Raw genomic sequence first — 53,941 nt, forward strand, 5'->3', positions numbered from 1 at the left:
GAGGATGAAAAAAAGTGTGTGTTTGTGTATGCAGATGAGAAAGAGGAATCATTTTACAGAGAATGGAAATACCTACAAATAGCATTACTAAAAATTGGATCATACTTTTTTTTTTTTTTCCTAAACAAAAGCATAACATTTATCAAGAAGAAAAACTTTAGCCCTAACCAGTTTGGCTCAGTGGGTAGACGTCAGCCTGCAGACTTAAGAGTCCCAGGTTAGATTCTAGTCAAGGGCATGTACTGTGGTTTCGGGCACATACCCAATAGGGAGTGTGCAGGAGGCAGTTGATCGATGTTTCTAACCCTCTCCCTTGCTCCCTGTAAAAAAATCAATAAAATATATGTTTTTAAAAAAGAAAAACCTTAAGAACTTCTTGAATTTTGAAAGTATTTCTTGATGCCAAGAAATACATCTTCCAAAAATAGCCCTTTAGAACTAAGAAAAAGGATATTATTAAAAGATTTGAGTCATGTTCCAAAACAAAATGTTTTAACTTTATTTATTAATATATATTTTTATTTCAGAGAAAAAAAGAAAGGAGAGAGATAGGAACATCAGTGAATGAGAGAGAATTATTTTATTGATTGGCTGCCTCCTGCATGCCCCCTTGCTGGGGATGTGCCCTTGACCAGAATCAAACCCAGGACCCTTCAGTCTGCAGGCCAATGCTCTATCCACTGAGCCAAATCAGCTAGGGCTTGACACTGTCTATTAACTTCCAGCCAAGAAACATGAGGAAATTACATACATTTTCTTGAATTTCCTCTCCCCTTAGCTACCTGATGTAGCTCCATGGTTGATCATCAACCCATGAACCAAGGGGTCCCTGGTTGGATCCCTGCTCAGAGCACAAGCCCCTGGGGTGGGGTGGGGGGGGTGCAGGAGGCAGCTGATGGATGTTTCTATCTTATTTGTCTATCCCTCTCCCTTCTCTCTCTCTCTCTAAAAATTTAATGAAAACACATTAAAAAAATTCTTCTCCCCTTCCATCCTCCTTCTAATTTTGTTGGTTGTATTATTCTGACATAGGAAAGGTTAATAATATTTATATTTCATTATTTTACCACAACTTCCACAATTGTCTTGTTGTTTATTTTTTATTTTTTTTAATTATTTAAAAAATATATTTTATTGATTTTGTACAGAAAGGAAGGGAGAGAGACAGAGAGTTAGAAACATCGATAAGAGAGTCATTGATCAGCTGCCTCTTGCACACCCCCTACTGGGGATATGCCTGCAACCAAGGTACATGCCCTTGACCGGAATCGAACCCGGGACCCTTCAGTCCCCAAGCCGAGGCTCTATCCATTGAGCCAAACCGGTCTCAGCTTGTTGTTTATTTTTTAAATGGATCTGATATTTTTACCATGACCTCGTTCCTATTTTTTGAGCCATTCCTTTGCTGATGGAATGCTGTCATCAAGTAGTGTTTTGTGTTTTTTTAAAATCCTAACCCAATTATATGTCTATTGATTTGAGAGAAAGAGAGAGAGAGAGAGAGAGAAAGAGAGAGAGAGAGAGAGAGAGAGAGAGAGAGAGAGAGAGAGAGAGAAAAAGAGACATTGATGTGAAAGAGAGGGAGAGAAACCTGGACTGATTGCCTCCTTTACATATCCTGACTGAGGATCAAATCTGCAACCTGAATGTGTGCTCTGTCTGGGAAATCAAACTGGTAACTTTTTGATGCATGGGACAACACTCAGCCAACTGAGCCACACCATCCAGGGTTGTATCACACTTATTGATTTTTGGATATTTTATCAACCTTGCATCCCTGGGGGAAAATCCCATTTGATTAGCTTATGTAATAAAAGAGTAACATGCAAAATAACTGTCACTCCGCTACACTCACAAACCAATCAGGAGTAAATATGCAAATAAATTCAACCAAGATGGCTATGACCACAGAGAGCAGGAGGGAGGCTTGTGTTTCCCCAGCAATGGAGGAAGCCAATCTTTCCACCTGCCCTTGCTGGCCTAGGCCTCCACTCAAGGCTACAAAGTTTCAATTATAGAAGATAAATAAACTCCAGATACCAGGACCTCCACTTGGGTCACCAGGGGGCATGACCAGCCTGCAACCCACAACAGGCTTCTCACCCAGGCTGCCCCACGCCCCAAGGGAACCCCTACCTGATCCAAGACACCCTTCAGGACAAACCAGCTGGCCCCCACCTGTGCACCAGACCACTATCCTATCTAATAAAAGAGTAATATGCAGAATGACCATCACTCCAACACACAAGATGGCTGCCCCCATGTGGTCAAAGATCCTGCCCCCATATGGACACAAGATGCCACCACAAGATGGCCAGCAGGGGAGGGCAGTTGGGAGGGACCAGGCCTGCAGGGGAGGGCAGTTGGGAGGGACCCAGGCCTGTAGGGGAAGGCAGTTAGGGGCAAACAGGCTGGCAAGGGAGCAGTTAGGCATCAATCAGGCTGGAAGGGGAGTGGTTAGGGGTTGATTAGGCTGGCAGGCAGAAGCAGTTAGGGAAAATCAGGAAGGCAGGCAGGCAAGCAGTTGGGAGCCAGCAGTCCTGAATTGTGAGAGGGATGTCTGACTGCCTGATCCTACCTAGGCAGTCAGACATCCCTCGAGAGGCCCCAGATTGGAGAGGGTGCAGGCTGGGCTGAGGGACAGCCACCCCCAGCCCTGTGCATGAATTTCATGCACCAGGCCTCTAGTGGTGTATGATATTTTTTAAAATATTATATATGTAATATATATATATAAATATATATATTTCATTGTTGACAGTATTAAAGATGTCCCACAATTTTGCCCTCTTCTTCCTCCTCCCAGCCTGTGCCCCACTCCAGGCCTTCATCATACTGTTATCTCTGTTCATTGGCTATGCATACCTATACAAGAAAGGCTAATATACAAATTGTCTCCTCAACCAGGAGTTCAACCAGGGGGCAACTGCCCCTGGACACTCCCCCCAGTTGGTCCAACCTGATCAGCCCAATTGGGGTGGGCCAGCCAGATCTCACATGTGCACTGGGCCTCTAGTGTGTATATAAGTTCTTTGGCTAATCTCTTTCTGTCTCCCCATCCCCCTTAAAAATATATGTGTGTGTGTGTGGGTGTGTATATATATATTTTTTTTATTTTATTTTATTTTTTAGAAATTAACCCCTTACCAGATGTGTCATTGGCAAATATTCTCTCCCAAATAGTAAAAAATTTTCTGCTCAGCAAAAAAACACACAAAAAACACACCACCAAAATGAAAAAGGAACCCACTATTTGGAAAATATATGCCAGTGATACATCTGACAAAGTATATGACCTTTTTAATGTATTACTGTACCTGGTTTGTAATATTTTGTTGAGGATTTTAGCATCTATGTTCATCAGGAATATTGGCCTATAGTTTTCTTTCTTTGTAGTGTCTGTAATGCCTGGTTTTGGAATTAGGATAATGTTGACCTTGTAAAATGAGCTTGAAATTTTGGGAACAGTTTGAGGAGATGGGTGTTAGTTCTTCTTTGAATTTTTGGTCTAATTCAACTGTGAAGCCCTAGCCCCCATCATACACAGTGTCTGATGCTCTCAGGGTGTCTACTGACATTTTGAGTGATATCATCCTCCATTTTGCTAATTTAGTTGCCTCTTGCTACTCCATCCTCTTTCTTGTCTTCAAAAATTTTTTGAAATCTCTCATCGATGAATGTCTCCTGACTCTTGTGGGGGTTAATCCCTTTTATACCCCTTCTCTGTCGTTGCAGACGGGTTTGGAGGAGGAGAGACTGTAAATACCAGCTTGTTTAACAGAAAGTTTCACTAATTAGTTGTGTCTTCCTGAGCATTGCTCATCTTTGAAAGAGATGAGCTACTTATTAAAAATTAATTTAGTGCCGGGACTGGTTTGGCTCAATGGATAGAGCGTCGGCTTGGGGACTGAAGGGTCCCGGGTTCGATTCCGGTCAAGGGCATGTACCTTGGTTGCGAGCATATCCCCAGTAGGGGGTGTGCAAGAGGCAGCTGATCGATGACTCTCTCTCATGGATGTTTCTGACTCTCTATCTCTCTCCCTTTCTCTCTGTATAAAAATCAATAAAATATATTTAAAAAAAATTAATTTAGAGAAAGATGAGGAACTGATGAGAGCAGATTGTAGTTTTACATTGACTTTTTTCCTTCAAACACTCTCACCAAACCTATTTTCTTTTCTGGGGCCACATTCCTTCAGTTTTCCGGATATAGGAAGTCAGTGTGGCAGCACTCCCGAAGACAAGTTTTGTTTTAATCCGTTGGTCTGATATAAATAAATAAAATACTATACACTGTCTGGCTAAATCAACCCACAAGCATTTCTCACAGTTCCAGAGGATGAAAAGTCCAAGATCAAGGCTCCAGCACATTTGGTTTCTAGGGAGAGCCTGCTTCCTGGTTCATAAATGGCTGTTTTCTCACTATGTCCACTGGGGTCTCTTTTATGAGCACTAACCCCATTCGTGAGGGCTTCACCCTGTGACCTAATCACCTCTTCAAGGTCCCACCTCCAGCTATTATCACGTTGGGGATTAAGTTTCAACACCTGAATTTGGAGGGGAGTGGGGAGCGGGGAGCGGGGAGCGGGGGCACACGAACGTTCAGGTTGAGCAGACTTTCTGATAACTACTCTTCCCTCTTTTCCCTTCCCTCACCTCCCCTCACCTCCAGCGAGGAGGCCAAGACAGACAATTACTAGTAACGTGGTGTATTCATCACTTCCACCTCCCCACTCCCTACATTCACTGGGTGGAGCTACTTCTCTGGAGTTATTCCCAAACAATAGACCATTAACATGGGCCTTCCAGAACAGTGTTCTTACCTTCACTTGGCGATATACAGCTTTTTTTTTTTTTTTTTAATATATTTTATTGATTTTGTTCAGAGAGGAAGTGAGAGAGATAGAGAGTTAGAAACATCGATGAGAGAGAGTCATCGATCAGCTGCCTCTTGCACACCCCCTACTGGGGATATGCCCGCAACTAAGGTACATGCCCTTGACCAGAATCGAACCCGGGTCCCTTCAGTCCCCAAGCCGACGCTCTATCCATTGAGCCAAACCGGTCTCGGCTATACAGCTTTCTTGTGTCATTAAAGCTGGAGACAGGCACAGGAACGTCCAGGCCTGGCCGAGAGGCTCAGTTGGTTGGAGGGTCCTCCAGCACACCAAAAGGTTATAGGTTTGAGGGTGCATACAGGAGGAGCCAATGGATGATTCTCTCTCTCTCTCTCTCTCTCTCTCTCTCTCTCTCTCTCTCTCTCTCTCTCCTTCCCCCTTCCTCTGGCTCTAAAATAAATAAAAACATATCCTCAGGGCAGAATTAAAAAAAAAAAAGAATGTTTAGCCCAGTAAGAAAAAACTACCAAGTAGAAACATGCAAATGACCTCTACCAGAGGGATGGGTAAACACAGTGCCCCATAGTCATACAATGGAACACAGTTCAGCGATAAAAATGAGTGAGCTGGAGCTGCACGCATAGACTGGTCTTAAAAACATACAGTTGAATGGGGAAAGGGTACGTCACAGAAGAATTTGTGATTTCAATAAAATGCAAAAACTCCCCCAAATTAAAATACGTTGTATAAGGACATATACTCGAAGACTAAAAACTTAAAGGAAAAGAAGATAATGATTAGGCCAAAGTTCAGGATAGGAGTTACTGCCTGGAGGGAGAGAAAAGGGAGTGATGGGGAAATTTACACAGGACCCTCCACATCACTGGTCACATTAGATTTTTAAAAGCTGGTTAGGCCGAAACCGGTTTGGCTCAGTGGTAGAGAGTCGGTCTGCGGACTGAAAGGTCCCAGGTTCGATTCCGGTCAAGGGCATGTACCTTAGTTGCGGGCACATCCCCAGTGGGGGGTGTGCAAGAGGCAGCTGATCGATGATTCTCTCTCATCGATGTTTCTAACTCTCTATCCCTCTCTCTTCCTCTCTGTGAAAAATCAATAAAATATATTTTAAAAATAAAAAATAAAAAAATAAAAGCTGGTTAGTAGGTTCATGTTTCATTTTATTGTTGTTAGTCAAAATGTACATATATGTTAAATACATTCTTTGGTTAGCTTGATATTTCATAATAAAAAATGGAACACTAACTTTATTTTTTCTCACCTTTTATTATTATTGTTATTTAATCCTCATCTGAGGGTATGATTTATTGATTTTTAGAAAGAGAGGAAGATAGGGAAATATTGATTGGTTGCCTATTGTACACACCCCACCAGGAATGGAACCAGCATCCTTTTGGTGTGAGGGACAAGGCACCAAACAACAGAGGCACCCAGTCAGGGCTGTTTCTGGTCTTTTAAAAGATACAGTTATTGCTTTTATTTATTTATTTATTTATTTATTTATTTATTGCCATTTTCTTCCACTGTTTTATTATCATTTTATTAAATGTATTCTGGTGATATTTGTTAATAGAAAAGATGGGGTTTGGTTTTGTTTTCATTCTTTGGGGGTTTTTAAGAGTGGGGAGAGGAGTAAAAATGCCTCCCTCGCCCTCTTAGTCAATGACTCTCTCCCCAGGAACTTGAATACCTTGAATGCATAGCACGGAAGGCATGGAGCATTATGGGACATGGGTTTCTACATAATATTGAAGCGAGTCCACGGAAAACGGACAGCAAGAAGTTTTGTGACTTCCAAGACTGTTTATTTTTGAAATCCTTGTAAGGAACGTGGCTGTCGATCAGAAAATGGCTCATGCTCTTCTTCGGAGGGATGCACTGAGGGAGGGTTGATGGAGCAGTGACAGAGGAAGGAAGCTAAGGGACCGCACCGCCGCCTGGGCCTTGATGACTCCCAGAGGGAAAGAGAGAGAGAGTGAGTAGAATGGAAGCCTGGGAGAGAGGTGGCCTCGGCGAGCACCCAGGTGAGACCTGCTGGTTTGGGTGCCTAAGCCGACCCAAGCCATGCATGATGATACTGAGGGAAAGAGTACAGAAATAAAGTGGAGTCACTATGCCAAGCTGCTAAATTATTAAAGTCAAGTAGGCTGAGGCATGAGAAAATTATTCCTGTTTTAATTAATCCAGGAACTTAAACTCTTGGATTTTTCTCAGTTGTGCCTCAGTGCCCGGATGTACCTAAACTCCACAGATAAACGTCAGAAAAACTTAAGAAAAAATGTTCATGTGCTGCTGCTGTATCTCTCTTAGATTCCCACTTGACATGCATAAGAAAGAATGTTTCATGTTCCAGCATCTATCATGCAGACCACTGGACACCTGGGAGATTACCATCCTGAGCCAGTCTGCAGCTAAGAATGCAGAGCAGACTTCTCTCACGTGTGTGCTTTTTACTACAAAAACTCTCAGACTTTTCTTTCTTCTTGGAAACATTCTGAGTATTCCCCATGGTGTTTTTTGACTCGTAAAACTAAAACCCTTGAATAAATCTTTGTCATTTATTTCTAGCCAACGCCCCCTGTTTTGAACTCTTTTGGCAGTGTCTTTGCCCACTCACAAGCTCTGGATCTACTCATGCCAGAACAGGCATTGTGCTAAGTGCCCAGGGCCCTCAGCCATGACCTGGAGGAGCCTGCATGCCAGAGCGTGGTGCAGAGACCAGGGTGGGGTGCTGCAAATGCCAAGAGAAGCCAGCAGCATCTTGCAGTGCCTGGGAGGGAATCTGGACTTTATCCCCTGAGCAGTGAGTAGCTGTTCATGCCAGGAAGAGGTGGAATAAGATTTTATTGAGAAATACGTAATGAAATAATGTAAGACTTCATTAACTCATTGAAAGGATTCTAGACTGTATTAATTACATCCACATCTACATACGGTAGGTTATCAATGTCCATATCTGGGCGAAGTATGCTTTCAGTTTCTGGACCATAATTGGTGCACGTCAGGATTCAGAGACCCTTCACAAAACTTTGTGCCCACCCCCTGCATTCCTCTGGGGGCTCCGGACTCACAGATTAGGCATTGCGGGTCTAGTTAATGCTAAGGCTACAGCCCTAACCAGTGTGGCCTAGTGGATAGAGCATCAGCCAGTGGACTGAAAGGTCCCAGGTTCGATTCCGGTCAAGGGCATGTACCTTTGTTGCGGGCACATTCCCAGTGGGGGTGTGCAGGAGGCAGCTGATCTATGTTTCTCTCATCGATGTTTCTAACTCTCTATCCCTCTCCCTTCCTCTCTGTAAAAAAAAAAAAAAAAAAAAATCAATAAAATATATTTTAAAAAATATATTAAGGCTACATTGTTCTTCCTAATAGTAATTAGCAACAAGTTCAGCTGTTCAGCTTCTTTCCTTAGGTTGGGGAAACCATGTTTCCAACGTAAAGAGGAATACTTGTCGCCCACTTGCTATAAGGAACACAAAACTAAGTCACATGGTGCTGTTACTTTGAACCACTTAAATACAGCTGACCCTTGAACAATGTGGGGGCTAGAGGTACTGAACCCTCACACAGTTGAAAACCTGTGAATAATTTCTGATTCCCTCAAAACTTAACTACTAATAGCCTACTGTGGACCAGAAGCCTTACCGATAACATAACAGTTGATTAACATGATTAACACATATTTTGTATATTATACATATTCTATTCTGTATTCTTTTTAAAAAAATATATTTTATTGATTTTATACAGAGAGGAAGGGAGAGAGATAGAGAGTTAGAAACATCGATGAAAGAGTCATCGGTCAGCTGCCTCTTGCACACCCCCTACCGGGGATATGCCCGCAACCAAGGTACATGCCCTTGACCGGAATCGAACCCGGGGCCCTTCAGTCCCCAAGCCGACGCTCTATCCATTGAGCCAAACTGGTCCCGGCCATTCTGTATTCTTACAATAAAGTAAGCTCGAGGAAAGAAAATCATAAGGAATAGAAAGATACATTTATAGGACTGTACATATTTGTTGAAACACGTCTATGCATTAAATGGCCCCCTCAGTTCAAACCCTTGTTCAAAGGTCAATTGTATATGCAAACAATTAGGGAGGAATAATACCCAACACATATTTATACCAATTAGGACTGTTAGCAAAACTAACAAATATTATGAGGCCACCAGTTTTTAATTTGCCTGAGTTTTTAAAAATAGGTTTGCATTAATTTTAGAGAGAGAGGAAAGGAGAGGGATAGAGAGATAGAAACATTGATGAGAGAGAGAAACATCAATAGGTCGCCTCCTGGGAATCACCTCACAATGGAGATCAAGCCTGCAAACCGGGCTTGTGCTCTGACCTGGGACGTTAAATCAATGAGCCACGCTGGCCGGCTGATGACTGACTCAGTCCTCACAACATTTGCCGAGGAATTAACTACTTAATTATGTGATTTATTGTTTAGTCTTCATGTCTTGTGTTAAGTTCAATGAGAGCAAGGAACATGTCTTTCTTATTTCCCTGGTGTGTGGCATGTGGTAAACCTTCAATGCATTTGTCAGAATGAATTTTGAGTCCCCCCCTTTTTACAAATAAAGACACCAAGGTTTAGAGATGTTAAATAGCTTACGAACTATTAGGTCAGCAGCTAATCCAAACTCACAGCTCTTGGATTTCATCTTCTTACTGACTCCCAAAGAGCATAAGGTTTTATAAAGATCACATAGTTTGGTCCAGTTCCTAGCTATTAAATAGAAAGCTACTGAAAGATTAATTAACACCTTTTTAAAAATCTTAAGCATTTGGGGAACATAAAACAGAATTCAGAGGTGAGCAATAGTAAAATGGTTGTGTTTAAACTTGCCACATTTCATAGAGATATTATATTGGGAAATCCACACCTGGCATTTCAGAACAAAAGCTGGCATAGAACTTGAAGGAAGTATTGTTAGGAATTTACCCAACTAAATCTCTCTAAGCTTATCATCAATAAAGAGGGTGTTTTCATTAAAATAGAGATCACTTTGGTCTTAGGGTTCTTTTTCCTCAACTGCATTTTTTTTTTTTTAATCCAGGGAGGGCTCCAGTTTTCGAGGGCCACGTGGCATTCATCATTCTCACCTTACTCACTTGAAAACCCTTGGCCAAGGAAGGCTGCGACCTGATTCTGGTCTCTTCCCCTCACCCAGCCTTCCTAAATACCAAGCACCCCAGGGCCTCTGAAAGCAGCATAGAGAAGTAAGAATACCATTTCCCGAGGGAAGGATATTGAAGTAACTTGTGCAAGTTACCCATGGGGAGAGAGAGAACTTACCGTATTTTTCAGACCATAAGACGCTTCGGACCATAAGACGCACCAGTTTTTAGAGAAGGGAAATGAAGAAAAAAAGATTCTGAAACAAATAGTGTCCTAAAATATTTTATGTGCATTAAAAACCAACATCGCAGTCATAAACACATGTAATCAACCCTGTAAAGTAAACAGCAGCATTTAGAACCATTTTAGAGCCGGGCAAGCACACAGAGACCACACAGAGCTGGGCAAGTAAAAAAACTTATTTTTTAAAGTATATGTGTAGGCTATATTTGGACCATAAGACGCAGGGACTTTTCCCCCCACTTCTGGGGGGGGGGAAAGTGCGTCTTATGGTCCGAAAAATACCATTTCCCGAGGGAAGGATATTGAAGTAACTTGTGCAAGTTACCCATGGGGAGAGAGAGTAAGTCCTGGGAAGGCACCCTGGGGAGTAAGTACCAAGTCCTGAGCTATTCCCATTCTATCCCATTTCTAGGCAGGAGTCTAGCCAGGCTGCCAGGCAGGCCCTCAACCAGACAAGGCAAGAGCAACCATGTGTGGATGTGCAGATATCACCCCAATCAAAGCATGAAGCCACGCTTTGTCTTCTCTCCAGGTTCATCACCCGGAGTGTGGCTAGAATAAGAAATGAATAACACCAGCCTGTGACTTCACACTTTCTCTCCTCCCAGTAGCATGGGTAGAGGTCAGAGTGCAAAGGTCTCAGAAACTTGAATTCCCTGTAACTTAGAAACTAACATTGGCATAGATTTGGATGGTCTCTGTACCATCTCTGAGGCGGAACGTATTTTCACATGTACCTTCCCATTGAGGTTGATGGACCAATCTTATTATTCACAAATTAGAGACAAAGAGATTATATTACTTGTCTAAAGCTATGCTAGTCACCCCCAAACCAGCCTTCTAGTGGACTGTTGCTCAGTCATGGTGTTTTGGCTTTAAGTCAATCATCTACTACTTTTACATCACTAGTTCTCAGCCTTTGGTGTATCACCACTTAGAGAATCTAAAGAACACATCTATTCACCAACATACACACACAAACACACACACAGAAATAATATGTCTGAAACCAAAAAGGTCTATTAATGAATGCAATGTATGAACCATATTTTCTAGTTCAGAATCCAGCTATAGAACACATTTTAGGCACTGCCAAAGAAATCTGATTTGGGAATATTATATAATAGAAGGCTAATATGCAAATTGTCCCCTTGGGAGTTCAACTACTTGCTATGATGTTCACTAACCACCATGGCCCTGATCATTGGCCAGGCCTAAGGACCCTACCCATGCAAGAATTTCAAGCACTGGGCCTCTAGTATATATATAAAATTTTATGACATTTTCTTAGATGATATTAGATTAATTTTCTCAGATGTAATAATGGTGTAGTTTTTTTAATAGAGAAGAATATCTTAATTTTTAGGAGATGCTTAAGTATTTATATATGAATATAATGAAGTTTGCAATATATTTTCAAATGGTCCATAAAAATATATAAAATTGAACCATATGATTTTTGCCAATATTATATTAATTTTAACCTCTGAAAATAGATACTATATGTTATTTAACCTAATTTAAAAGTAAATATAGCAAACTAGTAATAGTTTAATCTATGTCATGGTATATGGATATTCATTGATAAGTTCTTTCAATTTTTCTATACATAGGAAATTTTCATGATAAAATGGGGTAAAAAGACATTTCTGTTTGTGATATCTCTCAAATCTACTCCTTTATTAGTTATCTGTTGCTATGTAACAAATTATCCCCAAATTTAGTGGCTTAAAACAACAAACATTTCCAGGTATGTACCCAAAAGAACTGAAAGCAAAGGCTCATTAAAGAGATACTTGCCCTAGCTGGTTTGGCTCAGTGGATAAAGAGTCAAACCTTAAAAAAAAAAAAAAAAAAAAAAAGAGTCAAACCTTCAGACTGAAAGGTCCCAGGTTTGATTCCAATTAAGGGCATGTACCTTGGTTGCAGGAATATCCCCAGAGGGGGTTGTGCAGGAGGCAACTGATCAATGTTTCTCTCTCATTGATGTTTCTAACTCTCTATCCTTCTCCCTTCCTCTCTGTAAAAATATCAATAAAATATATTTTAAAAAAAGAACTTATAAAAAAAGAGAAAGATACTTGTACACCTATAATCATAGCAGCATTATACATAATATCCAGAAAGTGGAAGCACCCTGGTGTCCATCAATGGATGAATGGATAAACAAGATGTACATACAATGAAATATACACACAATGTATATACATACAATGGAATATTATTCAACCTTACAAAGGAAGGCAATTCTGGCCTGACTGGTGTGGCTCAGATGGTTGGGCATTGTCCCATGCACCATAGTTTGCTGGTTCAATTCCCAGTCAGGGCACATGCCCAGGTTGTAGACTCGATTTCCAGTAGGGATTGTGCAGGAGGCAGTCAATTGATGTTCTGCTCTCACATTGATGTTTCTCTCTCCCTCTTCCTCTCTAAAAATGAATTCAAAAAAAAAATTTAAAGGAAGGAAATTCTGACACAACTTGGGAATCTGTAAAGCGAGCAGCCTTCAGAACCTTGAAGACATTTTGCAAAGTGAAATAAGCTAGTCACAAAAGGGCAAATATCACATGATTCCACACACATGAGATACTTAGAGAAGTTATTTTCACAGGAACAGACAGTAGAATAGAGGTTGCGAGGGACTGGTAACCTCACAAGGTCCTCAAAAGCTGCATCCGTTACAGCATTAGTTCAATACCCAGAAATTCCTTATTTAAACCAGGACCAGGTGTGGATCAGGCCCCTCGAATAGTTCCTTGAAAGTACTTCCTCTCAGCAGTAGTTGCCTGGGAAGGGAGAGAAATAGGGATGTAGAGTTTAATGTGTAAGTTTCATTTTGAGAAAATGCAAACCGTCTGGAGATAGGTGGTACTAATGACCTAATGATTGCATAATGTGGGCGCACTTAATGCCGATGAACTGTAGGCCTACAAAAACAATTAACATGGTAAATTTCATGTTATGTATATTGTACCACAATAAAAACACACACAAACATTTACAGTCTCACAATGACACGTCCACATACTATTCAGTACAATGAGGTTCCTCAGTCCACTCTAAAAGAAGGGGTTACACAAAGCCTGGGAACCAGACGGCGGGGATCTCTGGGAGGCACCTTGGAAGCGGCCTACCTCAGTTTCCCCCTGGACCCAACGGTTCACATCCCCGCTCACGTGCACAATACATTCGTTCCTCCCCAGGTCCTCAGAAGCCGCATCCCATTGCAGCATTAGTGCAATATCCAGAACTGTTATTAAAACCAGAACCAGGTGCTGGCCAGGCCCCAGTATAATTCTTTGAAAGCTCTTCCTCCCAGTCTGTGGATCTGTGGAACTAGACATGTTACACATGAATATATATACACACACGAGTGGAACAGGCTTCGGATAAATGCTGTCGACATTCCTCTTCAAAAACGGGGGAGTGGGAGCCTCATAGAAGACTCAGAAAGCTTCAAAGCAATTTCAAAACCCATCCACGCAGACGCTGGAAGTGACTTCATTAGGTTTCAATGACTAGGAAAGATTCTCCATGGTTCTAGGTTTTGCCATCTGGGCCTTTCTTCTTTGTAAAAGGTAGCACATGTGTTTATAGTTGAGTAGTTTTCTCAGCTCCCGCCAGTAGAATTTTGGAGGTCCGGCCTTCTTTCAGTGTGTACTATACTGTCTCTGTCCCTTTCGGTCCAAATTGGCACTGTCTCTGCTGATGTCATCCTCACAGAAACTTAAAGGGTCTCATATGATTCTAATTAGGGTTCACCCCGCTAGCCAAAAGCTACACCCACAAATCTCTGTGAGATAAGCCCTTTTCCTGGGCTTCCTACTGAGACAGGCAAAGGGAGAGTGCCCTGAGTTTCTTAGAGATCCTCCGGTTTGATTGAGAGAACCTGTAAAGCGAGCATCCTTTGTGTGTCTGAATGCTACTACAAGGTTCTACTGTTGATATTTCTGGGTCTTAACGAAAGACAGTCACACCATCTGCTCTATCTGTAGGTCACTGTTGGAACTGCACGTTGGGTTTGAACCTTTCTCAGAAATCATTCCTTAAGTTTAGCTTCTTCTCCTCTGGAGAGGCTGAGCACATTCTAGCTCCTTTTTGTTTAATAGTCCTTCCCTCAACTCTCTCTCCTCCCGTGTTTTACTCTAAGTAACAAAAAAAAAGAGGCGGCACCTTAGTCACTTGACTTGGAAATCTCCATAGCTGCCTACCACGGTCCCCTCCTCTTTCTCCCCGCTGTGACTCCTCTCTCTAGACGGGCATTCCAAAGTGTGGGAGGTCAGGGCCCCTGCATACTCTAAACATTACTGAAAACCCTAAGGAGTTTTGTTTATGTGAGTTACCGTATTTTTCGGACCATAAGACGCACTTTTTCCCCCCCAGAAGTGGGGGGGAAAAGTCCCTGCGTCTTATGGTCCAAATATAGCCTACACATATACTTTTTAAAAAAAGTTTTTTTACTTGCCCGGCTCTGTGTGGTCTCTGTGTGCTTGCCCGGCTCTAAAATGGTTCTAAATGCTGCTGTTTACTTTACAGGGTTGATTACATGTGTTTATGACTGTGATGTTGGGTTTTAATGCACATAAAATATTTTAGGACACTATTTGTTTCAGAATCTTTTTTTCTTCATTTCCCTTCTCTAAAAACTGGTACGTCTTATGGTCCGGAGCGTCTTATGCTCCGAAAAATACGGTATATCTGTCAACATTTCCCACATTAAAAATTAAGTGTGGGAAATTTTAGAAATGTTTATTAATTTGTTAGAAAGGCCATGGCAGGCCCTCCTCTAGTCAGGCATCCTCAGGAGAGGGACAGTTTTAAACCCTGTGCGGCCACCCCTGACGCACCGCCATGCTGCCCAGGGACACAGGGTGACCTCGAGGTCCAACTACTTCCTTAAGAGCTTCCACCTTTGGGAGGATTCTCCAAATGCTTCCCTGTGGGAGCAGCCAGTGTGCGCTCCAAGCAGATGCAGCAGATCCGCATGTCCCTCCGCGGGAGGCCGTGCGCAAGGACATCCGGAAAACAGCCCAGCTCTGGAGAAACTCTGCCTGCTATCTGGGGAATGTGGGCTTGTGTTCACCAAGGAGGACCTCACTGGGATCAGTGGCATGCGGCTGGCCAATCGGGTGTCCGCAGTGGAAGCCAAGGCTCGGAGAAGACAAGTGGCAGACCCGGAGGCCACGGGGACGTGGGAGGCGGCCATTGCACTCTAGTTCAGGATTCTTCCTACTGGTATCTCATGATGCCTCCCGCAAGAATGCGTGAGCTAACACACACACACACACACACACACACACACACACACACACACACCTTTCTCCACCACCATAAGCACCACCATACATATACAAGAGATTCAAAATCCCGGGAGGGAAGGTTCATGCCTTTTTAACAACGTTTTTAAATATATATATTTTTATTGATTTCAGAGAGGAAGGGAGAGGGAGAGAGAGCTAGAAATATCAATGATGATAGAGAATTACCGATCAGCCGCCCCCTGCACACACCCCACTGGGGATGTGCCCGCAACCAAGGTACATGCCCTTGACTGGAATCGAACCTGGGACCCCTCAGTCCACAGGCTGATGCTCTATCCACTGTTCCAAACCGGTTTCGGCTTTAACAACATTTTTATTGATTGATTCAACAGACAGAGAAGTGGGGAGAGATGGATTACACTTGGCGTATCAGGATGACACTCTAACCAACGGAGCTACCTGGCCAGGGCCTGGGTTCATGCCTTTTCAATCTTAGTATTCCTGCAACAGATCGAGTGTCTGGCAGCCGGAAAATTACAAGTGATTGTGAAATTGAGTTGACTTTAACGCTGAACTAGACTGTCTTGGGGGAGGGAGAGGGGCACATAGAGGATCACCACCAGAGCCGAGTTCAAGTCCTACTTGACCAAACTCTGACAGTGGCATGGCCCTGGATTCTGGCTCCACCCAGACCCTTCTCAGGCCACCCACAGAGAGGAGGGGCCTGGCCACCAGGAGAGGTTGAGGTGTCCAGGGAAGTGGGTAGGAGCCCATGGCGGCAGGAACTTGCTCTAAAACCACAGTGCTGTTAGAGAGCGGAACGTCAGGCTTGCGAGTGGGGTTCTCCGTGTCGTGCACGACTAACAAGTGATTTAAAAGTGGGTGATGTTGAGCCCTAACCGGTTTGGCTCAGTGGATAGAGCGTCAGCCTGCAGACTCAAGGGTCCCAGGTTCGATTCTGGTCAAGGGCATATACCTTGGTTGCAGGCACATCCCCAAGAAGGGGGTGTGCAAGAGGCAGCGGATCGATGATTCTCTCTCATTAATGTTTCTAACTCTCTATCCCTCTCCCTTCCTTTCTGTAAAACTCAATAAATATATTTTAAAATAAATAAATAAAAATGGGTGATGTTTAGAAGGGCAAAAAGATTTTTGTTCAGAAGTGTGCCCAGTGCTTATACTGTGGAAAGGGAGGCAAGCACAAGACTGGGCCAAATCACCATGGTCTCTTTTTGTGAAAGACAGGCCAGGCCCCTGGATTTTCTTACACAGATGCCAACAAGAACAAAGGTACCCCCTGGGGAGAGGCTACACTGATGGAGTGTTTGGAGAATCCCAGGAAGTGCGTCCTGGAACAGAAATGATCTTCACTAGCGTTAAGAAGAGTGCAGAAAGGGCAGACTTGATAGCTTATCTCAAAAAAGCTACTATTGCGTAATAGATGGCCACTGCCTTATTTATTACAAAGGTCTCATGACTTTTTTTTTTATGTGTACTATATTTAAATTGACCTCATACACCAGAATTCAGATCATAAATGACTAATTAACATTTCTTTCGGACGGTCCTGATTTAAATAAGATTGGCTTGTGGTTGAATGAATACGGTCAGCTTTTTGAGCTTTGGTGATAATGTTGGTTCAGCAAGCACTGTCACTGTCCCCCCTTCCTAAGAATGTGGTTGGACTAGATTCCTAGTGTTCAACTTCTCACAGAGGTGGCGAGTGCCCTCTCAGAACCTGTAGGAGATTGGCTGGTACTTAGGTTTATGTGACTGGTTGTGTTAATATGTTTAAATTCTGAGGAAATCCCTTCCCTGTCTCTTAGACCTGCAGGACTTGCTCGTGTTTCCAGCTGTGCTCATCAGCCTGTTCAAAGGAAGGGCTGCTGATGAGCTGTCAGTGACCATGTCATCTCTTGGGTCCCGACTATGCCAACTTAGTAAAATTCCCTGTATCTAAACTGTAGCCTTTTACTGAATGAAAGGCAATTTAGTGTGGTTTCTGTATAATATCAATAAAGGGTATTTAACAGTTCTAAACACACACACACACACACACACACACACACACACACACAGTGCTCATCAACCAGCTGCCTCACTGCCCACCCAGGGCCTGGCGTCCACACCAGCCAGAGCAGAGGCCGCCTTCCTGTGAGCACGGAGCACTGGCGGGAAGCAGGGGACACGAAGACTCACAAGCCCGAATGAACAGAACGGATCGCCATTAGGGCATCACTGCTTGCCAGGCTCTTCTACGTCAATGTCTCTGGTTCTGCTCTCCACTCAGCCAAGGCAGGAATGCTGCCGAACTCTGGCCCTGCCCTTTGCACCGGCTTCGGCGATGAGCTTGCTCCTCGGATATTTTGCAGAATCTCCATGCTCAACTAATTCGGCTTGGCTCTGCATGGGCGCTCTTTCTCCCGGTCCTGAGACGGGCGGCCACCGTGTCCTATCCGCCTGAAAGACCTCTGGAGCAGGGGTGCGGGGGGTGCGGGGCGGGCCTGGCCAAGGTGGCCCAGGCAGCTGCCCACACCACTGCTATGAGCTTTGGAGCGTCCTGCTGACTGCCACATTCTCTCTCCTGCCCAGAGAAGTCCGGAGGCCTTGAGAGTCCCCAGGAAAAGGCAGGGTTATGAACTGGACGAAGGCGGGGAAGGACAGAGCCAAAGGCTTCACAGCAGACTGGAGAGCCCGCAGCCTCTGTATGCCTCAGGCCCCGCTTCCTCTATTCTTCTCTCACTCTGTTTCTATTAATCCTATGGCCGCAGCGCGGCTCCGGCCTCTCCTGTCGCTGGACCCCTGCACCACTTCGTGCTCCCTCCCACGTTCGATTCAGCGTTTGTTCTAATTCACGTTTTCCCTGAGGCCTTCCTTGATCACCAGCTCTAAAATGCAACCCCACCCCCCCCAATCCTCCCTGACTTTTCCTCAGCCCCTCTCACCATCCACCTCATCTCGCTCACTGTTGGTCTCAGCAGTTTTGTCTGTTTGCTCTCTGCTGTATCCCCAGCCCTGAAACGGGGCCTGACCACAGCACACCCTCAGTAATATTTGTGAAATTCTTGCACGAATGAGGCTGGACTCGGAGCTGGTCCAGGAAACCGTGTGTTTTGAATCAGCTTCACTCCCTCAGGCCTGACTCAGTTCATCTGTCTCATGGCGAGGGCGCATGTGCTGTTGTGTAAGCCGCCTTCCAGCAGAAATAATTAATGATTCCAGGCAATATCCTCTTACCACCCCAGAGAGGCTCAGGCACAGGCTCTGAGGGAGGGGCGGCAAGAGGCAGCTGCCAGATGACTAACTGGGATCTGGGATCACAAGTCATCCACCCCAAGTGCTAATCCTCCTGGACCACAGTGAGGCTCAGGATTATTAGCTCCTGAGACTCACATGGCCTCCTGGCTTGGCCTGGCTCTAAAAGACCATCAGGTGCATTTGAAAAAATAACTCCATGCCCTGGCCGGTGTTGCTCAGTGGATAGAACGTTGGTTTGCAGATTGACGGGTCCCAGGTTCGATTCCGATCAGGGGCATGTACCTTGGTTGAGGGGTGTGCAGGAAGGAGGCAGCTGATCGATGTTTCTCTCTCATCGATGTTTCTAACTCTCTACCCCTATCCCTTCCTCTCTATAAAAAAATCAACAAAATATAATTTTTAAAAGAAAGAAAGAAAAAATAACTGCATCACAGGGAGGTGACACCGAGGCCTAGAGAAAAAAATAAAGAATTGCTGAACTTGGCACAGACATTGTGCAAGATTAGCCTTGACCTAGCTCTCATTCAACAGACACTTGCAAGGATTCTTTCTGCACCCAGCGCTGTTCTGGGCAGGACCAGAGCAGAGAACCAGAGGGACAAGGTCTGGATGTGACCTGCGTGTTTATTCCCGGTGTGCATTCCTTCCCAAGGCCTGGGGCCTCCTCCCCTTTGACCTCCTGCTTGTCAGCATCTTCTCAGACCTCCTGGAGACATTTAGATGGGTAGATCCTCTATTGTCTTAAACATATATTTTTATTGATTTCAGAGAGGAAGAAAGCGATAGAAACATCGATGATGAGAGAGAATCATTGATTGGCTGCCTCCTGCACGCCCCACACTGGGGATGGAGCCCACAACCCAGGCATGTGCCCTGACCGGGAATTGAACTGTGACCTCCTGGTTCATATAGGTTGATGCTCAACCACTGAACCACGCCTGCTGGGCTGGATAGATTCTCTTCATTTCAAAAGCAAAACCACACCTGCCAGACCAATGCAACTCGGCACCAATGTCACTACAGACCCCTCCAGCATCCTAGTCACATCAGCTTTCCTTCTGCTCAGCTTTCAGGAAACTCCAAATCTCTTCCTCATTCTCACCACCTTCCTATACTGGCCCTCCCATTCCCCAACTAACTCACCTTTGGTATCTATGGGGCTCATTGCCTCACGGCTCGCAAGCTAACTGTCTGTCTTCTGTGTTTCACAGCTTCATTCAGAACCAGCTCTCCCCTCCCTTCCCTCTGCCTCTTTAAAGCTGTTTATCACAACTAAATCAATCCTCATCTTGGGGGGTGGGGGGGGAAAGGGCAGTTCCTCAGTTCCTCAACCCTTGATAAGCTCTTCACTACCTAGAATGCCTGCTCACCACGTGTGTGTGGTTATTTGTACCACACGTCTTTCCATGTAATTACCGGCTGTCTGAGGCTGTTTTATGGAAGTGTCTTATCTCCCCATGAGACCGTAAACTCCTTGAGAACAGGAACAATGTTCATTTTTCTGCAACTCACCCACTCACTGGGCAATCGATCAGGGACAGGTTTGATCTGGATTTACCAAAATTGTGATGTTTAAGAAGAATACACTTGGGGAAATGTGTGTTGTTTTTTTTAATAGATGTAAAGAGAAAAATGTAGAATGCAAGGTTGTATTATGGTCTGATCGCCACAGTATAAACTATGTATTCAAATGGGTAAAACTGGAAGGCAATTGGTAAGAAATAAAGAGTTGTGTTAGAGCTGTTAGATTATGACGATTTATTTAATCTGTGAATATTGTTAGTGCACTTTGTTGATGTAAAAACAAGGCAAACCTGTAGAGGATTTTTATGAGAGGTTATTTGAGCCAAACTGACAACATGAGAAAGCAAAGTCTTAAATGCTCTGGAGAATGACAGTTTTGCAGCTCCCTTTATAAATGTTTGTTTTTCTGTGGAATATATATCTCACACACACATCAGAGGCCCAGTGCACAAATTTGTGCACAGGTGGGGTCCCTCGGTGGCCTGCGGGGATCAGCCCCAGCACTCACCCCCAGGCTCGAAGCTCCACCTGGCATCTCGCTGTTGCCTGGCACCGCCCCCTCACCTGCTCCACCGTGCTGCCTGCAAAATGATTGATGAGTCTGCCTCCTTTCTTCTTCCCCCCAGCTCCCTCAGTGCCTGGGAACCTGGGAACCTGGCAGCAGCCCTGCCCCCCACCACCGCTGCTGGTCTCCATCTGCAGGGCAATTGGTGGGGTGATCAGGCCCCTGTTCACACAGCCTTGGCCTGGTGCAGTGCACTAACCTGCTCCACCATCCCGCGTCAGTCCCACTTTCTTGGGGGCCTCTTGGGGCCGGCAGCACCTCCACTGCCACCCGCTGCCAGAGCTGTGTCGCCCACGCCTGTCATGTTCTGCGCCACCCTCTGGTGCATGTCATAGCGAATGGTCAAACTATTGGTGGAACAATTTGCATATTAGATTTTTATTATCTAGGATGGATAGATAGATAGATAAATAGATTTTATATAGATTTCAGAAAGGGAGAGGGGAAGAGACAGATAGAAATATCAATGTTGAGAGAGAATCATTGATTGGCTACCTCCTACATACCTTTTATTGGGAAATTGAGCCCACAACTGAGACCAATACCGTGACTGGGAATTGAATTGTGACCTCCTGATCCATAGGTCAATCTCAATCACTGAGCCACACCTTTATACATTTTGGATTAAAGAGGGAAGTAAGAGAGATCACAGAAAGCAAGGCAGGAAAATCTCTATGATTGAATTTTAGGTTAGATAAGATTATGTGCTACCTAGAGGGTAGTTACACCTCCAAAGGGTCTGAAAAAAGAGAATTATTCTGCCTTTCAAAGGTGGACTAACCTAGCTGAACAAAAACAATGGACAGGGCTTGCTTAAGGCAGACAAACCTTTTTATAGTCCTGGGGTGTGGCTACCCACCATGACCTACCTGGTTGGGAATTTATTATCAAGTCACTCTGTGAGGTTACTTTCAGTCAGATTTATTACAGAGTGCCCCCCCCCCTTTTTTTTGTCTACAGTTGTTTTATGAAATACAGGAGGACTTTAAGTGTCATGGAAACATTCATCTCTTGTATAAACACATTAAGGCTTTCCTGAGAAGGATGAAGGAAGGGGAGAGGGGTGGACAAGATTGACAGTCCTTTAGAGATTTTTACTCAAATAATATTTATACACAAATAGCTGAGCAAAGGGAGATAAAAAACAAAGTTCACGTTTTGATTGCAATTGTTATATATCACAGGGGATGGGCCAGAAAAAGAAACAGTTTAAAATTACCAAGTGAAATCACATGAGCACAGGATTTTTCTCCCCAACAAGAATGAGAAGTGGACGCATTCTCCTTGAGTTTCCGGTGCCTCGTACTCTGAAGCTGCAGCCGTGGGGGTGGGGCTGGGAGAGGAAGAGGTTGGGCACACCCACCCACGAGGCAAAAACTGCTCTAGACACAGGCTTTTTTTTTTTTTTTTTTTTTTTTTTTGAGTCTTTAACCCTTTTTTTACATGTTTATTTTGTCCATATCAGATGTGGGTTCTCAAAAATAAGGACTGGCTGAAACCAGTTTGGCTCAGTGGGTAGAGCGTTGGCCTGTGGACTGAAAGTGTTACGCCCAGACTTGGTGATTTCCAAGGACCACCAGGGAGCCGAATCGGATGCAACTGCAGAAAGCCTGAATTCCATGCTTGCATGGGCTCTGTCCCACTCACACCAACAGCATGGCAGACGAGACAGCGAACTTCTACAAGTCAAGGGGTTTTATAGGGTGGTGATGTCACTGCTTTGGCTGACCCTGATTGGTTGGGTGAGGGCTAGGCTCCAGTTACACAAAATGGAGGATAGCTCTGCCCTGCCCCACAGTACAAAATGGAGTCAGGAGTTATCCTCGCCCCGCCCTGCACTCTCAAAAGGTCCCGGGTTCGATTCCGGTCAAGGGCATGTACATAGGTTGTGTGCACTTCCCCAGTTGTGTGTGTGCAGGAGCCAGCTGGTTGATGTTTCTCTCTCGTCGTTGTTTCTAGCTCTCTATCTCTCACCCTTCCTCTCTGTAAAAAGCCAATAAAATGTTTTGTTTTGTTTTTTAAATGAGGACTGTATTCTTCCTGCAAAAGAGATGGCCCCGCAGTACACCTAACATCTAAGAAGGACCTCCTATCAGACACAGGAGGACCACACTCAGAGAATGAGGCATGTGCCAAGGCCATGCAGCCAGAGGTTCTTTTGCCTGGGGGGGATGGGGGGGGGGGGAAATGGCTGGTTTTAGAGCTGGGGTGCTCAAGCTTAGCCCTTACTGTCACTGCTTAGCCTGAATACTTAGAACATTCCTCTGGAGTGTGTGGAGCACATATCCCCTGGGCCAGAAAGATGGCAAAAGGCAACCACAAACACTAAGAAGCTTAGATTCAGAGGGAGGGATGGCCCGTTGTTGGATGAACACAGAGCAGAAAGGAGGAAGGAGGAAGGATTGCAAGAGGCATGTCAAGATGAGTCAAGAAAGCTCTGTCCGCAGTAAGCTGGGTGGTGAAGAGGTCCCAGACAGGGCAAATGAGGTCAGAGGCACCAAACCAGTTGCACTGATTTAACAAATACCTGATCATCAACCACCATGTGCCAAGCAAGGTTCTAGGGAAGCAAATATCTGCCCGCATGAAGTTTGCATTCAAGTAAAAGTGGGAACAGACACTTCACAAAATATATACCTCAAAGCAGGTCAGACGGCCTGGAGAGAGTTTGCAATTATGCAGCCACCAGAGAACACAGAATGGCAGTGTGGAGAGGGCCCCTGAGAATGCACAGGGATGACCTTTAAATTAATGTCAGCTGAGTCCAAGGTGACTGGCAGGGCCGTTCCCCGGAAACAGCCTCCCAAAATGTAGGAGACTGTTATCAGCACCGATTTCTTATCTTTATCCATGTGCTTGGAATGAGGAACAAATAGGATCTTGACTTACCCAGCTCTTGATATGCTAAATCCCGGGAATGAGGGAATGAATAGGACCTGGGCACACCCAAAACTTCTTTGACCTTAAAACCCCCTCTGGAAATCAATAAATGTGCTGTGTTGTCTGTGGTGGGTGTTGACTGTCCCTCCATCTGAATGACAGCCTCCACCCGGCACTCAGCTTGAGGAATCTATTTCTGCCTCTTGTATCTTTCTTTCTTTTATTTCTTAGTCCCCAGCTCCTCCACTCAGGACCCTGTCCTCCTCCGTTTCCATGAGGGATGGGGAAAAGGAGATGCACCCACATCAGCAGTTCCTCAAAATATTACACATGGAGTTATCGCTCGATCCAGTAACTCCACTTCTGGGTAAATACTCACCCCCAGCAGAAATCTGTGGTAAGAATGGTCCAAACAGGGACCAGCAAGTGCAAAGGTCCTGAGGAAGAAACAGCAAGGAGGTCACTGTACCGGAGCCATTGCCATGAGAATCCATTGGGTTAGCTCTGTGCCTCTTCGATCAACTCCAATGGCGCTAGGGAAACTACTTAGGAGTGGAGCTGGGGGAAAAGCACATGCATATGGCTTTCCTGGGTGAGGGACAGGGAGAGGGACTTGGTTTCATTAAACTGGTAACAAAGTCATTGCAGACGTTGGCCATTACGCTTCTTCTAGAAACATGACCACTTAGACCTGCTTAAGAGCTGCATATGAGCATAACTTCATTTCCCTGGGAACAATTCTGCTAGGACAGAGAATTCTTTCCCCATGACCTCCGGCTGAGTTTGTGTTCTATGAGAACATTGGGTTTTGCATTTCTCATTAACTGCTCTCACAGCTCCTGGGTTTAATTGTCTATTAAACTCTTTTATGGCTTTCGCCCCCATGAAATCAAGAATATAGGTAAGGAACTCATCCAATGTAGAACACTCCAACAGCCTGAGATTATTCCTTTTCATAAAACCTGAAGTTTCGTGCCAAGGGCATTACAGAAAAATAAAGCCAGAGCAAAGTGCAAATGATAGTGCTACAGACCATGATGTGAGACACAGTCTTTCTTTCAGGATACTCTGAGTGCCAGATTGAAAAGATAGTAGGTATTTTTCTTCTGGAAGCTGTGCCAGCCTTGTGGCTAATGCCCAGTGTAGTTGCATTAAAGACTCTAGGACATCTCTGCCAACATATGCTGGCCAAGAGCCAGTAATGAGTTCAGAATGAGTTTTCTCACCCTGCCAGCCCGCCATCTTGGCTGGGCCTAAAGGCCAGCTGCCTGGCGAGGTCTGATTTGCAGCTCCATGGATTGTTAGTCTGTCCTTGTGTAGGGGCCGAGATGCACAATAAAGTTTTCAGGAAACTAGCATAAAGTTTAATGCTGTGGGCCCAGTGGTGGTCTCTGGAGAGATCGTCTGTCTAAGGCACAGTGTTCTGGAAAAAGCATGGGAAGGAATAGAAGACAGGAAGTCAGAGGTTTAACCAGGGGTCACATCTGTGCTAGATATCTTTTTTTTTTTTTAAGTATATTTTATTGATTTTTACAGAGAGGAAGGGAGAGGATAGATAGAAACATTGATGAGAGAGAAACATCGATCAACTGCCTCTTGCACACTCCCTACTGGGGATGTGCCTGCAACCAAGGTACATGACCTTAACCAGAATCAAACCTGGGACCCTTCAGTCCCCAGGCCGATGCTCTATCCACTGAGCTAAACCGGTTAGGGCTATGTTAGATATCTTTAGTTTGTTTAATCCACCCCAGCGCTACTCCTTACTCTTGTCTTACTCTTGTCTAACCTGGTCTGTGCCCCAAGAGAGTGATCTATATGGATCTCAACAGACTCCCTAATTCACTTAGGGCCAATGAGGATCTCCCAGCAGGATAGACAGGTTAAGTGTTAGTTCCCCTGATTTCCCAGGTCTCTGCGAGCTGCCATAGCCTCAGACTGAAGGTCTCTCTTCTTAGCCTCTGGCAACTGTGCCTTGCTCTCCCCCTCACAGGCCCAGGTAGCTCTGTAGAGCACCACACTGTTCGTTGTGGTTTCCCCACACCCTGCCCCACTTTATTGAAACCCGATGAAATTACCCTTTTAGAGTTTGCCCTCTATGTTCTGCCAGGACCCTGACTGATACAGCCACTAATGATACAGCCACTGGGTGACCCTGGTCTACTAACATAATCACATGATTTCCTCATCTCTAAATTGGAGATTTCAATGCCAGTTCTTACACAGTTGTTTCTCTAACTTTTCACAAAGATTACAATGGACATAAAGCACTAAACAAATATGTTTTTAAAAGATGTCCCAAATTGAGAAAACAGGACATAACTCCAGAAAACACGCAACAAAACTGGAGGCAAGCCATCTATCAGATAAAGCAAGCATGTCAAACTCAAAGGCTAACAAATAAACAAGGTTGAAGTTTATATGGGACCCCCCCAAAAAAAGCTTCAATTTTCATAGAAACATGGGTTTATTTCTATAGAGACCTGCTGAATACAAAGGGATGAAATAAATGAATAATAGTTAACATAAAATAATAGAACATTTTAATAAAAATTAATATTTTCTTGAACATTAACTTAACAAATAATGGCACAAATTAATAAGAGCAATGCAAACAAACCTATTTTTCTTGGTCTCCGAAAGCAAAATATTTTCTGTTGCGCACATCAAACAAGTCGGTCCAATTGGCTGCTAGAATATTCGCTGCTAGTATTAGTGGAGAGAAATGTGCACCTGTGCGTAAGGCACATAGGAAATGAATGCAACATGATTACAGTAATCAGTCATTAGCGAACGTTGTAGTTCATTATTAATAATTATGTATAACAGGATATTGTAAAAATTAAGTTATGGAATTATTATTAAAATGTTTTTTTACATACCGTTATATTGGCTGGGCTGCAAAAATATTCATTGTGGGCTGCAAGTTTGACATGCTTGATGTATGGTGTCAGAGAGGTACTGGACTTATGAGGTGATCACTTCCTAAGTTATATAAATATCAAGCCACTACTTTGTACACCTGAAACTAATATAATATTGAATATCAACTGATTTGAAAAAATAAAATACACATGGGTTTTTATTAAATACCCAAAAAACTAACTGGATTTCACTGTGATAAACATAAAGACATTAGGTGACCAATAACACTTAAAATCCTAAAGTCTATCCCAAAATCAAGAAGGTAGATAAGACAAAAACTTTTTCAGTATTTTGTACCTATCAGCATAGTAATGATGATCATTTTCCCAGAAAAAAAATCTAAATATAAATATGAACATATTTTTTATTACAAAAATAGCTTTGTTATCACCCCTGGCTACCAAGAAGCAACTTGTGTAGGAAAAGGATACTGTTGGACTTAACAGCCTGGTATCCTGCCCTAGCTAGTTTGGCTCAATGGACAGACTGAAGGGTCCGAGGTGCTGTAATAGGACAATCAATGGGTCCGGGCTGCCTATCATTACTTGAGCCAACTAAGCAGAGACAGGGTTGAATCACATATGAGAGTTTATTCCAATACTGCCGGCAGTACGGGAGAGCACAGGTCATCCACAAAAACCTGCTCTCCAGTCCCCCTTAAACCAGCTGCTTACATAGGGTAGGACAAGGATGACATGGGGAAGTAGGGATTGCGAGCACGGGGATTTAGGAGGCTGAGGTGGGACTCCATTGTTTGGGCAACAGGTTGTTAATCTTTCCATGGAAACAGGCAGTGCCTGAATGAGAAGGTTCCAAGGTTGACTCCCAAGTTCCTGGGGCGCACAACTCCCAGCCAGGTCAGAATGCTCTTTCTTTAACCGACACAGGGCAGTCATGGTTAACAGGCATGATCAATATTTCCCATAACCATAGCTAGTCCCCATATTCTATCTTTGACCCAACAGTTCAATTCCAGTCAAGGACACATGCCCGGGTTGCAGGCTCAATCCCCAATAGGGAGCATGCAGAAGGCAGCCGATCAATGATTCTCTCATCATTAATGTTGTTATCTCTCTCTCCCTCTCCCTTCCTCTCTGAAATCAATAAAAATATTTAAAAAATAAAGGACTGGAATTGCCCTGGCCAGTGTTGCTCAGTAGTCATGGGTTTCATTCCAGTCAAGGGCATGTACCTGGGTTTCAGGTTTGTTCCCTGGACCCATGTATGGGAGGCAACCAATCAACATGTCTCTCTCACATGGATGTCTCTCTCTCTCTCTCTCTCTCTCTCTCTCTCTCTCTCTCTCCCCCTCCCTCCCTCCCTCTTTCCCCTCCCCCTTCCAATCTCTCTAAAAATCAATAGAGAAAATATCCTTGGGTAAGAATCTAAAAAAAAAAAAAAAAGATGGGCATTGACTTTAAGTGCCAGTCTGGACACATTCTATAGGTGCAACCTTAAGCAAAGCACTCCATCCCTGTAATGTCTTTATCAGATCTGTAAAAAGGGATGATAGTTGCCTCCCTTATTTACATATGTAATAACAGTAAGAGTCCCTGGTAAATGAAAGCAGGCTATTTTGTAATTGCTCTCCTCAAGGCTGGTTTTAAATCCTCAGCTCTGATTATTCTCATCTGATTAATGTAAGTGATGGCTCTGAGGTGCTGACGACTAATCTGACTTGAGGGAGGGATGGCTTAGGTCTTGGGGGAAGTCTCTGAGGGAACAAAGCAGAAGGAGGGTCCGATGTCCTGATTGACCTAGGATTGAAGAGGTTTTAGCCACTGAAGTATGGTCAGCAGTGAATAAGTCTTTGCCCTGGAGGACTGTACTCTTTAGCAAAGGTGGGCAGGATGGAATCATGAAGAGACTAGAAAAATAATAATCCTATATAATAAAGAGGCAATATGCAAATTGACCCTCACACCGTAACACTGTCACAAGATGGCTGCACCCACAGCAGTGGCTGGGCTCCTATAATGAGTCTAATGAGCAATCAGCAGGGACCTGAGGCTGCATGGCGCCAGGCCGAGGCAGAGGACATGAGGCCATGCCCCCGCCCAGCGGGGCTTGATGGGGGACCTCAGGCCACACCCCTACCTTGTTGCTGTGCTGAGGGACCTGAGGTTTAACACTGCCCCCCTCCCCCAAAGTGGGGCTTGACAGGTCTGGGTCTCATGCAATTTCAAAGCACACATGGGTGGGCGGGGACTTGACTCTGGGTCCTGTGGCACACCCCAGACTCTGACAAGAGGAAGATTTTCATATATATTTTACTAATTTTCTTTCATCTCTTACATTTGTATTATAGAGAAATGACAAATAGCAATATTAAAATATTTCCTCTAATTTAATTCTCTTTTAATGTGCACAAATATAGTGCACCAGGCCACTAGTAATAATAATAATAATAATAAGCCAAAATTTTTTCACTCTTTTAAAGTGTGGACGGAAGGGACTATATGCTAACCTGACAAGTTTAGGGAAGGCCTGCATGGCAGTCTTGCAAACTCAAAGACCTAGAGGATGGTCTGAAATGAAACTTCAACTAAAAGCAGTTATGGTGGGTAGTCACCTCCCTGACAAGGTCAACCTTTACCTTAACTGAGCTTATTGTCTTTTTGGGTCTACTTTAAAACATCATCAAAATGGCAAGGTAACTTGTAACTCTCCCTCCTCCCCCACTACCTCTCAGTGCACAACCAAACGCCCTGGGAGCCAGGACAGATACCACAGATTCCTTCATTGTTATTGTTATCACGTTAATTGTTGGCTGTTAACTAACCTGCACCCACCTAAGTAAAAGAGGTAAGTGTCTATCATTTTATCACTTTATCCAGTCCCAGAGGTCTTCCCCTCTTCGCTTTCTCCGGCCTCTCTAATCTAACCAATGGATTTCATGTGACCCGCCTATGTCCCCTCCCTTGATTGCAATGTATAAAAATACCATAGATGAAAAACCACCATTTTTGGGAGAAATATCCCAATCCATTGAGATTCTGCTTCCTGGCAATTATCGACAGTTTGGCTCAAATAAACTAACAAAGATTCCTTACAGGTTTGAATGTTTTTATGTTAGCAAAAGAAACCTAAATATTTGCAATATAACCCATGAATTCAGATATGTTGTTCTACTTCCTGTCAAACAAGTTCTTTTCAGAATACTTGTTTTCTCTTTATTTTCTTTTAATTATTTCATTTAAATATATTTTTATTGATTTCAGAGAGGAAGGTGGAGAGAGATAGAAGCATCAGTGATGAGACAGAATCACTGATCGGCTGTCTCCTGCAGGCTCCACACTGGGGATGGAGCCTCAAACCAGGCACATGCCCTGACCGGGAATCAACCATGACCTCCTGGTTCACAGGTCTCTCCTTCAACCACTAAGCCATGCTGGCTGTTTTCCCTTTAAGGGAAGTTTATCTACCCTTCCACACAGGAAGTTTACACTCCTGTGAGGCAACTGCCAAGGCCCTGTAGGTCCCAAATCAGATAAGGTCCCTGCTCTAGGCCTTTACTACCACTCCCCACACTCTCCTCACCAGATGTGTGTGTTGGGGGAGGGGCGTTTTTAAAAAAACATTTGAGCTCATGCGATGGATGTCAGAGGTGACCACTGAGGTTCAACTTTGCACTTTTTTCTTCTGTCAGCTTTCCCTTATTATCAGCTCATCCTGCCTGCATGGGTCAGTAGCTGACGCCTCCCTGGCTGTCCAGCCAGCGTTTGGCTTGGCCCAGACTCAGAAGCACCTGGATTGCTTCCCTTTTGTCTCAGGTCCAAGTTGTTTATTTGTCTCCCCTGGGCTGTTTGAGTCATTAAAAGAAATATGTTGGTTCTCTTTTTTCTACTTCTCCATTCCCTAGAATGTGGCTTCCTTATTTTACACAGGACAGGATCGAGTTATGCTGGGTATTTTATAGCAGAATTTGGGAGTGCAGGCGGGGGAGGAGGGCCTGGCCTGAAGTAGAGAAAAAGGGCATTTTACCCTTTCTTGTTTTGTTTTGTTTTTTCAATCCCAACACCTATTGCTACAGAAGATAAGGAAGACACTGACCTATCTACACGTCATGATTTCTGGGGGTTTACAGTCCACTTGGTTGGTGTATGTATAGTAATAAAAGTGTAATACTGTATGCTAATTAGACCCGATGACCTCCCGGATGAAGCCTGGGCTGTGAGGGAAGCCCGGGTCCCGGGTGCCATGGTGCCAGCAGCCAGAGGAAGGAAGGCCTAAGCTTGCACGAATTTCATGCATCGGGCCTCTAGTATAGAATAAACTCTGTATTCTGGGTCAGGACAGAAGTCTAGAGGAGGGGACGATGGTCAAAGGCTAAGGAGTCAGGGAAGATTTGGAGGAGGTGGGGCCCGAAGGATGGGTGGGACCCGAGAGACGAACAGAGTGGTGGGGGAAACCCTGGTCTGTGGCTGGCTCCAGGGCCCTGGGTCCTGAAACTGTGCTGGAACTGAGGTGTGCTCGTTCAGGCTTCTGCAGAGATGGCCATCGAGGTCAAAGGAGTCTGAGGAGAGCTTTGCACGCCTTGGCTGAAGGCTCTGGATTTTGTTGTGTGGAAGCCAATGAGCTTGGGGGCCTAAGAGAGGGATGTCATGAGGAATCCAGCTATTGTGTAAGGGGTTTGCTCTTCGGCTGCTTGGTTTTCAGTTGTTGTTGTTGTTATTGTTTTAAATATACTTTTATTGATTTTTTTTACAGAGAGGAAGGGAGAGGGATAGAGAGTTAGAAACATCGATCAGCTGCCTCCTGCACACCCCCTACTGGGTATGTACCAGCAACCAAGGTACATGTCCTTGGCCGGAATCAAACCTGTGACCCTCCAGTCCACAAGCCGACACTCTATCCACTGAGCCAAACCCGTTAGGGCTGGTTTTTAGTGTTTAAAGATTTATCTAGCAATGGTGGGTTAGAATGAGGGGAAACTCGGGCAGGGAGATGCTTTCAGCCCCTTGTACAATAGTTCACGCATGAGGTGAAAAGGCCCAAACATAATGATGGGATGGGCAGGAGAAACATAGAAGAATTGGTAAGAGTTTGCGGCTGCATGTGATGAGAGAAAAAGACCGTATTCACCCAGAAGTGACTGTGGCCTCAGCCCGGGTTAGGTGTAACTAGGGTTATGCACAATTATGGCTTGTTTCTGTAACTTGATGCTTTTTTGACTGATTTTTTTTTTTTTTAAATATGGAACACTTCATGAATTTGTGTGTCATCCTTGCGCAGGGGCCGTGCTAATCTTCTCTGTATCATTCCAATTTAGTATATGTGTTGCCGAAGTAAGCACTTGACTGATTTTAGAGAGGCTGGAAGAGAGAGAGAGAGAGAGAGAGAGAGAGAGAGAGAGAGAGAGAGAGAGAGAGATTTGTTTCACGTATTTATTCATTAGTTGCTTTCTGTATGTGCCCTAACCAGGGATCAAACCTGCAACCTTGACGCACTGGGATAATTCTCTAACCAACTGAGCTACCCAGCCAAGCTATAACTTACTGCTTTTAATAACAGATTTTTCTTACAAACTGCCCCAATTTAAATTTCCAGAGGATCATGTTTTTGAAGGATATGGAATCTCTGAGCTCCCTTCTAGACAGAGAAGCTGGGCCAGGTCAGCCTCCTGAGCGGACAGTGACCAGACACATGAGTTTCACAGAGAAAGTCACAGCAGGTCTCAGGGATCTGTCAGTGTTCACTGTTCCAGCTTCCTTTTAAATTATTATTATTATTATTATTGATATTATTATTATTACAATGGCAACATAAAACCATTGAAGGGAGTGGAGAAAACAGGAAAAAGGATTTACATTCTTGGCTTTGGCAAACAGATTTGTAAATTATCCTACTGACTGAGGTGGTAAAATAAAGTCAATATTTCTAGAAAGCCTGCCACCATCAAGACACTTTGGGATTTAAAAATGAGTTCAAAGGCAAGCCAATATCACAAGGAAATGAATGTGCTTAATAGCACTTCACTCAGTTGAAGAAATATTAAAACTTGTGTTATTTTGAGAAGACAAATGAGTTAGTCAGAATGCTGTCCCCAGATCTCTGTCTGGTTTCTGCTGGGCTTTGGGTAACAGTGTCCGCTCCTGTCTGTGGGGCCCTGAGTGATCAGCCGGAGGGAACCCACCCACGTCACACGGGATATTTTCTAAGTCACCCGGGAGTGGGGCCATCGCAGTGCCAGCTCAGAGCCCATTCTGACAGGTCTGAGAGAACCAGAAGATGAACATAGCAGGAACAGAGGATTTAATTTAGTGTTTTGTGGGGATTTGTTGTTCTTATGGTTAATCCTCACCAAGGATGTATTTTTCCATTGATTTTTAGAAAGAGTGGAAGTGAGGGGTAGAGACAGAGAGAGAGAGAGAGAGAGAGAGAGAGAGAGAGAGAGAGAGAGAGAGAGAGAGAGAAAACAATCTGAGAAAGACACATTGGTTGGTTGCCTCCCACACATGCCCGACCCAGGTTGGGGATTGAGCCTGCAACTGAGGTACATGTCCTTGACCAGAATCAAACCCAAAACCCTTCAGTCTATACTCTAACCACTGAGCACCCGGCTAGGGCTCAATTTAGTGTTATCTAGATGAGTTGAAAATGTATAAACTTTAGAATCTGGGAAAAAACCCAGAGGAGACCTTGACCCTGGGCCCCAGTAGTCACATGTAAGAATGTTCACGGCAGCACTGCCAGCAACAGCGAAAAGCGGCAAACCACCACACAGCCGCTGGGAGCGTGGGGAAGAGCACAGCAGGGCATTCACAGAGCAGCATGTGATTCAGCTGCGTCTCACAGCAGAGACAAGTGCCACACACACCGTGAGTGGTGGGGAAAGCAAATCAAATACCTACTGTGTGATCTAATTATTTATTTAAAGAGTATTTTTTAAAAGTAATTTCAGAGGAGAAGAGAGAGGGAAAGAGAGAAACAGAAACATCAATGATGAGAGGGAATCATTGATTGGCTGCCTCCCACACACACACACACCACCCCCCACGGGGGATTGAGCCCTCAACCTGGGGCATATGCCCTGACTAGGAATCCAACCATGACTTCTTGGTTCATAGGTCAATGCTCACCCACTGAGCCACACGGGTGGGGCTGTATAATTTATTTTATATAAAATTCAAAAGATATGCAAAGCCAGCATAGGCTCAGGGATGTGTTTTAAAGGGTGAAAATAAGAAGAGCAGCAAAGGACTATCAAAAAAACTAGGAGGGGGCTGAGCTGGGGACAGATGACAAGGGGGATTCCACAGTGTGGCTTTTGACCTGCCTCTGAAGCTGGGTGGTAAGTAGTTGGGTACTCGTTTTTATTTTACTTATTTATTTATTTTTTTGGGGGGGTGCTCGTTTTTAAATATTTTGCTCATATAACTTGCTTTTTGTGTGCATTTCATATTTTGTTAGATTTGGAAACATTAGATAGGGCGGAAATCTCCTGCAAAAGACGTAATCACAAAGGCTTATCTCGCAATCCCAGAACTGGAAACTCATTAACTCTCTCTTTGTTTAGCAGTTAGACAAACAAAATGAAAAGGCCACGTATATGAAGGAAATATAGAGGAAGGAAAATGACCCAAGGGCTTCAGGCTTCTGTCTTCTGGACCTCGTAGGGTTTCTTCGTTTTAGATGAGACACATGAATGTGTGTGTCATCCTCGCTCAGGGGCCACGCTCATCTCTGTACTGTCCCAGTTTTCAGTGTATGTGCTGCTGGAGCGAGCACTAGCGTTTCTTCTTTTTATTTTATTTTTTAAATTTTTTTAAAATTAAATTATTATCTGTGTACATATGCCAGCATTTCTTCTTTTTAATATTTCATGTATTACTGTAGTCAAAGTCATCTCTTGCCCTGGCCAGTGTGGCCAAGTGGCTAGAGCACCAGCCAACGCACAGAAGCGTCACCAGTTTGATTCCCTGACAAGGACAAGTGAATGGGAAAAAATATCCTCCGGTGAAGATAAACAAAACAACCCGCAAGACATTCCTCAAGTGTCTCATAAGCTGAGCACAGTTTAGATCGTAAGGATCGGACAGCGGGAAGCAGGACAGGCGTGATTCCTGCCCTCATGAAGGCAGAAAATAAAGCAATAAAGATAAAGGAGGTCAGATGCTGCACACGATACGGAGGCCGGGAGAGCACAGGGCAGCGGCAGGCTTGGGAGTTGTACTGGAGAGAGTGATAAGGGCAGGTGCTTATTGCATGCCAGGCCGTGTTTGAAGCACTGTACGTGTTCTGTACACTACCTGTTAATTCACTGAGTCCTCATAGCCTGCGTGAGGTAAGAGCTATCACTGTACCCGTTTTACAGATGAGGAAACTAAGGCATGGATGGCTAAGTGACTAGCCTAAGGTCACACTGCTAGGAAGTGCTGAGCCGGGATTCGAACCCCGGCACCCTGGTGTTCTTAGGCACCACACTCTGCTGCCCCTCATGCTTCCTGAGCAAATGACCTTGTGGGATGAGAAGCTGTCAGGCAGGCATAGAGGAGGGGGACGAGGATTCTGAGCATGCAGGCATGCATCTCTTGAAAGTGGTACAGGAGCCAAAACCAGTTTGGCTCAGTGGATAGAGCGTTGGCCTGCAGACTGAAGGGTCCTGGGTTCAATTCCGGTCAAGGGCATATACCTTGGTTGTGGGCACATCCCCAGTGTGGGGGTGCAGGAGACAGCTGATCGATGTCTCTCTCTCTCTCATCTATGTTTCTAGTTCTCTATCCCTCTACCTTCCTCTCTGTAAAAAAAATCAATTATATATATATATATATATATATATATATATATATATATATATATATATAGTGGTTTAATATATACAATGGAATATTTATTCAGCCTTAAAAAGGAGGAAATTCTTTTTTTTTTTTTTTAAGAACAAAGCAAATTTTATTCAAGTAGAGAAAAAGAAAAAGGTCAGGGGGGACATGAGCTGTGAAAGAAGAAAAAGGTATGCAGTTGAATGGATGTGGACCATCTCACAAGTGAGTTATGCACATGGTCAGTTAATTCTTAGGATTTTACATGCTTCCAAGAGAAGGTTGTCTCCAAGGTCGGCCCCAAATTCTTACTCTGCCTTCTGGTTGGGAGGGGGTCTTGTTCCTAATATGGTTTGTTCCAGAACTGTCATAGTGTTCAAATCCCTGAACCCCACCCATTTCTATTAATGGTTTCAGTTTTCATTATAGTGATGGGTTGTTCTCTGGTTTCTTTCACCTCTATCTTGGATTAGTCTGGTTCTAATTGTTGTTGTTTTTTATACCATCCTGAATATGGTGCTTGAAACCATCTGTCCTTGGGTATCTTCAGTTAGGGAGAACAGGGTCTCATGATTTGTTAGCTGTCTTTTAGTTACTCACCTGTTGTGGTTGTTTGTTCAGCCATTTGTCTCTGTGTCCTCCTTCCACTTGCAAGGGGATTTTCCTAGTTTCTTACTAACCTGCCTCAGGACCACCTGAGAGTAGTTGGATTTTGTACAGCTTTCTGTATGTAGATGTGAATGATGCCATGTAGATTTGTGCAGTGCAGAAATCTACACTACTAGTAAGGATGTGGTTTTTCTTCCTATGATTCTATTATATTCAACAGTTAATATTGTTCCTCATATTTTTTTTTTTTAGTTTCCTTGGTTTTTAGATTCACTTGTTGATAGTTACGTATTTGTTGTTCATAATTTTTATCTTTATTTACTTTCTCTTCTGAAAGAACCCCCTTCAGCAATTCATATAATTCTGGTTTGGTGGTGATGAACTCCTTTAGCTTTTTTTTATTAGTGAAGCTCTTTATCTGACCTTTGAATCTGAGTGATAGCTTTGCTGGATAGATTATCTTTGGCTGTAGGTTCTTGCTATTCATCACCTTGAATATTTCTTGCCATTCCCGTCTGGCCTGCATGGTTTCTGTTGAGAAATCATCTGACAATCGTATAGGTGCTCCTTTATAGGTAACTACCTTCTTTGCTCTTGCTTCTTTTAATATTCTCTCTTTGTCTTTTGCTCTTGGAATCTTAATTATGATTTGTCTTGGTGTGGTCCTCTTTGGATTCCTTTTGTTTGAAGTTCTGTGCGCTTCCTGGACTTGTAAGTCTAATTCTTTCACCAGGTGGGGAAAGTTTTCTGTCACTATTTCTTTTAGTATGTTTTCTATATCTTGCTCTCTCTCATCTTCTGGGACCCCCATAATTCTGATGTTGGTTCGCTTGAAGTTGTCCCAGAGGTTTTTTACATTATCTTCAACTTTCTGGATTCTCTGGCCTTCTTGCGTCTGCGGGAGGAGTGTCTTCTGGCTCTTTATGTTCCAAATCTTTGACTTGATTCTTACGATCTTCCATTCTGTTTTTAGGACTCCATAAAATATTTTTTATTTCAGACAATGTATTCTTTATTTCTTGTTGATCCCTTATTATTTCTAGTTGATCCCTTTTCATATCCTCATAGGTCTTGTTTATTTTATCGGCCTTTTCTAGGAGATTCTTGAACAACCTTATAAGTGTGGTTTTGAACTCTATATCCAGTCGCTTTTTGTCCTCCATTTCTTTCGTTTGTGATCTATTTGGTTTAGGCATTTTCGCAGGCAGCTTTCCTGAGGGGGCGGGGTTTCAGGGTGGAGCCTACAGCCTTGGCTTCCGTCAGCCCCGCCCTATGCGACTCCTGAGACTCAGGGTGCTTCAGTACTTGTTGCGAGCGCCTCTGAGAGAAAGGTGCCCTCGATTTTCGCCTGCTGCCAAACTGTCTATGCTCTCCCCCAATGAGTCCGGTATTGAGGTTCAGTTCAGTTGGAAGTGGAGTTGGAGGTGGCGTTCAGAGCAGTCTGGAGCCCCTGTCTCCTTCCCGGCCAGGGCAATCCCGCAGCACAGCTGGCCGGTCCTTCTCTGCGTGCAGTGTGCGCGCCTCCGGGACCTCCTTTCGCCGCTTCCCCGGAGTCCCGCCTTACAGCCCGGCTCCCTATGGATGAGCCTGGGTCCCCGGGGTCTGGCCTAGAATTGGGGTTCAGAGCAGTTGGAGCTGGGCCCAGCACAGTCGGAGCTTTTCTCTCCTTCCCGCTTGGGACTGCCAGCCAGGCACTCGGCCTCCCTCCTCTCCGGCTCTGTCCTCTCCTCACGCGCCGCGTGTCTCCGTACCTTGGGCTTTTACAGCTCCTCCGCGCTTCCTTCTGGTTTTCTCCTTGCTTCTTGTTGTAGAATTTCCAGTCAGTCGACTTTCCTGTAGTTCTGGGTAATGTCCATTTTATATTTTAGTTGTATTTTGTTGAAATTGTTGTGTGCGGCTGCGGCTAGTTGCCTACCCGAGCAGCCATCTTGGATTCTCCCAAAAAGGAGGAAATTCTAACACATGTACAACATGGACGAACCCTGAGAACATCATGCTAAGTGAAATAAGCCAGTCACAAAGAGACTATTTTTTTTTTTTTTTAAGTGGTACAGGAGCTGAAGGAAATATTTTGCCACAAAGAGCATGAAAGGCTGTTCTGGCTGAAAACAGTTCTCCTTGGTGTCTTTTCTTTCCTTTTTCTGGACCGTGACCTAGAAGAGGCAGTGCAGGGTTGAGTGAGGTCTGGGCGGTGGGGGAGGTGGCCTGAGCTCTGGCAGTTTCTCTGGGCAACACCAGACCCCGGTGCCAGGTCCCCAGGGTTTCCAAAAGCCCATGGCAACAACTGCCAGGGCTCCTGGGAAAGTCCCCTGGCATCCAGGACCCCACGGCCTTGGCAGTCCCTCTGTCCCTCTTGGCCTCGTTTCCCGAAAGCACCCGGCAGCCATAAAGGGCGAGAACCTGAGGCATGGCCGAGCAAACAGCTGGCAAACTCATTTTAAAATCTATTTTAGAGCTGTATACATACGAGTGCCCCTGTATTTCTCTGGAGGGTTCTATCTTTCAAGCAGAAAAAATTTTTGAGTCAAATAAGGTAATCTCTATTTTGATTTCCAGCCCGCCTGAGTGCCGGGCCCTGCAGCATCGGGGGCGTGCTAATCCTCTGTAAGCATAAGCAAGCAGCAGCAGCTTGGGAATCTGGGTGGCTCCAGGGCCCGGAGAGAAAGGTCAGGACTGCTGGCATTTATTGTGTTAACACTGCTCGGTGTTTGGCTTTGTCTGGCAGAAGAGCAGAAATAGAAGACGTGACCAATGGCCGCTGGAGTTGGGGGGAGGGAAGCTCCTGGGACCTGCCTCCTGTTGTCCAGCTTCCTACATCCTGAACTCCCTCTAGCCTCCTTCAGAATATAAAATAAATGAAGGACTCAGAAGAAGTAAGAGTGAGGAGCGAGCAGGGCCCTGGGGCAGGGAATGGAGCAGCGAAGGCAAGCGGGTGCGGGCAGAAAGGGGACACAGCCACCAGGCCTGCCACACCTGCCTGTCTGACTCAGAGGCTGGCTTTTGGGCCATCCCACAGCTGCCAGATCGTGGCCTGAGGCGCCAATGGTGAGATAAAGCATCTTGTCGGGTGAGGCCAGCAGCACAGCCTATCCTGTGAGGAGGGCAGAGTTTTCTTCCAACAAACGCCTTTTGCCTTCAACAACCCAGATTTATTTGTCTGGGCTTTTCTTCTTTCTGAGGAGTGTGTGTGAGTGTGAGTGTGTGTGTGTGTTTTCCAGTCACTATTACATTTCTTGGCTCCTGCCTCACACTCTTCCTTTCAAATGAACAAACGAACTTGAGGATAAGGTCACCCCACCCCTCCCAACCTGACTCATCCCCGCTGCAGGTGACAGTTTTGAGTCACTGGAAGAAGAGAGCCTGCTGCACAGACATCCAGGGGGTGGGGGGAGGGGTAGGGGGCAGGGAGAACAGAGGGTCCTGGCCAGGCAGGTGGCCGGGGAAGAAGGAAGCTCTGACCCTTGGTGATCTGCTTGCTGTGTGGGACCCAGAGAGGCACTTGAGGCGGTCCTGCCCGGGAAAGGAGGCAGTTCTGTTAGGTGAGCAGATAGGGAGCCTGGTCAGAGGAGGGCTTTTCCATGGCCCTTTAGTGAGACTTCCCAGGGGCACGACCCCAGTGTGTGCAGCCATGACGTGATCAGAGTTTAACTCGGAAGCTCCTGCTCAAGTCTCATCATTAAAAAGTAATTTTCCTGTTGGCCTGTGGGTACCAAGCCCTAAGCACATGCCTAGGTCTGGTGCCCGTAAGTGATCTCTAGATATGAGCCAGTATTAAGATTATTTCTGAGCAGAGAGCTGCCTCCCCCAAATATTTAGCCATTGGCCTAGTCCAGTGGTTGGCAAACTCATTAATCAATAGAGCCAAATATCAACAGTACAACGACTGAAAATTCTTTTGAGAGCCAAATTTTTTTAACTTAAACTATGTAGATAGGTGCGTTGTTATTAACTTAATTAGGGTACTCCTAAGCTGGCCTTTGCTAAAAACTCAAGGGGCCAAAGAGCTGCATGTGGCTCTCGAGCTGCAGTTTGCCAACCACTGGCCTAGTCATCTTGAGAAGCAACCTGTCCAGGTCCAATCTCCTCAGCTTTTGTTCCCACAATAAACATCTCAATGTCTTCTAGCTTACCCGATCCTGCATGGCTCCCAGACACACCGCCATGCTTACCTTCTACAGACAATTCAAGTTCTCAATGGTCCCTTTTAGCGAGTTTAAAAATGGTATCCAGGATTGAATCTAATATTTCAGGTGTTATCTGACCATCCAAGAATACAGTGAAAGAGAACTCTGTGTTCTTCCACCTGTTTATAAACAAACCATTATGCCAGCCATATGTGAAATGCTAGAGATACGAAGATAAGTAAACCATAGTGCCTACTATATGCAATAGCCCCAAACGGGACTACTATCACCATACTTGAATGGATCAATAAATTGTGCTGTATTCACACAATGGGATATTATATGGCAATGGAAATGGACTGTCTATGACTGCATGCAACAATGTGAATGATTCTTACAAACATGATGGTGAATGAAAGCCAGACACTAAAGAGTACATACTATTTTCAAAAAAATGTTTTTAAAAAAACAGCTGACATCAATCTATGCTGTTGAAAGAGTAGATAGAGGTTCCCCCGGGGAATGAGACAGAGAGTAAGTCTGGGGTGCTGTAATGCTTGGTTTCTTTTTTGGTTTGTTTTGTTAATCCTCAACGTGAGGATATTTTTTTCCATTGATTTTTAGAGAGAGGGGAAGAGACACAGAGAGAAAAACATTGATGTGAGAAAGACACATCGATTGGTTGCCTCCCGCACACACCCCAACTGGGGCTGGGGATTGAGCCTGCAACTGAGAGGTACGTGCCCTTTACCGGAACGGAACCTGGAGCCCTTCAGTGCTCAGGCCAAGGTTCTAACCACTGAGCAGAACCGGCCAGGGCAGTGTGTTTACCTGATTGCATGTCTATGTTCGGTTTGTGAAAACTCCGTGAGCTATACATGCATAAGGTGTGCATTCTGTTTTGCTTGGATGTTATGTATCAATAAGAAGTTAAGGGAGGCAAACACCATTCATAGGTCTCAGCTAATTGGACAAGACAGACAGTGAGATAACTTTAGTTCATCGAGGTAACACCATGTAGAGTAGGGGTGTCGAACTCAATCAGAGAAGGGGCCAAAATCTAAAATCCAGCCTAAATCGGGGGCCGAATGGTTTACTGAACAGTCATAAACTGTCATTGTGATGGAAACGCAGTGGAGTGCAGTGATGACAGCGCGGTGCGGGCCACATTGCAAGGCCTGGCGGGACGGATTTGGCCCGCGGGCCTTGTGTTTGACACATGTGATGTAGAGAAATATATAATGTGTGATACAGTGATGTAGGGAAGAGGAGCCAGTAACTGAGGCTCAGGGATGGGACAGGGTCAGAAACGGGAGGCTGGACACTGGGGAAGGAAGGGGGGTGCTATCTTAGATGCCTTTGTAGAGAGAGGGCTGAGAGGCTCATCCCACCCTGAGGGCCTCAGTGCTCCCTGAAGAGAGGGAAGTGAGACGTGAGACGTGAACATGGTGATAACTGGGAGTAACTGGGAAGGAGAGCCAGAGCCAACCAGAGAAATAAAAATAAATTGTGGGCTGGTCCAGAAAGAGCCCTGAGGAGGTAGAAACCATGCACTTGAAGAGGAGCCATTTGCATTGGTTGGGTGGCCTTTTCAGCAGCATACACAGAAAACTCAGGTTCGGGGTTTCACTGGGAAGCTGGGGCAAAGCAGAGTGAGAGAGCAGCTTCAAACATCAGCCCCAGGAGCAGGGACTATACTCTGCGACCCCATCCCACCGGCTGCTCTCCTCTCAGCCTCACCCCAGGGCCTTCTTTCTCTACCCAACAGCCCAGGGTGAGTGATGGCTGGAGTTCCACTCCGCACCGGGCCTGTTTTGTTGGTCTGCAGTGTAGACCAACACATTTCCTTAGGCTCAGTTTTGACTACTTACCCTGGGCTGATGTGTTCTCTGAGCTCCATACCTGCATATCTATTCAATATGATCAAATTGAATATTTTCCTCAACTCAATTATTTGAAAATGAAGCTAATTCTTTTCTTCCCTGCCCTCTTCTGGTCTTTGACCCTCTACTTCCTTCTGAGTGTTTTCTTGGGCAGCATCGCCATTCACCCAGCTGCCTGAGGCAAATGCCTGGGCCTCCTCACCCTCCTCATCCAAAAAGGCATCAAGGCTCTCAGTTTCCCTTTTCAACTCTCCTCTCTGGGGCAGTCTCTCCAACTCTCCTCTACGTCCTAAATGTGATGACCAGTTGCCCTGATTCTAGTCTCACATCTCCCTTCCGTCCTCCAGGCTGCTGCCCTGCTGGTCTTCCTAAAACTCAAAGGGTCCAGTCACAATGCTGTTATTAATACAGCTAACGCAAGACTATCCTGTGTCAGGATAAACCATTATCTCCGGTCTAAGGGGTCTCTCTTTTCTCTTTTATGTATCTTTTCATATTCCTTGTCTGCTTTTTTTTTTTTAATACACTTTTATTGATTTCAGAGAGGAAGGGAAAGGGAGAGAGATAGAAACATCAATGATGACAGGGAATCATTGATTGGCTGTCTCTTGCACGTCCCCCCCTGGGGATCAAGCCTGAAACCCGGGCATGTGCCCTTAATCAGGACCCTTCAGTTCACAAGCCGATGATCTATGCACTGAGCCAAATCACCTAGGGCCCTTGTCTGCTTTTAAAATATTTATTTTAGGAAAAACCCCGCATTCACATGGCATTAAAAAAAAAATCAGATATTATAGAAAATAATATAAAAAGCAAAAGTTATCTTTCCCCCCTCCAAACACTGCTACTCCCCAAAAGTCACTACCACTACATATGCATCCTTCCTGGAAAAAAAGTCAGTGTGTTACCTTAATATCTATTTTTTTAATATAACACAAATAAGATTGTATTGTGGTGCACATTTGGGGGGGGGGCGTGTTTTTGTTTTTTTTTAATAAAAAAAACACATTTAGAAAAAAAAAGAACAAAAAAATAAAAAGTAAATAAAACACATTTAGAAGATCTTTCCATGTCTACATGAATAGGCCTACCTCATGTTTTAGTGACTGTATACTTTCCCATCACAATGTATTTAACCTGCTGATTGATATGTGTGTGCATTCCAGTTTTTTGTTATTACCATGTTGCAGTAAACATTCTGGTACATGATTTTGGCATAATGTTGTCAGTATATCCTGTGGGTAAATCCTTAGTGGTAGAATTGTTGAGTCAATGAGAACAAACATTCCAAACGTTGACAGACATTGCCAAATTGCCCTCCAGAAGAGTTGAATCTGTTTACACTCTCGGGAACAGTGGACAAAGGGTGCGTATTTCCCCATAACCTTGTGAGCCTTGGGCATTACCAAACTTTCATTTGTTTGCCAGTCTGACACACAACAAGTGGAATTTGGTTGTTTTGTGATGCACAACCTTAATTGTGAGAGAGGTGAAGACCTTTCTCATGTCTACGAGCTATTTCTTTTTCTTGTAGACTGCTCATATCCTCTGCCTGTTTGGTGATCAGCTTATGAGTCTGGGTGTTTGAAACCTTGTCTAGTCTCCCATGGAACAATATATTGATATGACTCCATGAATTTCTTCTTTGCCCACGTATGAGCCTCAACTAATCAAAGAGAACTGAGTGGCCCTGAAAGTTCAAATAAGCACCTACCCTTGGAGCTTCGGTCCACTGGTGCCACTCCTTGCTTCTTATGCAACCATCATCCCCCAAAAGAAACCCCATACCTATTAGCAATCACTCTCTATTCCCTTTTCCTCTCAACCCCTGGCCACCACTGATCTTTCTATGTCTGTAGATTTGCTTATTTTGGACATTTTATATAAATAGAATAATATAATATGTGATCCTTTGTGACAAGTTAAATTTCACCTAGCGTGACTTTTTCTGGGTTTGTCTATGTCATAGTATGATTTAATATTTAATTTCTTTTTATGGCCAAATAAAATTCCACTGTATGAATATACTATATTTGTTTATCCATTCATCCATCAATAGGTATTTGGTTTGTCTCCATTTTTGGGCTGTTGTGAAAAAACTGCTATGAACATTTCTGCACAAATTTTGCATGACCAAATATTCAACTGTCTTGGGTATATACCTAGGAATGCAATTGCTGGGTCACCTGACAACTCTGTTTTTTAACTTTCTGAGAAACTACCAAACTGTTTTCCATAGCAGCTATAACATTTTACATTCCCAGCAGCAATATATGAATATCCCAGTTTCTCCACATCTTTGTCAAAACTTGTTTGTCCATCTTTCTTATTATAGCCATGCTAGTAGCCGTGAAGTGGTAAGAAACCATTGTCTAGTCTAGGATCACAAAGATTTGCTCCTGTTTTCTTTTTTCTAAAAGTTATGTAGTTTTAGCTCTTGTGTTTAAATATTTGATCCACTTTTTAAAAATATATGCTTATTGATTTTCAGAGAGGAAGGGAGAGGGAGAGAGAGAGAGATAGAAACATCAATATGAAAGAGAATCATCGATCAGTTTCCTCCTGCATACCCACAACTGGGATTGAGTTAGCAACCCAGGCCTGTGCCCTGACTTGGAATCAAACCTTGACCTCCTGGTTCATAAATTGACACTCAACCGCTGAGACACCATTCAGGCTCTTGGTTCTATTTTAAGTTAATTTTTGTATATGGTATGAGGTAAGGGCACAACTTCGTTTTGTTTTGTTTTTTTTGCATGGGGCTACCAAGTTCTCCCAGCATGATTTGTTGAAAAGACTATTCTTGCCCCCATTGAGTGTTTCTGGCACCTTTATAAAAAATCAATTGACAACAGATGTATAGCTTTATTTCCAGACTTTCAATCCTATTCCTCCAAACTTTCTTTGATGTGCTTTATTACATTATATATAGAAAATAAACTTATTACCCTGGCTGGTTTGGCTCAGTGGATAGAGTGTCAGCCTGCAGACTGAAGGGTCCCAGGTTTGATTCTGCTCAAGGGCATGTACTTTGGTTGAGGGTACATTCCCAGCAGGAGAAAGCTGTTCGATATTTCTCTCTCATCAAATTTTCTAACTCTCTATCCCTCTCCCTTACTCTCTGTAAAATAATAATAATTATATATATATATTGTATATACACATATATATATATATTTTTAAATTGCCTTTGGTGATTTTGGTTGCTTAGAATAAATAAGAGCAAAATGGAATGTGAGTCTTCAGCACCCACTCATGTGCTCTCAAGTGTGTCTGTGAAAACTTCAGGATGGACACATGGCAGAAGGCCAAGGGGAAAGGTCAGAGTTTGGCACCGGCCCTGGTAGCAGCAGTGGGCCTGGCAAGGGCAGGAGTCCAAGGAGAGGGCAAAGTCTGCACACACCAGGTCACACCTGCATAGGATAGTTTATGAGAGATGGTTCTCAAGGCCCAGCAAGAGTCCAGACACATGAATGTAGCCCAACCTCCAAGTGAAAGTCTCAATCCAAAGGAATGTCTACGGCAGTATCTCTGTAATAGACTCTTTGGAATAGAATATCTCAGCATTTTGTAATTTAGACTGGACTGTGGGCAGTATCCAGGGTGTGTGTGTGTAGGAGAGGGGGAGAGAGAGAGAGAGAGAGAGAGAGAGAGAGAGAGAGAGAGAGAGAGAGAGAGAGAGAGAGAGAGGTGTCTATTTTTGGCAGTTTATTTTGTAAAGTTTGTGTTAGGTCTGATCAAATAATTGAATCAATACCTCCTCCCCTGGGAACTGACCTTTAGGCCACTTCACAACCAACATTCCCTTTTGCTTAGACCACATTCCACTTCCTAAGACCATTATCCTTCCTCTACAGATCTTCCCAAGACCTGGGCTTGCCCAGGGAATTCTCTGCCCAGAAAAAGTCTGCTTCAAATCCTTTAAAAGCTCTGACTCTCTGTCCCTGGGTGCTGGCGCCATTTGGGGCTCAGGCCATCTGGCATCCAGAGATAAACTTAAAATTCTTGACCACTTTGGCCTCGTGCATTCCTCCTTTGGCGACGCTAACAGTCTACGTATATTAAAAAAAATAAAATTCAGTGGTCTCCATGGGACACATGGTTTCAGAAGACTCAGCACAATGGAATGTGAGGGGCTATCCTTTTCCCAAAGGGCTCTGCGGTGGTGCTGGCGCCTCAGAGGCAGGCCTGGATCTGAGAGCTTCCCAGGGGATGTGCACCATAGAAAGTCCTAATCTACCTGGGGCGCTGACCAGACTGAAACTCTTCACCCATCACACTCCACATTCTAGGGATAACTCCCTTCTGTTGCTGCTGTTCGTCTTTTTTTGTTTTTAACTTACAGAGAGGATTCTTGCAAATTTTTAGAATTTCAAATAACACAGATACAAAGTGTAAATCTTAGCCCACTGTAAAGTTTGTAATTAGACTCCGAGAAGTTATTCTATGAATACAAATATATCATATTCCAGTGGCCCAATGCATGAATGAAGATTCAAGCAAGAATGGGCCTTCGTTCCCCTGGCTGCCAGCACTGCCTTTGCTCTGGCTGAAGCAGCCTTTCCACTCAGGCCAGGAGCTGCCTTTGTGCCTTCTCACACTGTCCAGAGGCCCGGAGCGGCTGGGATGGTGCCAAACGCCTGAGTCACCACCATGGCAATGATGCTAGCATCCCGCCCCCTCCTTGGCCACTCAGCGCCTATGTATTCAAATTAACCCACCGTATTTGTTGGGTTAATTTGCATACTCACTCCTGATTGGCTGATGGGCATCATGATGGTATAGTCAATTAGCATGTTATTCTTTTATTAGGTAGATATTTGGGTTTACACATATACAACAATTTTAACAAAAACAAGATGATAGTCTATATTGTTGCACATGTGTTTTATACAGAGATCATGGACCTATTTTCTTTTTCTTTCTTTTTTTTTTTAAATATATATATTTTATTGATTTTTTACAGAGAGAAAGAGAAAAGGATAGAGAGTTAGAAACATCAGTGAGAGAGAATCATCGATCAGCTGCCTCTTGCACACCCCCCACTGGGGATGTGCCTGCAACCAAGGCACATGCCCTTGACTGGAACTGAACCAGGGATCTTTCAGTCCACAGGCCAACGCTCTATCCACTGAGCCAAACCGGCTTCGGCTCATGGACCTATTTTCAATTTGCAGATAGTTTGACCTCCAATTCTCTTTATTAGTTGCATAGTATCCCATTTTGAATAAGTAAATAAATAATGTTTCAATTTTCCTATTAGTATCCAATTAAACTGTTTCTACATTTTTGTCATTATATCAGTACTGCTATAGACCCAACATATTTACACATCAAATGCTAATATGTCTTTGAAATGGATTGCTAGAGGTGAAACTGCAGAATACTAGGGAATGTGAATTTAAATTTGAGATACTAGCCAGGACCGGTTTGGCTCAATGGATAGAGCGTCGGCTTGGGGACTGAAGGGTCCTGGGTTCGATTCCGGTCAAGGGCATGTACCTTGGTTGCGGGTATATCCCCAGTGGGGGGTGTGCAAAGAGGCAGCTGATTGATGACACTCTCTCATCGATGTTTCTAACTCTCTATCTCTTTCCCTTCCTCTCTGTATAAAATCAATAAAATATATTAATAAATAAATAAATAAATAAATTTGAGATACTAGAAAGGATTCTTGATTTGTAGTACATGGTTCAGCTTCAAAAATTATATGCGGAATTGTGTGTGAGTGCAAGTGATGCATGTTTCCAGAGAGAGATCCACAGCTTTCTTCAGAACTAAGAAAAAGACTCGGAACCACCGCATCATAGGGAGCTGCCATTTCCCTGCGACTCCTGACCACGGGTAGTGAATGTGCAGGTCTTGAGCAGGTACTTGTCCAACAAGGGCCCCTTCCTGTCCAGGCCCAGGACTGCCTACAAGGAGAGGAGATAGTGGAATTCACCAGCATGTCTTGCCCCGAGAGTAAAGGTGAAGTGCCACTCAGATACACAATCATGGCCACAAACACTTCCTGTGATACTGGATGGCGTTAGGCTCAGTTAACTCAGATATGTGTGATGTAGTGGTCAGCTGGTGTCCTTGGTTCTCAGGTTGGGAGGCCATCTCCAGGCTGCCTGCAGCTTTGCTTCCAGACAGTGAAGCAGTGGCCAGCCTCAAATCTCCTCACCACCCCTCCTTGCTCAGGTCACTCCCATACCCGGTGTCCATCAGCCTCGCCAAGTGGGACTACTCCCTCTCAGAGCCAGAGACTTGAGTCTGTGGTATCCACAGACAGGGGTCTTACACTCTGCAGGACCATGGCCTCATCTTATAAGACTTTTAGGGGCTTACAACCTCATTCCAATCCTCAAAGGGAATGAAAACAAGGCTGTCTTCTGGACAGAGTACAGGCCATTTGGACCCTGACTTATGAACTTCAGCACTAACAATAATAACCCCACAACGTTTCCGATAGTGCTTCTCAACTGGGGAGTATTTTTTTGTTGTCACAATGTGGAGTTGGGGGGCAGGGTGCTACCGGCATCCAGTGAGGAGAGGCCAGGGACACGGCTACACGTCCTTCAATGCACAGACAGCTCCTCACAACAAAGACGTATCCAGCACAAAATGTCAGTGCTCCAAGTGAGAGGAGCCCTGCAAAGTACTTGATTAATAGCATCCACACACATTTTGGACCAGAGTGATCACATATTTTTGTGGTTATTGTTAATCCTCACCAGGAGGATACAATACTCGTAGATTCCAATCCTGGCTGTTTATTAGATCATCTGGTTACTCTAAAATTTTTCAATTAGAGATATAATATTATATTAATTTCAGCTGTACAACATAGTGATTAGACATTTATATAACTTATTAAGTGATCACCCCAATAAATCATGTAAACTTGGGTTGTTTTTATTATTTATTTATTTAAATATATTTTATTGAGTTTTTACAGAGAGGAAGAGAGAGGGATAGTTAGAAATATGACCAGCTGCCTCCTGCACACCTCCCACTGGGGATGTGCCCGCAACCCAGGCACATGTCCCTGACCGGAATCGAACCAGGGACCCCTCAGTCCTCAGGCCGACTCTCTATCCACCGAACCAAACCGGTTTCGGCTTGGGTTGCTTTCATTTATTTTTTTTTTATTATTATTTTTTAAATATATTTTTTTATTGATTTTGTACAGAGAGGAAGGCAGAGAGATAGTCAGAAACATCAATGAGAGAGAGTCATTGATCAGCTGCCTCTTGCACACCCACTTCTGGGGATATGCCCGCAACCAAGGTACATGCCCTTGACCGGAATCGAACCCAGGACCTTTCAGTCCCCAAACCGACGCTCTATCCATTGAGCCAAACCAGTCCCGGCTTGGATTGCTTTTAAAACATGCTTAAGCCCTGTCCCAAACCCAGAGATTCTGACTTTAGTCTAGGGTGGGGTCCAGGTATCAGCTGATTTCAAGTGATGCAGTTGGTCCTAGTGTGCAGCCAGGGATGAAACCACAGCCACTCCTCGAATCACCTCCTTGAGAAAGGTTGCTCATTACTCTGAATGCTAGCTAGTGTAGTTGTCAGAGCACCCCAGAAACAGAACCTCCAGCTCTGACTTGCACATAACCTAAACCACAAGAACTGGATTGAAGCCTCCAACCCAGCTTGAAGCCTGGAAGAAACCCTTGTAGGAGCCTATACAGAGGACAGGTTTGTTCCAGCGGGACATACAGGGCAATCACTCTGCCAGACCACCCTCTTTCTGACAGATCCCACAAACCCTTTGGGATTACATATAAAGGGTAACATTACTCCAGTTTAAGTTTCAGGGCAAAAACGAGAGTTCTCCTCCCCAGCAGATGAGATCTCAACCTCAGTGAATCCTGACCATGCCTAGTTTATATTGTCTTCCTCTTCCAGGCCTTTAATCACAGAGGGCAGTGACACCAAAATCTCCTTACATTTCTCCCTTGGGGACTGCCTTTTTCAGGTAAATGGGATTGTGAGAACACCCACAACCAGGCTTCCTGGAGAACAGAGTAGTGTGGAGGAATGAAAAGTTGTCAAAGGATGGCAAAAACCTTGTCAAGCATGTAAGGTCTCTGTGAACTGTGAAAGCAACACAATGGAGGACAGTCACATGCTCCCAAGAGCCCCACCAATTCAACATTCTCTCTCGTGGGGCAACTGAGTCCTCCCACAGGGCAGAACTGGGCAAGACAAAGGGTACTGAAGTTCCTTCCTACTTCTAGCACAACATCCTCAGTATATCAGGGGCATGGGGCAGGATCTTCTTTTGGCTGCCTGTGGAGGCAGTTTACAATGGAAGGATTCCAAGGCCAAATCAGATATCAATGGAAGGCTAGTCCAAATGCACTGAGCCAAAAAAAAAAAAGGGGGGGGGCAGGAAAAAAGAGTCAGGGGTGAAAAGGTAGGTCAGGGAGCCCCAGGGACCAAGCAAACAAACCTGGAGATGGAAGCAAAAGCTAGTAGGTATACTAGCAGGCAACCATCCAGGGGTAGATTCAGCCCTAAGTTCAGGGCAAGTCTAAACTAAGGCCAGTCTTATTATTCCTGAAGTGTTGGGCTGGTGTCTAAAGAGGTGTCTCCAAATGATACGTCACCTGTGGGGCATAGCACCAGCCTTCAGATGAAAGCTGAGGCTTGCAGGGGGTAAGTGTACCTGATAGTAAAAACAATCTCGACCTGTCCCAACAAAAATACAGTCGTAACTTGGGAGTTATTACGGGTTTGGTTCCAGGATAAGGCAAGTGAATCATAATCTTTTTGGTGTTGGACGGTCTTACCTTCAATTTGTAGAAACTGCAATACCTATGGAGCTCAATAAAATGAAGCATAATAAAATGAACATGCCTGTACTGATGACTGAGGATAATAGAGCCACCTTATATAATAAAAGGGTAATATGCACATAGACTGAAGGGTACAATAACCGAACAACCAATCAAAGCATAATATGCTAATGATATGCAAAGGCTGTTCAACCGCTCATAATGACATGCACTGACCACAAGGGGGCAGATGCTCCCACCGGGCCTCTCCCAATCAGGACTGATTGGGTACGAGCCAGCAGCAGGCACAGTGGGGCCAGGATGAGCAGGAATGGCAGGTAGGAGCTGCAGGTGGTGTTTGACTACGGGTTTTGGCCCAATCCCTGCAAGCCACCCAGAGGGACCCCACCTGTAAATGAATTCATGCACCGGGCCTCTAGTGTAGAGATAATAGCCAAGTGGTTGGTCTAAGCACCAACAGAAATGGTGAAAGTAAATCCTTATGGAAGCTCCTGATTGCCAGCCATAGCCCTTGACCATAGGTAGACTTGGTTCAATCCTAAAAGTTCCATCTATACTTGGAAATTGAATCCTAGTGCTTGAACCCTTCACACCCCCATGAATGGCACAATTTAAATTTCTGGAAAGCATCATCAGAATCATGAAGCCAAATTAATGGAGGAGTTAGAGACCAACATCCTATTACTTAGAGACTTTCTATCTTCCATGCACCTTGTTTTTCCTAAACTTACCATACAAATGAACTAATTCATTTCCCTATCAGTGTGGTTGAGCATATTTTCATGTGTTTGTTGACGATTTGCATTTCCTTCTTGGTGAATTACTCACTAATACATTTTTTCTAGTTTTCATTGGGCAGTGTGTCATTTTCTTACCAATTAGTGTTAACCATTTATCAGATGTGTTGCAAATGTTTTCTCCTACCGTTTCTTTTACATAGTGATCTTTTATTTTTTTAAAAATATATATATTTTTTATTGATTTTCCACAGAGAGGAAGGGAGAAGGATAGAGAGCTAGAAACGTCTATGAGAGAGAAACATCGACCAGCTGCCTCCTGCACACCCCCTACCGGGGATGTTCCCACAACCAATGTACATGCCCTTGACTGGAATCAAACCTGGGGCCCTTCAGTCCACAGACCAACGCTCTATCTACTGAGCCAAATCGGTTTCAGTGTGATATTTTATTTCTATTTATTAATTGTGTTTTGTTTTGGGGGGTTTTTTTGAGAGAGAGAGGGAGAGAGAGAGAGACGGAGGAGAAACATCCATCAGTTGCCTCCCATTTATGCCACGACTGGGGATCAAAACCTACAACTTAAATATGTGCCCTGACCTGAATCACCTGCAACCTTTTTGGTGTACAGGATGATGCTCCAATCGACCCACACTGGCCAGGCCAGTAATATTTTATTCAATATTTTTATTTGTGTATTTTGGGTATTCCATCCTGCTTGCAAAAGTCTCTCAAGGGTATACAAACATTCTCACCTCGCTGGTGTGGCTCAGACCGATGAAGCAGGAGACCACAGTTCAGTTCACGGCCAGAGCACATGCCAGGCCTGCAGCCTCTTCACCCCCAGCAGGGAACATGCAGGAGGCAGCTGACCAATGATTCTCTCTCGTCATTGATGTTTCTTTCCTTCTCCCTTCCTCTCTGAAATGAATAAAAAATATATTTTTAAAAAATATTCTTATAGCCGAAACCGGTTTGGCTCAGTGGTAGAGTGTCGGTCTGCGGACTGAGAGGTCCCAGGTTCGAGTCCGGTCAGGGGCATGTACATTGGTTGAGGGCACATCCCCGGTGGGGGGTGTGCAGGAGGCAGCTGGTTGATGTTTCTCTCTCATCGACGTTTCTAGCTCTCTATCTCTCTCCCTTTCTCTCTGTAGAAAATCAATAAAATATATTTAAAAAAATATTCTTATAAAAAAATATGATCTTATCATTTTCCATTTGTCATACTAACAAAAATTAAAGAATGGGAGCACTAAGCATTAGTGAGAGAGTTGGGAATGATATCCTCATAGCCTAGGGGTAGGAATGTGAGTTTTTACAGCCATTTGGAAAGAAACCTGGCTGTAACTGCTAACATGCAAAGTGCACATATCCTTTGTCTCCGCAATCCCACTTTGGGACATGTTTTAAAAAAGAAATCCTCCCAAAAAAACCATTGGTTTACAAAAGTATACTGAGAATAGAATGAAGAAATAAAATGGAGTCACTTGAGCAAACTGACAAATTACTGAAATCAAGTAGGTTGAGGTATAAGAAAATGCTTCTATTCTTGCCTGGGAACTTAAAATTTTGATTTTTCTAGTCCTACATCGATGCCTGGGTAGACACCAAATCTCCAGATAACCTGAAGAATTCAGGAAAGAATGTTCGTGTATCTAGGCCACCTGTCATCTAGAGGATTACCATCTCAGTCCAATCCAGAGGCTAATTATACAGACCTGATTCTTCTCAACTCTTTATCTATGTCTCATCTATTACTATATAAGGATGAAGACCATTCTCAGCAGACTGTTGACATTCTAAAAATGTTGATATCACCCTGAAGGGACACAGTTATTGTGAAGGGCCTCAAGGGCACCCTGTGTAGGAACTTCAATCACATCAATGTAGAACTCAGTCTAATGGAAAGAAAAAGAGACTCCAAATTGACAAATGGTGGGGAAATAGACCGGAACTGTGTACTGTTTACACTATCTGTAGTCAGGTGCAGAACATGATCACAAGTGTTACACTGGGCTTCCATTACAAGATGAGGTCTGCGTATGCTCATTTCCCCAACAGCTTTGTTATTCAGGATTTCTTGTTGAAATCTGAAATTTCTTGGGTGAAAATACATCCATGGGATTTGGATAAGGTTGGGCGTTGCTTGTTCAGTACCTCAAGCCCTGAAAGATGAGTTAATTATTGAAGGAAACATTGAACTGGTATCAAATTCAGCTGCTTTGATTCAGCAAGCCACAACAATTAAAAAAAGGATATAAAAAAACAATTTGGATGGTACAGGGAACAGTTCAGCAGGCTGATGAATAAGAACTAAGTTGTCCAGCTGCAGAAATAGCAAGATGCCAGATGATTCCTCAGACTTGTTTTTATATTTTTAAAAATGCAATAAAAA

General features: G+C 44.2%; 1 long non-coding RNA gene, 1 other non-coding gene and 1 pseudogene across 2 annotated transcripts; 1 reads left to right on the forward strand and 2 right to left on the reverse strand.

Annotated features, from left to right (window-relative positions):
• Positions 1-16,606: 16,606 nt before the first annotated feature.
• Positions 16,607-16,944, forward strand: LOC118717609 (annotated as a pseudogene).
• A 14,883-nt stretch (positions 16,945-31,827) lies between these two features.
• On the reverse strand, positions 31,828-31,933 carry LOC118717893. Its single transcript, XR_004987641.1, has one exon. It is a non-coding gene; the product is annotated as a U6 spliceosomal RNA (small nuclear RNA).
• Positions 31,934-47,118: 15,185 nt separating this feature from the next.
• Positions 47,119-51,758, reverse strand: LOC123652256. The gene is made up of 3 exons (XR_006741489.1): positions 51,644-51,758; positions 51,003-51,004; positions 47,119-47,166 (listed from the first exon to the last, which is right to left on the reverse strand). It is a non-coding gene; the product is annotated as an uncharacterized LOC123652256 (long non-coding RNA).
• Positions 51,759-53,941: the final 2,183 nt, after the last annotated feature.

The sequence above is a fragment of the Pipistrellus kuhlii genome, unplaced genomic scaffold (assembly GCF_014108245.1).
Source record: "Pipistrellus kuhlii isolate mPipKuh1 unplaced genomic scaffold, mPipKuh1.p scaffold_m20_p_13, whole genome shotgun sequence".
In the NCBI taxonomy this organism is placed as follows: Eukaryota; Metazoa; Chordata; class Mammalia; order Chiroptera; family Vespertilionidae; genus Pipistrellus; species Pipistrellus kuhlii.